Raw genomic sequence first — 72089 nt, 5'->3', positions numbered from 1 at the left:
TGCCTTCCATGTTTCATGTGTCAAGAAGTCCCTTGGGTAAAACATTGCCACTTCTATTGAGCTTCCACCATTGGATGAAGAAGGGGAGTTGATTCTAGTCCTAGAGGAAATTTTGGAGGTAAGGGAGAAAAATTTAAGGAACATGACCATTAAAGAATACCTGGTCAAGTGGAAATATTTTCTTGTCAAAGACACCACTCGGGAAGGAGAAAAAATTCTCTAAATCCTAGATTGAAGTTGCTTGAGGAAAATCAATCTTGGGTGGGGAGGACTATAATCTCCCCATCCACTTAGGAGACATAAGGGGATGATTCCACTAGCCTAATTAAGTCCACATATGATAGGACAAGAAAATTAATTAAGGGAACACAATTCACCTAGGAGAAAACCTTATAAAAGCTAAAGGGGGGGAAGGGGACATGCGCCCTAGGCTAACAAAAAGTCACTTTTAAATTATAAATTGAGAAAACCCACTAAAGTGACTTTTATTAAAATAAAATGGTAAAAGGGAGGCAAAATAGTCAAGTGAGATATAGAAAGGGGAAAATGAGGAGTCTCTCCTCATTCTATCATTTGCTCACTTGAAAAATAGAATTTTGGAGAGCTCTTAAGAAAGAGACTAGGATTTTGGAAACCCTTGTTCTGATTGATGGTTTCAGTGTTGAAACTATACACCCTAGTAGGTATTAGAGCAGAATCACTAAAATTTTGACATTGGGCTTCATTATTGACAAAGATAAAGACAATGGAAGAAATGGAGTAAGTTTTAAATGTGTTATTAGTTGATTTTATAACTTGATGTTTGGTATTTCATATTATCTTTGCGGATCCGTTGGGACTAGGCTCACATCTAGAAGAGGACGAGTTTTTGGATTTATTTGGAGGGCCAAATTAATATTGTTTGTTGGAGCATTAGGCTGAGTTCCTACTATGTTTTTTGGACGAGTTTGGTTGGTTAAGGGGGCAAGTTTCCCACTGTTAAAAGAGGCTAAGATTGTCAGTTAAATAGGTTGAGTTATATCATTCCCAAGGTCTGAGTTCTATTGTGAGTTGGGCCAATTTTATACATGTTAACATAGGATAAGAACCACATTCCTTACTGGCCAAGTTGATTGTCATAAACAGTTTGTTTGCAGGGCTGAGTTTATCATACTTTGGGGTCGACTCACAACCAATCCTTTAGAGGTCGATTTGTTGATTTTAAGAGGGCCTAGTTCCCATTTTGGGTGTCTATTTGAGCTATTGGTGAATATTTGTCATTATTCACTGAGGGTTGGTTGAGATAGCTACATATATTCTATGTTGTTAGTCCAACTTATCTCTGTCTGCTGAGTTCTAGATTTATCTTCTGAATGTAACCTACAACTTGGCTATTGTACTGAGTTTCTTGATATTTATTATTACATTTCTCTTAATATTGTTGTGGCATGCTTCATTACTAGTATGTACCTTCTCTGAGTTAAATATAATTCATATATTGTTGTGCTGAAGCATTTTCGTGGTGTTATTTAAAACTATGCACACATTTATTTAAAATAAATGCAAGAGAAATGTACCTACAACCATATTGATGCAAATTGTTTCACCAAATACATCATTGAAAAACTTAAACAAACTCAAAAATCTTAGGGGAAAAAATTGAGATATTCTAAGGGGGCATCCTACAACAACAAGTGAATATAGAGGGGAATATGAGTTCATTATAAGGAAAAAAAGAACTTAAGGGGATAAGGGAAATAAATAATAATATTCTACTTTTGTCCACTTTACCTTAAGTTTTTTAACATTTACCTATGTTACTAAATTTTGACAAACTTTTGGAATTAGATTTATAGGTATACATGGGTTCCACATGATGCGAATGTATGAATTTCATCATACAAATGACTTTTCATCCATATTTATGTCGATATGCATGGTCTATTTTGGAATAGGGATTCTAGAATTTCCATTCTTAATTTGAGAATATTCTTCATCACATATACAATTTGTGGGATGAAATCAAGAGTTTCCAAATGGTTTTTCTATTTCAAAACTTATGCGTGATGTCTGCCACCTCTAAACCATTTTTCTACTTCAAAATTTCTTCGATGTATTTGCTACCTTCACTTTATTATGACGTTAAAAATAATTAACATTACATACATCAAATGACACATAAGTGTTTTGATGACTATCGAAGTTTGTCAACCCTTTTATTTATATGGTTGTGCTAGTTTAATGCATATTGACCTTTTGTAGAATTTTTCTCTGAAATCGATCTATAATTGTTTTGGATTGATGAAATTACAAATATCAATCATTAACATTGCAAAATCACTTTACGAGAAGGGTATTTTTTGGGTTGTTAAATCTATTTTTACATTAAAAACAATGATAGAAACAATCCAAAATTTCATTTTCAGTGTAAATTTTATGCCTAATTTCAATGATGGCAATTAAAAAAAATTCAAATTCATAGAACATTTGACCTTCTTTATATTTTAGTGGTTGTCGTCCACTTTCTCATTCTATTGGACCATGTTGTTTTAGTGCAATTCCTTCTAAATTTATTATGATACCTATGCAATAACCATATTCAAAATTCAATTATGAACTTTGGAGAAATGATCAACCATTATAAATAGGGGGAAATCTATTGTTCCTAGAAGAAAATATCCCCTTGTTGTTGTTGTTTTTTTTAAGAGGAAAAAACGTTGATTCTATTAACAAAAATAAAACGAGTACATGTGTAGGATCTTCATATAAATTGCAGAAATTGGTCTAGTATATAAGGATAGCCATTTATGCCAAGACTAATAATCAACTATTTTCTTAAACAAACATACATTCATATCTCCAATTTCTAATATAAAGTTTCTGAAAATGTCTATCACTAAACTTTCATAAGATAGAAATATATGTTGACTGGAATAATACAGATATCACAATAAAGTAGAAAGGAAAGTTGTTGTGTGCAAAAATTTGTCACGGTAGGCTGAGCAGACCCTCATCCCGTGTAGTGTTGTCCACCAGGAGTCTGAATTTCATGTATCCATAGGGATCTCAAGTTCCATCCTTAGACAATTTGTCCACCTCCCTATTAGATTCTCTGTATATATGAGTGATAGCGTATGTAGTGAGAGATCCCAAGGTGTGATTTATCCTCTTTATCCAACTCGATAGTGAGGGTGGATCAAACTCTAATTGTCCCCTAATTCCATCAATAAGAGATTTGGAATCCCCATAGATATGTTGGTCGTTTAGTTTCTTTTGTTGTGTAAACTAGAGTAGCCCCCATAATGTGTTTACCTCAAATCTTATGTTGGTGCCTATGCCTCTATTCCAATATAGATACTATTGCTTTCTTCAGTCTATCTGAAGTACTCTTCCATATCCACATATGCCCAGCTGTGCAGCTCCATAAAAAAATCTAGCTAGGATACTGATCAATGTAGGGCTCAATCTATGGGAAAGATCAACAGTGTGAATAGTCTTATGAGTGATAGCTTTAATCCATGTAAATACCTTATGAACAATCTAGATAATGTTGTATTGCTTTTCTTCAAACAATTAATGGTTGCGTGCCCTCCAAATTTCCTAGATGATGTAGAGGGGAAACTCATAATTTTTTTTAATAGCTTGCTAATTCATTATGTAGTCTTCAAGGTTGTTTGTCCTCCTGTATGGGATATGTAGTGCAATAGATATGCATTCCCATATTATATTGGTAATTGTACATGAAAAGAAAATGTGAGTGACAGATTCTGACGCTACCCTGCAGAATATACAGTGACCTGGACCTGAGTGGCCTCTTTTCATTAGATTATCCCATGTTAGTATCTGATTCATCCATGACAACCATGCAAATAGAATGGTTTTGTTGGGAGCCGGCCATTTCCAGATTTTGGCGAACCATGTTACATTGGAGGAAAAAACAATTGTTTGAGAAATTGCATTTTAGAGAAAATAATTTATTTCTTATAAAATTTCTTTTTGAATGTTGAGTAACATTAACACTAGAGAGTATAATTAATAAAAATGGATTTTAAATTTATAAAAAATACAATTATTTGAATTTTTCAAATTACTCAATGTGAGAAAATTTAAAACCAATTTGTAGAAATTTTCCCATGATCTCACAGGAACCATATCAAAGTGCATATAATTAGATGAAAAAACACTTGCAAAAAAATATTAGTATAGTTGTTTTTTTAATAGAAATGAGAATTTTTGAAGAATTGATAACCCACACAGGTGGGGAAACAAATTGTTCACCAAACCACTCAAACTAAGATGCTTTGAGTCCAAAGAATTAATAGTTAATTCCAAAATACTAATATTTGTTTATTTATGGACATTTATGTATGTTATTCATTTTTTGTTTATAAATCCTTTGTGTAATGGGTAAACAAATATTTTAATGGAACGAATATATATATATATATATATATATATATATATATATATATATATATATATATGTTTATAAATCCTTTGTTTAATGGGTAAACATATATTTTAATGGAACCAATCTATATATATATATATATATATATATATATATATATATATATATGTATGTATGTATGTATATGTATATATATATATCTACATATCTATATATATATATGTGTGTGTGTGTGTGTGTGTGTGTGTGTATGTATATGTATATGTATATATATATCTACATATATATATATATATATATGTATATACATACATATATATATATATGTATGTATGTATATATATATATATATATATACATACATATATATGTGTATGTATATTTATATATATAGATATATATATGTATATATGTATATATACATATATATATATATATATATATATATATATATATATACATATACACACACACACACACACACACACATATATATATATATACATATATATACATACATACATACATATATATATATATATATATATATTCGTCCAATTAAAATATCTGTTTACCCATTAAACAAAGGATTTATAAACAAATAGATATATATATATATATATATATATATATATATATATATATATATAGTGGGGTTGAAGGAAAGAGATGAAGATGGAGAGGAATTATGGCGTTTTCCGTAAGGGTTTAGGGTAAAACCCTAGGGTTTTTATTGCAGACATCTGGAGCAGAGTACCCTTATACCGTTGGTATTGCCCGCCGTTTCTGTTTCACCTTGTCCATCGTTTTCGGCTGTCGAATTCTGGCTTGGAACATGGGGGATACAATGGAAGTAGAAGAGCTCGATTATTCCGAGGATCACTATCTAGACCGTGTAATCTTTGGAATCCTAGCTTCACCTCGCCATCATCTGGCCGTAATTTTTTGTTCGAACCTGCTCTGCCTATTTCGTCGCCGGTGGTCTCATCTTCTAGGCACTGTTCTGCACCTCCTCACATCGGGTCACTCTCGATAGATTCCCCTGCCTTGGATTTCCCTCCTTTATCACCTGGTACTCTGCACATTTTGACTGCGAATACACCCCCATCACCCTCTTTTGATCCTCATCCGTCCATTTCGACATTTTTCACCGCGCCGCTTGCAGACATCCATACCTCTGCGGCTCCAAACCCTCCCTCATTTGCTCACTCGCCGTCGGGCTGTTTCAAAACCCCTGCGGTCCAGGTAAAGTCCGCTAAAATATTTCCTTTGGAGGGATCCCCTGATCCATTGGTGGACAGCCCATCTACACCTTGTTCGGGCAAGAGAAAGACCAAGTGCGTGAAGGAAACCTCCAAGGACATCACCATCCGATTTGGTGAGACCTCTGCAATTGGGGAGGCAGCATACATGGCTAGTATGGTGTTTGTTGGGCATGTCCACGGCAGAGTGTACTCGGCTACCAGACTTACTCTATGGGTCAAGGAGAGATGGGGTGGATTGTTGAAGGAATTCCTGAGGTACAGATCCTTCCCAGGGGGTGGTTTTCTCTTGACTTTGCAAAGGAAAACTATACGGATTTGGTTCTCGCTAGGTATTGGCATATTGAGATGGCCCCATTCCTTCTTAAGTGATGGAGTCCCTTGTTCAACCTTGAGAGAGAGCAAATTAGGGCTGGACCCCTCTCGGAACGCTTGCCGGGGCTTCCATTACAGTACTGGTGTGAGGAAGTCTTCATCAGAATTGGTAATGCTCTCGGTACCTATCTGGATCATGATCGAACATTTGTGGAATCAAAGAATAGAACCCTCACTCAAATTCTGGTCCATTTGGACACACGTGAGGGTTTGGAGGAGAAGATTACATTACAATGGGGGAAGTTCATCGGGGTCCAGATCCTGGACTATGAAGGGGTCTGTTCCACTGCCGGCGATGCCACAGGGTGGGACATATCTTCAAAGATTTCCCTCTTATAAAAAAATCAGAGGACACCCCAAAAGCATCACCTGCACCATCCAGGATTGACTCGCTAGCCGTTTTGCGCTCTCCTGCACCGGGTCCTAGTCCTTCTGCAAGCACTCCCCTACATAAGGCGGTGGATGTTGTGCACAGATCGATCTTGCCACCGCTCACCAGGTCTCGAGCAGTTGCTGAAGCTGCAAAAGCTTCGGGTACTCCTCTAACCTTTTCTACCTCATCTATTGGTTATTGTTCATCTGTTGTTGCATCTTCCATATACACATCTATGGCACATTGCACTATGTCGTCTCCACCCTTAATGGCCACTACTGCCCCCTCTTTGCATTCGCTCACTACATCCTCCACCTCTCCATTATCCTCCAGGGTTTCACCATCTCATCACTATTATCTTCGTTCCCGAACCCTAGCTAGCGGTACCCCAGTTCGACATGCTGGACTGGGTCTTACTCTACCTAGTTCAGTTCCTTTGACATCTCGGGGGAGGAAATCTGATCTCTCCAAAGCCATCAAGCGTGTTGGGGCTGAAGTAGCCTCTGGTCGTCAATCCACTCTCGATGGGGTTCTTAGAGCTTTGAACACCCCGAGTGGAGTTCCCCCATGAAGTGTCTCTCTTTTAACTGCAGAGGCATCGCTAGTGCCTCTAAGAAACTAGCCCTGCGGAGACTCTTTGAGGTTGATCCTATCAATATCATCTTACTTCAAGAAACCCTAGGTACAACTGATCACATTACCAGCTCTCTGCAATCTATTTTCCTGGGTTGGACCTTTTTGGCAATGGATGCTATGGGGAGATCTGGAGGACTTGCCATTCATTACAACCATTGCACCATCAGGCTTTCAGCATCATGGGGAGGCCACAGATTCATGGGCATAGATTTATTCTCGGTTGAGCTTGGAACCAACCTTCGGGTTGTCAATATTTATGGACCTTGTCAACAGGGGGAGAATTTCTAGCAGCATATGCTAAACCTCTCGATATTTTCTTCTGATCACATCATCATAGGAGGAGATCTAAATTTTTCCTTGGGTTTCTGTGAATCTTGGGGGTCTATGGCACAAGTGGATTCAATCTCAGGGTTTATGACAAACCTTCTGGAGCAGTACAATTTTGTGGATGTCCCCATGAATAAACCCCTTCCTACTTGGAGGAATAGAAGGGTGGGTGAAGTTGCACTTGCGTGAAGACTAGACAAATTTCTAATGAAAGGCCCCCTCTTACAACATCTGCATCACTACAACAATGGGTTGGTTTAGGGGGCATTTCGGATCATTCCCCAATCTATATGGAGGTTTTGAGCCCTCATCCTAAACCAAAATCCCCCCTTAAATTCAACCATGTTTGGTTACAGGACCCTACCTACATTAGCTTGGTTACAGACTTCTGGGCTACCAACCTGATTAATAGATTTGATTCCTTGGCTAAAGGGTTCTGTAATAATCTGTCCAAGCTCAAGCATCTTTCTATTAATTGGGCTAGAGAGAAGTATCTGAGGGAGAACTCGCTACTAGCCCACATTGAATCTAAGCTGAGTTCTTTGCCCGATTAGAGAAGCTTGGGGTTTATTTCAACTGAAGAAAAGTCACACCTAATTGAGCTAGAGAACCAAAAGGCTCAAATTTTGAAGGAGAGAGAGGAATCCCTAAGATTAAGGAGTAGGGCCATATGGTTGAAAGCTGGGGATGACAACACTAGATTCTTTCAAAATTATGCTAAAGGAAGAAAGGTATCAAACACCATCTGGAATCTTCCACTACCTGAGGGAGGAGTTGCTGACTCTTTCAATAAACTCTCCCATCTTGGCTCTACACATTTCAAGAATCTATATAAAAGCCCTCCTGGTTCAAATCTTGCTGACATCATAAATGTGGCTGGACATTTCCCCAGATTTGTTAATGAGGACAAGGCAGAGGAGCTATATGCACCGGTGACTACTGGTGAACTTGAAAGCACGTTAAAATGGTTCAAGAAGGACAAGAGCCCGGACCCGGATGGCCAGGCCATAGAAATCTATCTTGCATTTTACGATCTTCTGGGACAGGATTTGTTGAAAGTTGTGGAAGAATGCAGATTATCTGCATCGTTGTACAATGCCATCAATTCAACTTTCATTGCTCTCATTCCAAAATCTGATACTACTTCCTCTTTCGATGATTATAGGCCTATATCTTTGTGCAATTGTTTGTACAAAATTATTTCCAAGATCATTGCCAACAGACTCCGGCCTATTCTCTCTCGTCATATTGCCCCTCAGCAATTTTCCTTTCTTGAACATCGACAGATTCATGAAGCCATTGGATCGACACAAGAAGCAATTCATTCTATCTGGACTAGACATCATAAGGGCATTATTCTCAAGATAGATCCGGCAAAAGCCTTTGATCGTGTCAGCTAGCTTTACATTAAGATGCTCCTTATCCATTTGGGCTTCCCTCATCACTTCATCACTTGGATTATGGCCTGCATTACATCCCCTACCTTTAGTGTCCTCATTAATGGCTTTGCTTCTCATTTCTTCCATTCAGAAAGGGGTCTTAGACAAGGCTGCCCACTCTCTCCCCTCCTTTTTTTGATTGTCATGGATGGACTTAGTCGCTTGATTGCATCGGCTAAGAAAGATGGAGATCTCTGTGGTCTCAAGATATCAGATGATTATTTTCTCTCTCACCTCTTATTTGTGGATGATGTTCTCATCTTCCTTGATGGTAGTATTCGAGACTCTCGTACCTTCTCCAAAATCCTCCTTCTTTTCTCGACTGCTACCAGGATGCTAGCCAACCAATCAAAATCTACCATCACCTTTGCCCGAACCTCCATTTAAGAGTCCCACCTTGCTCATCAGCTTTTTCCTCACTGTATCCATCCATTGGACAGGGGTCTCAAATAATTGGGATTTTGGATAAAGCCTATTAGTCAGAGGATTGCAGATTGGGTTTGGCTAGTTACAAAATTGGAAAAAAGGTTGTCCATCTGGAGTCACAGATATTTATCCAGGGCAGGCAGGCTTGTTCTTATCAAATCTGTTTTGGAGGCAACGCCAGTCTTCTAGATGGCACTTGCATGGATACCCAGGAATATCTTAGCTCGTATACAACAACTTTGCAACAGATATCTCTGGAATGGGAATCAGGACAATTTTTTTTTTGCATGGGTAAGCTGGAAGAAGATTGCATTGCCTAAGAAATGGGGCGGTTGGGGTCTAAAAGATCTCCCTTTATTTGCACAAGCCCTTGTTGCAAAAATGGGTTGGACCCTGCTGACAGGACAGAACCTTTGGACTACCATTTCTTATCATAAGTATATCTGGCCTCAGCACATCATGGACTGGGTCCGATTGCCAAGTTGGCCAAAGTCAGGCATCTCAACAGTTTGGAAGGCACTCCTTCACTCTCTCCCTCATATCAAGGACAATCTTGTGTTGTGAATCAATGATGGTTCAAAGGCCTGCATAGGCTTGGATCCTTGGACTAGAGGAGGAGGAAGATATCAGCTGTCTAGAGATCTCATACAACATCTACACTCCCATGAGATCAAGGTGATTGCAAATATTGCAGATCATCAAAACACCTGTATTTTTTCCCAAGCATGGAAAACTGCAAGGCAGCTTGAATTACCTCCATGTTGGCACCAGGAATGGCATGAATATATCTCTGCACTATTTGAATCGCTTATCAGGATTAAAGAGGGCCCTGATGAACTTATTTGGTGTTATGTGGAGAATGGTATCTACTCTCCAAAGTCAGGGTATCTATCCTTGATCTCCCAAAAAAAACCAGATCAGATTACATCTTTGTGGAAGTCCATTTGGAAACTTATAGCGCCTCCTCAGACCAGATTGGTTTCCTGGTGTATTCTTAGAGGTAAAGTACCTATGGGAGAGCACCTCACACATAGATCTTTTCATGGACCTAATTGGTGCACCTTATGCAAAATCTCATCCGAATCGACTTCACATATTTTTTTTGAATTGCTCTGCCCTGATTACTCTCTGGCATATCTTATCTTCTTCTATACATTTTTCTGGGCAATGGACTGGTGACGATCTCGACAGTGCATGGGATGATTGGTTTAATCAACATAAGGGATCCAAACTTCAAAACCTCCCTTTGATTATCAGCTGGTATGTTTGGCCCGAAACTGTTCTATCTTCGACAATAGGCTTGTGTGTTGGCCTCACATTGCGGCATGTATTGTATCAGCATATAATGAGTTGCCCGAACCACAACAACCTAGAGCCCGCAGACCTCATGCACCTCCTCTCATTGATAAAAGCACACCTTGGGCGTATTTCGATGGTGCAGTAAATCAGCAGGGATGTGGTTGCGTTTTATCCTATACTTAAGTGAACAACATTACTATACAGTGAAGATGGGTTTAGGAGCTGGAACTAATAACTTCGCTGAACTAATTACCCTTCGACACCTTCTGCATTTCTCTTTGGGACATCATTGCATGAACATAAACATTTTTTGAGACTCAAAGATCATCATAAATTGGTTCAATAATATCATTGCTTGTCACATACACACACTCAGTAATATATTGGATGAAGTCAATATTTTCAAGGCTCAATTTAATAACATCACTTGCAATCATATTTGCAGGGAACATAATAGCAGTGCTGACGAGCTATCCAAGGAGGCCACGACACTTCCCAGAGGAGAGTGGATGATCCAGGAACAACAGGGGACAAATGAATACCGCTACTATCATCGCCCTTATATTGATCAGTACTATCACAGGGCAGAGAGCCCTTGATCACTGGTTATTATGTCTATTATTGAGAAATGTAAATTTTGACTTTGTATATATTTTATTTCACAAGACATATATGTGGATTTTAAATGCCCTGCATGGCATATGTATAGGCTTATAACAGGCTCCTCTTACAGTTTTTGGAAGATCACCCTGTGTAGTGAATCTGAAAGGTACTTAGCTTTTTGGTGAATTTTTTAATCAAGTCCTCAGAGGCTAGAATGATACAGCATATGCAATCGCATCTACAATATGTAATTTTTCTAAGTTTTAATGAAAAATTACGATTTTTCCAGTGGAAAAAAATAAAAATAATATATATATATATATATATATATATATATATATATATATATATATATATATATATATAGTTGGGGGGGGGGGTAATTTATTCGAAAACTATTTTTTATTAATTGTATTACTATATATATATATAGAGAGAGGGGGGGGTAGTGGTGGGTAATTTATTCAAAAACTATTTTTTTATTAATTGTATTACTATATTTAATAATGTAATTTTAAAAATTACCATTAAATTAAATATCAAATTTAATATGTATAAAATATCTATATTTAACCCTCATGAGGTGGATGATTGAAGCGAAAGGGATTTCATGGGGGCGGGGGTTGTCTGCCACCCTACTGACTCCCATGGTGATTAAGGAGGGGGGTGGCATGACACACCCATCCCATGCACAATGTGTGTAGAGTAAACATCATTTAATGACAACTTGCATCAAATGCTATTTCGTTTATCCTTCGAAGGGTATGTAGAGGAGAGTAGATAGGGGTCTTAGATGGTTGCAGGGTTGCTAGCCAAGCTCCCTTGTAGCTCGGTTGACAATTTTTAATTTGGGATGTTGGTTGAATGAGTCGGGGTCTTCTATGGGATTCTCAGGCTAGGATGGAACTAGGTGGCATTGTTGTATAATGCTTTATCATTACGGAAAGTGCGGTATGGTTTTACAAACTCTTTGCTCCATTTGGCAGGGGAAGATAACCAATTTGATAAACATGACAATTTGGAAGAAATTGAATCAGGGCTTCATCACCCCTAGCCGAAACAAGAATTACATGCATGCAATAAGCGCTAAGGTTTCATGACATCCCAAATTAGGCTCTGAGGTAATCTCGACTGCTTGGCTTATTTAGTTTAACTCTAATGCTCATTTCTTCTATAATGCTTTTACTGTATTTTAGAATTGTCATGGCTATGACTCTAGGGATTTCCCTGTCCGTATATTCATTGGAATTTTGTATTATTGAGCTTCAATTATTGTCTTGTTCTAGTTTTCTATTGACGCCCCTTCCTCGACCTTAGTTCCTTTAGGGTTAGGGATTTTAGTAGGGGATGGGGCTCCACCATATCGCATACATTGTCTTCTCATCCTCCTAGTGGTGTATTCCATAGATGAATTAACATAACAGTTAGGAAAAAGTAATTATAATAAAGCGAAGACACTCTTGTGCACGTCCAACGGAGCTTGAGTGGAGAGATTGTTTGAGTTAGTATCATGAATGCCTCCATAACAAGTGTTGAGATGGGCCAGCAACACAACTCATTATGCCTAGGTGACAGGGTCGTAGCCCTGTGGGGAGGGGGAACATGGGCAATCTAGTTGCGGCTAGCCCAACCATTCACAGGCTAAGATTTAGGCCTAGGAGGCTGTTGCTACATTTCAGACCACGACCTCTCCTAGCACTCAATCTGATATTCAAAGATTGGAGAGGATTATGCACTGGGAGAGACAATCTTTTTCAGATTCCAAACTTATCGGAGAAGTCTCTCATTGGCTCCCGGACCCAAGAAATACTAGGGGGCAAAGATCATAATACATACATTCGGTCACTTTACATTGGCAATTAAAAATAATGTTGGGGAAAGTTCTCAAGGAGAAACATGATGATTGCAACAAGATTATTTCCTTCCTCAATGATTTGTAGAGGAACCAATGGATGATGTAGGACAATATGGCTTGATTGGAGGCATGTCCGATTCGTCTAGATGCTCGCTTGGAACACAAGGAGAGACATATTTAGTGTGAATTTCCAAAGCCTCCTCCCATGTTCTAATCCTACAAATCTTGTGTCAGTCATTTCTTCAAATTCCTAATGGTTAGAGGTTGTGTGAAGATTTCAATAGTTTTTTGGTTTCTAGGTACTCCCTTGTTTTAGCTTTCTCCATCTTTTTGGTTAACACAAAAAACTTGATGCCAACCAATAAATCCAATAAAAATGACTATATATATATATAATAAAATAATACTTTCATATTTAAAAAACTTATAATGATAATATTATATATATTCTAACTATTTTATATAATATTAATGTCAATAAATAAATTTATATGTCCACGCATTACCCAAGATTAAAAAAAATAAAACCAAAAAAAACATCTTTTTTTAGTTAAACCTCTGACTTACGCGAGACTGTTTCTCCTATGTCGAAATACCTATTGCTTTATATTTCTCCTACGTTGAAATACATCAGGACTCTTCGAGAACCGTGGGAGTAACGAGCCGATTAATGGTCACCCCCGTTGTGTTCTCGAAGGCCTTTGCGAAAAGAATCTCCGGGAGGTCCAGCCCAAGGCAACCGGGATTCACGCCAAAACGGACGCTGCCTCAGGCGATCATACAGACGTCCTACAGGTCTGAGAGCGTCACCGGTCAGGCAGTAGCTTGTTTGAGAATAGGCAAGAGCAGGGTGTGCACGAGCTCATTGACTAACTGTTCCATGTGGTTCTGGAAGCCGAGAGAGTGGAGCTCGATGTTGGTCGTGGTCGTCACGGATGAAATTTGAAATTTGATGGGTAAATTGTTTATTAAAAGTAATTTGTTTTTCAAATATAATTAATAAATTATAAAATCATTAAAATTCTTAAGACGATAATGATTAATTAAAAAAATATAAAAACTAACTAATAAATCTGTTTTGAAATTCCAACCCTTATCACAGCCTTCCTCCGCCGTTCAGACCCTCGTCGGCGTTGAAGATCCCGTCGCCCACGAGGTGGCGGACCACGTCGCATAAGTTGGTACATTGACGATTAAGATTACGTATCATTCTAGGTTTAATGTTTTTTCGGGTAGGGCAGCAAGGAATATGGAGTAGGGAGAGAGGTTGTTGGCTATCCCTACCGAAGAAGAGCAGCAGAAGAGAATTCCTCGTTACGTTGATTGTACCTAACTTAAACCACATCAACTTTTAACATGCCTATATATTTTTTTGAGATTTTATTGAGTATTAGAAATTCTTACTCATTTAGTAAGTAAAAATAACACCATAAGATATGAATAATATGTTTATATGCTATAATTTATGATATATGATATATTTATTGGTTGATTTAGTTATAAAAAATATTTTAAATAAATTTAATATTTATTTAATTAATATAAATATAATAAAATTGGTATGCCATATTAAAAAAATAATATTAGATAACACATTTAAAAAAAGAGAGAGGGTATTGGTGGTTTATTGAATATTGGATGTTGTTACTCATTTATTAAGTAAAAATTGTACAATAAAATATAAATATTATGATTGTAAAATATAATTTATTGATGTATGATATTTATTGGTTGATTTAGTCATTAATAAAAAATTATATGTTAAACACTATTTTAAAATAATATTAGATAACAAATAAATTGAAGATAAAATTAATTTGATTTCATAATGTATTTAGTTAACTAATTTAAATATCATAAAATTCATATATTACCTAGTATTCAAAAAACTATTATGGAATATAAATAATATAATTGTAAAATATAATTAATGAATTATTGATGTATCATATATTGGTTGATTGATTTAGTTAATAAAAATTTGTATGTTAAATAATATTTTGGAGATAGTTTGAATAATAAATAAATTTCAAATCAAATTAATTTGATTTGATAATATATATAATAATTAACTAATTTAAATATAATAAAATTCATGTATTACTTAATATTCAAATTCAAATTCAAATATAAATATAATTAATTAATTATTAATTTAGAATATATTTATTGGTTGATTTAGTTAATAAAAAATTATATGTTAAATAATATTTTAAAGATAATATTTAATGACAGATAAATTTTATTTTACAATATATTTAATTAATTAATTTAAATATGATATAATATTTAATAGTTGATATTGACAATATAATTAATTAATCAATTAATTATTGATGTATGATATATTTGTTAGTTGATTTAGTTTTTAAAAACGTATATGCTAGAATATATTGGAAAATAATATTAATTATTGGTCACTCTAAAAAACAATGAGGGATTCTTGGAGCTCTGAAACCCTAATGACCTTGCAGCCATGAGGTAGGTGGCGCAGAACACCTCGCAAACAAGCGGACAAGCACGGAAAGAAGAGGACAGGCGGCTCAGAAATGGCAGAGGAGACTAGGAGGGGAGAGATCCCCTCCTACAGAGACGCAATAACGTGAGAAGGAACAAGCAACAACAAAGCAGAGGCTGAATAAAGGACACCGGGACCAGTCCTGGGAGCACGCTGGCAAGTAGGAAGTAAAGGAAAATGTCTGCCCTGTGCAGCGAAGAAACCGAGGTTTGTTATTCCAATGAACAAACTTGAAAGATACAAAAGTTACATGAAAGACCATGCAATGATATGCAAGTTCATCGGCGTCTGGCCCTCAGAGAAAGAACTGACAAGATGGATCCAGCAAAAATAGCAGCCACGCGGCCACATCAAACTAAAGCTAAGCGCACGAGGATTCTTTACGGTAATCTTCTCAAACCTGCAAGACAAAGAAAAAGTTTTTGAAAATGGCCCATATTTCCATAAAAATGCAGGTTTATTTATGAGGTATTGGGAGGAATGCTATAATCCGGAAAAGGAGAAATTCCTAGTAGCACATGTATGGGTCAGACTCTTTGGACTACCTATGGATTTCTGGGACCCATAGATACTAGAAGGAATAGGGAATACCATAGGTAGCTTTGTAAAGATAGCGAAATCAACTAAAAGAGGAATATATACCTCGTATTGAAGAATATGTGTTTATATGAACATTGCAAACCCTATACCAGGTGTAGTTGAACTAGAATATCACTAAGAGGTCTGGCAGTAGGCGTTGGACTACGAACACATACCTTTTAGATGCAGAAAATGTCATGAATATGGACACCTTTTCAAGGAATGCCCCTTAAAGGTAGAGGAAGAGGAAATAAAGACTAAGCAACAATGGAAAACCATCGAAGACAACGAGGGGTTTCAAGAAATCAAAACCAAGAAACAACCTACCAAGGAAACCCCTAAGGAAGGTAGAAATGAACAACAAACCAAAGTAAAAGAGACAAATAGGTTCGAAATATTGCAGACAGAAGAAGAAGATGAAAAAACTCGAGGTATGGACTAGCAAGAGGAACGAGATCAAGAAGGTAGAATAAATCAGGATGTCAATAGAAACAAGCAGAAAGCTAAAGGAGAAACAGAGAAAAAGGGGAGAAAATAAAAGGAGGAAAACTAGGAGAATGAAGTAATGGAAATAGACATAAATAAAGGGGATGGTTCAACAACAAAAGAGGAAATTTTGAGAAACCTACTGGATAAGTGGCGAAACTTGGATGAGAGGTTTATCCCAAAAGAGGATAAAAATTATACAAAGAAATATTCCAAAAATACAAAGAAAAACGGGAGCACAGAACTACAGGGGTGGATGAGTAGTTAGGAACACAACATGACAACAGCCAGGAACATCAAAACAAAGGGAAAGGGGGGAAAAACGAGGAAGAAAGAACCTACAGGAAACAATTCAAGTAATGGGAGAAATGTTAGTCAATACAGGAAGAGTAGTGCCACTTTCAGTGGTCTTCCAACAAACAACCCAACCTTCCCAATGATTATTACATCATGGAATATAAGAGGGCTTAATAGCAAGGGTAAGCAAATGTACCTGGCAGAGAGGATCATAAAAGAAAAACCCCAAATTATTCTGCTTCAAGAAACAAAAATAGGGGGGTGAAATGGAGGAAATTCTAAAAAAAATCAAGCCCTCTTATGAAAGCATGACATTGGATTCAAAAGGGAGTGCAAGGTGTATTGCAATCTTATGGAATCCAGCAGAAGTCATGGTTGACTTATGGATAGGAATGAAAAGGATTCTCTCAAGGAGATTCAGAATGATAGGACATAAAGAATGGTTCCTTGTATCAGCAATGTATAGGCCTCACATACTGATAGAGAGAGAGGCCTTCCTAACATAGTTGTATTGACTGGGTAACCTACACACAGAAAAACTGTGGGTGATAGTAGGAGATTTTAATATGATAACAACCATAACAGAAAAGAAAGGCAGACTACAACGGGAGGATGCAGATATGGAGAGATTTAGGGAAACCCAGACAACCCTACAATTGAATGATATAAACACTATCAATGGAAAATACACTTGGAATAATAGAAGAGGAAGCAGTAGGCAGATAGCCTCCAGACTGGACAGGTTCTTAGCAACAAAACACTTTCTTGGGAAAGATATATTCTATGAAGAAACTATCTTACCATGCCAAGGATCAGACCATTGGCCAATTAAACTTGAAATCGCTATGAACAATCAAAACCAGCACAAATCTTTCAGGTTTGAAGCCTTCTAGCTAAGAGACCCAACCCTCATAGAAAAGATGGAAAACTGGTGGTAGAATAGTGAAGAGGAAATACAAGGCAAGAATAAGATGCACATGCTCCAACTAAGACTTAAGGAGTTAAAAAGAAAAATTAAGAATTGGAACAAAGAAGAATTTGGCAACATACATAAAGACCAGGAACATCTCCAAATAGCAATGAAAAGGATACAATAGAAAATAACAGAAGAAGGGAGAACAGAGGAGCTCGCACAGGAAGAAGGAGGGGTGCTAATTAGATTGGAGGAAAGAAGAGAACATGAGGAAATCCTATGGCGATAAAAGTCAAGGGCACAGTGGTTAAAATAGGGGGAAAGGAACACAAAATTCTTCCACAGAGTGATGCAGCAACATAGGCAGCAGATAGAATTTTCTCCCTAAAAAACAAATAAGGTAATAGGGTAACCAAGAAAGAGGAAATGGAAAATCTCCTAATCCAGCATTTCAAGGGCATACTGACAGAGTCACAAAGTAACAGAGAAGAGGAGATAGCAAAGATAAGTCAATACATCCCAAAAAAGGTAAACAAGGAACAAAACCTGGCTCTCCTAAGGGTAATCACTGAGAAAGAGGTAGAGGAAGTAGTAAAGACAATGGCCAAAAATAAAGCTCCTGGCTTGGATGGATTTACAGTAGAGTTCTTTCAAGCAACATGCAGCTTTATGAAAAAAGATATAGTTAGCGCAGTAGAAGAATCAAGATGCAATAAAAGAATGCATTCAGCATGGAATGCAACCTTTCTGGCATTAATACCAAAGGTAGAACAGGCTGAAGAACCTCATAGCTTCAGACCAATAGCTCTTTGTAACGTAACCTATAAAATTTTAGCTACCATAATGGTAAAAAGATTACAACCTCTACTCCCAGAATTGATAGCAAAAGAACAAACAGGGTTTGTGAAAGGGAGACAGATAGTGGATGGGATTGTTGTTGCTCAAGAGGCGATTCATTCCTTAAAGAAGATGGGAAATAAAGGAATGCCGATTAAACTTGACTTAGTAAAAGCCTATGATAAACTCAGCTGGAAATATCTTCAAAGAATCCTACAAGCCTATGGATTTGATGATAGATAGATAGCATGGATAATGTCAATGATATCCATGCCAAGCATGTCAATCATGCTCAATGGAACCCTAACAAACACCTTTAAACCATCCCGCGGCCTAAGACAGGGAGATCCACTTTCACCATTCCTGTTTATTTTAGCAGCGGATGGTTTAGGTAAATTAATCAACGCAAGAGTAAGCAGAGGGGAATTCAAAGGGCTGAGATTATGGGGGTAAGAAATAACCATTACACATCAACAATTCGTGGATGATGTAATGATGTATAGTCAAGCAAATCTCAAGGAAGCAAAAAAACTAGGGGAAATCCTTACAGAATTCACAAAAACTTCAGGAATAGAGGTAAATAAGGAGAAAATAGAGATATTCTTCTTCAACACACCAAGGGTGGGCCAAGCCTTCCTAGCAAGAACAATGGGGTTCAAAATTAGACAGTTTCCAACTAAATACCTAGGAGTCCAACTGAGTGATCAATAGAACAGAATTGTGAATTGGAAAGGATTGCTAGGGAAAATTCAAAAAAGAATGGACAATTGGACGTTCATAATGCTACACACTCCGAGCCGTCTTATACTATTGAAATATGTCCTTCAGGCTATGCTAGTATATTAGATGGCTAGTCAAGCGATACCTAAAACCATATGCCAGAAAATGGTGCAAGTATTCAAAAAAATTATGTGGCAAGGGTCAAACAAAACAAAAAAGTGGGCTTTACTTTCATGGAAATGGTTAAGCAAATCTGTCATAGAGGGGGGCCTAGGACTAAGAGACCCCTACATATTAAACCAAGTCATGGGGGAAAAATTATGGTGGAGATGGGTTCAAGGAGGGGACGACCTATGGAAACTGCTATGGGAAAAGAAATATGAGATAGCAAGGACTGCAGAGGGAAAACTCCGAACACTATCAGAAAGGAAAGGCTCAGCCATTTGGAACCTGGCAAGCCTGAATAGAGCCTTGATAAGAGACCACAGTTTTTGGGAAATTCGAGAGGGGGACAAAGCAAACTTTTGGCAAGAGGCGTGGCAACAGAGAGGAATCCTGAATCAGGAACCTCAGCTCCAAGAAATCCAACAGTACACAACCCAAATAGTGGAAGATGCCGTAAGAAACTATTGGGTAGTGGAACATAATAGTTACTGGAGAAAATGGAAGACGAAGAGTGACTGGCCCGAAGCACCAGAAACTGATCAATGGATAATTTATCAAAAAGAATTGGCAACTAGGAAAATTGCAATTAAAGAAGGATCAGATATAATAAGATGGGGTAAACACATAAAAGGCATGTTTACTATTTCAGAAGGTTACCATATAAAGACAGGAGGAGCTGGAAACTCAGACATAAAAAATGGAAAAGAATATGGCAGTTAAAAACTTGGCCAAATGTGGCGTTTTTTACCTGGACAGTGCTACATGGGTGCACCTTAACTTGGGACCAATTGAGAAGGAAAAGGATGCATGGGCCCTTGCGATGCGCATTGTGCCAAAACCAATAAGAAACCATGGAGCACGTTGCAAACTCCTGCAGTGTAAGTAACAACCAATGGCAAAACCACCACCAACTATTCGAGATTACTGATAGGAACATAGGGAGCATAAAAACAACAATAGAGACATGGAGCAGCAAGCTGTACCGCAACACAATTCTGAACCATGCCTGGAATCTATCAATTGGGTTTCTCCTGTGGAAACTTTGAAAGGCACGAAACAGGGTGATATTCAGCGAAGATAAAAAATACAAAGGGGAAATATGGAACCAAACCATGAAAAACATAAGAGAAACAGTAATTCTAAAAAACTGGAAAGAGGACGACTGGAAGACGGAAGGAACGGAGACCCGCATTATGAACCGACTGCAAATCAAAGTACAAAACCCAAACAGGATTGGAAAGGGACATGATGTAGGTAAGGCAAGAGTCGAAGAACGATATAGGAATCCCCCACAGGGGTTCATTAAGCTAAACTTTGATGGTGCGGCAAAAGGCAACCCAGGGGAGGCTGGCATAGGAGGGATATTCAGAGACAAGGAAGGGAAGATCAAATGGGCTTATGCAATGGATTTCGGCATCGCCACGAACAATGAAGCAAAATACCACGCGCTAAACAGGGGACTAGAGATAGCGATAGGGAAGGGTACCAAAATCTGTAGATAGAAGGCGACTCAATGCTGGTAATAGAAACAATGAAACAAATACAGTAGGGAACAACATCTGAAAAGCTGAGCAAAAGCTAGAGGACGACTTGGGTAATAATAGAATTACGACATCAACTATATAATATTTCATACACCATACCATCCCATGTGAAAAGGAAAGGAAATGCTCCGGCGGACCTCCTCGCAAACTGGGGATGCCGAAATAGAGAGCAATAGTTAGATGTAGGAGGGGAAGAGGTTAATTAGAAAGAGGAAATGAAACAAATGATACAGGCAGTCGAAGATAGGTGACACAACAAGCATCTAGAGAATCCGGTTGATGTTGATGGGAGGGAAAAAGGACAAGGGTAGGTGCAGGCAGGACAAAACAGATCAATCACGTAACAGCAAAGGACGAATGAAAGAACATAGATGAATTGGATGACAGAGGGGGGCAGAGAAAGGACAAACCCGAGGAGAGTGGGGGCAGAAATGGAAAGGTGGGGAAGAAGGGAGGGCAAGACATCAAGACCGAGAGGGGACAACAAGTTGATGCCAAATGGCAGCACGGAGTCACCAAACGGATGGCAAGAGAAACCGGGAGAGGAAAGAAATAAATGAGGAACAAAGGACAAGACAGATGGGTAGCATCCCAAGGCAAGTGGGAAGGAAGACGGGCCAAGGAAGGAAGGAAGAGCGGACAACTGGTGGTAGAATTACAACAGGAGAATGATAAAGGGATAGAGTCAGAGTGAAACCATGCATTTTGTATGTGGACATGAAAGAAAGAAGGTGGCGAGAGAGAACACAGATAGCAAACGAGAGCTGCAATAGATAGAACAGTGCAACAAGGTAGATGGCTATGTAAAATTTCCTCAGTTTGAATTATAGAGTAGGCCTGAAGATAGATAGGGATGATCATCAGAAACTTAGTAGCAAGTATAGAGATAAGGGAGTTCGGGACAGGGAATAATCCTTGGGGGATATGGCTAGGAAGGGTGAGCATAAGAGTAATGTGAGGGAGAGAAAGGACATGGAGGACCCAACCATCCATGACCCCTATAGCCGAATGGATGAGTTGGGAAATTCCAGCCCAGAGACTTAGCCTATTGAGTTGAACCCTATCAGGAGGGAAAAGAAAACAGGACAAAAACGAGGGAGGAAGAGGGCACATCTCATAGGGAGAGGAGAAACTAAAGATAACCAAGATAGTGACACAGGAATTGAGAAAACCAAACCTAGGAAAGGGGCAGGCAGGACAAGTAGAGAAAGGAGTGACAATGTAAGAGAGGCAGAGCACTCGACCCAGGAAAAGAACTCTAGCATACATAGTGCAAGTCAGAATGGTGGGGGTCCTGAAACTAAAAGAATTAGAGAGGCCTCAGCACTGCACCAAAGAGAAAGAAAATGCGGAAGTAGAACCATGACGAGGGGGGTAGAAATACCCCGATCAAATATATACCCTCAATGGCCAAAATTGAAATTTGTGTTTACTATGTGATAGGTCTGACCATCGGTAAGGGTGTAATTGCTACTCAGACAAAGAATTATAAGGATAAGAGAGCCAAGGTGAAGATGAGAAGAAACATGGCACCCAGGCGCAGCAAGAGGACTGTTAAAAAAGAAGAAGGAACGAGCGGCATAGGGAAGAAAAAAGGAAGGAAACCGAACGGAAAGCAGATGAAGAGAATAATTGACGCCCACATGGAAACAAATCCGAAGGAGGTCAGAGACCAAATATGGGGCTGGGAAAGAGATCTGAGAAATAACCTGAGAGGCAGAGACTTCCCTATGGATGATTGGGAAGGAATGTTGTAGGACCTGGGCACGTCAAATGGCCGGCAATCTCTTTTTAACAAGACACTGCAACAATATTGGATAATGAAACACATTGTAGCTCGCGCCATGACCCTGCACCAAGAACTCAAGGAAGGGGAAGTGCTGAACAGGTAGGAAAGAGACAAGGAACCAGACCCAGTACAGGGGGAAATTATGAAAGAGATGGCGACAATTCAGATCCAAACATACAAGAATAATCTAGCTTTGGGCTGGATTGAGCAGACATTGTCTGAGATAAAATGGAAAATATTCCAGGAACGAGAGCTTCTAAGTCCAGGGGTGAAGACACCAAATTCTAGAGGGAAGGTGATGAGTCCAGAAGAAAAGGCGACAGTACAGATAGCTTCCTCTGATGAGGATTAGTTTAATTATCTTTGGTTTTTGAATGTTTTTTTTTGAAATGCAAAAGATAAGAACCTGTGTAATGGCTAGCAAAGACAATATGGTTTTGATATACTTATTTAAATTTTGGAGTGGATACAATGCTGACCGATGGTCACATGGTTTCCTTTGGGAAGGTGACTGATCGGAGGATTTGACTGTAAATTTTTGCAAAAAGTAAATATAGAGAGTACTACCATGTTAAAAAAAAAATATTTAAAAACTAATAAACTTTTTGATTTGAAAACCTATCTAATTAAATAATTTAAATTATTACGTAATATTTAAAAAATAATATTGGATAATACATAAAATATATATAATAAAGATTACTTATAAAATAAAAAATAATTTGATAAAATAGAATATTATTTCTAATATAAATAAAAATGATTTTATTGAAGAATCTTTGGCGAAAATCACATAGAAAAACTTATGTCGACGCGTTTCGAACCATCCAATGTGGTTCATCGTCAGGATGATGAACAACACTGGATGGTTCGAAACGCGTCGACATAAGTTTTTCTATGTGATTTTCGCCAAAGATTCTTCAATAAAATTGATATGGATCACAAAAGTCTCAGTTAAAAATAATTTATTAAATTAATAATTATTATAATGAATATTTATAATCTAATTTATAAAAAATACAAGACATTTATATGTCTAATAAATTTTAATTTAGATAATATATAAAAATTTAAAAAGACATACGAAAAGAAAATAATTTTTGAAAAAAAACAATTTTTGTCTTTGTTCTTAAGACTATAATTTTGTCCTTGTTCTTAAGAATATATGCAGAAGAAAGTATAATATTACACATATTTTTCTTCTAAATTTCAATGTTGGGATTATGGACATATTTATCTTATATGAGGGGTTTACTTATATGGATAATATAGATAATGTACATATATAGATCATCTACATATTTGTTTTCTATATTCTTAATTTTATGCATTGCGTAAATAATCACCTCAATTAATATTATATATTTCTATTAAGAAGTTTCTTAATAAGAGTGAAAGGTGAAGGTTTCAATGTAAGGTTTATATATATATATTGGTATACATTTGAATATTAATTAATGAAGAAATGTGAGGTTTTTATATATATATATTGGTGTACATGGAATATTAATTAATGGAGGGAGGTGAGTCAAAATTATTGATATGTAAAATTAGAGGTTATTTTTAAGTTTCCCACATAGACTAATTTTATAAAATCTTTAAATTTAATGGGAGTGTCTTATGGGATTTTACTGGGGGAGAAATACCATACCACATATGTTCATATTGGGGGATATACATTGAGGTAAAAATGACAATATATTGGGGGATATATAGGGGGCAAAGGGATTTTATATTGGAAGTTGTAGAATGATGCTATAAACCTTTCTATGTATTGGGACACTCCACGAGGGCTTCACTCAATGAACCTCTCACATATCACATGCGTTCGTGGCATAATAAACAATATCCTTAATTTGACTATATACTGGCAAAATAACTCTAAAAATCATATTATTTAAGCCCCTACCAATACGAACCCAATACACCTTTCCAATTTAAACCCCTACTTTCACTAGATATTATGGGTATCCATTTTTTCATGAACATTTTTTATACCTCTTTATATTTTTTTCATTAATTTTGAGCTCCATTTTTTATAATTGGCAATATAAAAACCCTTTACCCCCTATATACCCCTGAATATATTATGTCATTTTTCCTCAATATATATCCCCCAATATGAATGCACCCTTTACCCCTATATATCCCCCTCAATATATTATGTCATTTTTTCCTCAGTAAATATCCCCAATATGAATGCACATGGTATGGTATTTCTCCCCTAGTGAAGCCCCCATGACTATAATAAAATAATGATCAAGCCTTGGTCTAAACAATACCTAACTTGTAGAATTTATTTGAAGTATAGATTGATTCTAATAGACTTGTTATGTGGGAAATATTAGTGTACTGTTATGGAAGAGTCTAATATCATTCATAGCTATTCCATGGAGTAGTATTGAATTACTTGACATATGACAAGGAACTATATGCCTTGCTTCAAATAGTGAGGAAATGCAAGAATTATCTATTAAGTAAGGAAACCATCATCCATACTAATCACCAACTTTTATAATACTTATAGGCCACACAAAAACTTGGAAAAGGCACATTTGGGGGCCTTAAACAATAATTTTTTCTCTTGAACTATTGATGATTTCCATAATCTTATTCCAAAATTAACTAAAAATGTTCTTCTTATTGAGAAAATTTCAACTAACTATTATGTGCTAAAGTGTAGTTTATATATGAAAGTTATGAGACCAGAATAAACTAATGATCTAGTTATTCCTTATTGGTTGTTGATGATATTAATACATCATAATTACAATAAGGGGAGTTAGTAACCACAAGTTCACAAACCTATAAAAAAATTATGTAAATTATAATAGAAATTAAAAACCCAAAAAAATCCTAATTATAGATATTAATATATATATATATATATATATATATATATATATATACTTTTTAACTCTCTATTGATTATTCTTTAATATAATTAAGAGTATGGAAAAGATTATATGATTAAACGTATGAAAAAGATATTAACAAATAATTAGAGAAATAAAAATATTGCAGAGAACTATGGAAAATGATAATCTCTCATCACTTCACAGTAAGGTTATACCACATTTTAATCAATATAATAATCTTCTTATATATAGTATTCACAGTATGAGAAGATAGTGGGAATAACTTTTCATTGTGGATTGTACTATATGGATTTATATGGTAAATAGTTGAATTCATTGTTTGTTTTTGTTATTGTAGTATATTTTATATGTCACAACAAGATTTTAATTGTATGTTTTATTATTTTTAATTATTAAAAATAAAAAATGTAATTAGTGTAATATTTTAATTTTGATTTTTATAATATACATGAATACATTTAATAAAATTTAATTAAAATATAAATAAAAGTAATTTTAGATTTAAAGTACCATTAATATTAGGTAATCATTATGAAGATATATTTTGATTTGGTGTATTGGTACATTTATTTATATTCATAATCATTGAAGTACTATGAGTTCATTATAGTAAACTTAAAGGGATAAGAGAAATAAATAATAATATTTATTTTTGTCAGTTATTTTTTTTGACAAACTTTTGTTTATGTTAGTAAATTTTGACAAACTTTTGGAATTAGTTTTATAGGGAATGATACATGGGATCCTATAGAAAGCACATGATGAAAATGTAAGATTATTTTCTTGAATTTCATCATACAAATGATTTTTCATCCAATATACGTCATCTATTTTAGAATAGGGCTTCTAGAATTTCCATACTTTAAAAATCATCTATTTTGGAATAGGGCTTCTAAAATTTCCATTCTTTAAAAAATAAAAATGTATAGATGGTATAGATTTAATATTTTGAGAATATTGTTCGTCATATACAATATTTATCATATGAAATCAAGGGTTTCCAAATCATTTTTTTGTATCAAAACTTATGTGGGGTGTCTGCCACCTCTAAACCATTTTTCCATTTCAAAACTTCTCTAGTGTAATTGGCACACTTCACTCTGTCCCAATATAAAAAATAATTAGCATTACATAAATCAAATAGAATAGAAGTATTTTGATGACTATCGACATTTTTCAACCATTTGATTTATATGGTTATGTTAGTTTAAGCCATATTGACATTTTGTAGAATTTTTCTTTGAAATTGATCTATAATTATTTTGAATAGATAAAACTACAAATTTCAATCATTAACAATGCAAAATCAATTTGCAAAAAAAGTATTTTTTTGAATGGTTAAATTTATTTTTAAATTAAAACAATAATTTCAACCATCTAAAATTTCCTCTCCATGTAAAGCTTATGCCTAATTTCAATGATAGAAAATACAAACATTTCAAATTCATAGAACATTTGACCTTCTTTATATTTTAGTGGTTACCGTTCACTTTCTCATTTTATTGTACCGTGTTGTTTTAATACGATTCCTTTTAAATTTGTTGCGATAACTATGCGATAACCATGTTTAGAATTCAATTCTAAAATTTAGAGAAATGATCAACCATGGTAAAATTAATTTATTTTTTAGTAATTTTTTTTTAATATTAAGTAACATTAATATTAAAGAATATTATTTAGCTTTAAGGGTTAGTTCAATTAGTTGAGTTTCCATTGCTAAATCATCTCACTAATGAGAGGTCACAATGTCAATTCTCCTTGATGCTCTTGGGGTTAGGATTTGCTACTAAGTCACCAGGATGTGATCCCATTTGGTGAATCTGCCTGGATATTTCCTTGAAAAAAAAAAGAAGAAAGAAAGAAAGAAAGAAAAGAAAAAAACAAACATAAACAATTATTTGAATTTTTCAAGTTACTCAATGTGAGGAAATTCAAAACCAATTTGTAGAAATTCTCCCATGATATCATAGTCGTTGCATGAGCATATCCTCTATATCAAAGTGCATATAATTAGATGAAAAACCATTTGGTTGCAAAAAATTATTAATTAATTAGTTAACAATTTATTTTTATTTATATATAATATATATATAATCAAAATGAAAATTTTTGAAGAATCGATAACCCACACTGGTGGGAATACAGATTGTTCACCAAACTACTCAAGCAAAGATCGTTTGAGTAAAAAGAATTAATTGTTAACTCAAAAAAAAATAATGTTTGTTTATTGATTGACAACTATGTATGATATTCATTTTTGTTTATAACTCCTTTGTTTAATGAGTAAACAAATATTTTAATGGTGCATATATATATGGTGGTAATTTACTTGAAAAATGGCTTTTTATTAATTGTATTACTATATTTAATAATGTAATTTCAAAATTACTATCAAATTAAATATCCAATTTAATATGTATAAGATCTTTATATTTAACCTCAATGGGGGTGGACAATCGAGGTGAAAGAGATCTGGGGGTGGGGGGGAGAGAGATCAGGGCGATGTTACCTGCCACCCCATCAACTCCCATGGCGATCAAGGTGGGGTGGCGTGTACATCCCTCCCATGCATGATGTGTGTGGAGTAAACACCATTTAATGACACCTTGTGACAAATGTTATTTCATTTATCCTTTGAAGGGTATGCAGAGGAGAGTAGAGAGTGGTCTTAGCTGGTTTCATGGTTGTTGGCCAAGGTCCCTTGTAACTCAGTTGGCAATTTTTCATTTGCGATGTTGGTCGAATGAGTTGGGGTCTTCTGTGGGATTCTCAGGTTGGGTTGGAACTGGGTGGCACTACTGTATAATCCTTTATCATTGTAACAAGTGTGGTTGGGTTCTGCAAACTCTTGGCTCCATTTGGTGGGAGAAGATAACTAATTTGATAGAGACGATGGTTTATAAGAAATTGAATCAGGGTTTCATCACCCTTAGTAAAAATGAGAAGTATAGGCATATGATAGGGTTTAAGGTCTCACAACGTCTCGTATTAGGCTCTCAGATAATCTCAATTGCTTGGCTTATTCAATTTAGATCTAATGTTCATTTATTTTATAATGATTTCACTATATTTTAGAACTGTCATGGTTATTACTTTAGGGCTTGCCTTGTCAGTATATTCATTGGAATTTTGTACTATTAGGCTTTAGTTCTTGTCTTGTTTTGGTTTTCTATTGACACACCTTCCTTGACCTTAGTTCCTCTGGGGTTATGGATTTTAGTAGGGGATGGGGCTCCACCATATCTCATACATTATCTTTTCAGCCTCTTGGTGGTGTACTCCATATCTTAATTAACAAAGTAGTTAAGAAGAACAATTATAATAGAGGGAAGACACTCTTGTGCACATCTATTAGAGATTGAGTGGAGAGATTGTCTGAGTCCGTATCACGAATGCCTCCCTAACAAGTGTCGAGACAGGTCAACATGACTCACAATGCCTAGGCAACAAGATCATAGCCGCTGGGTGAGGGGAACATGGGAAATCTAGTCACAGCTAGCCTAACCATTCACGGGTTGAGATTTAGACCCAGGAGTTCGTTGTGGAATTTTAGACCGCAACCTCTCCTGGTACTCAATTTGATATTCGAAGATTGGAGAGGATTTTGCACCAAGAGAGACAATATTTTTCATACTCCAAGCCTATTGGAGAAGTCTCTCATTGTCTCTCGAACCTAGGCAATACTAGGGGGTGGAGATCATAGTACATCCATTTGGTCACTTTACATTGGCAATTAAAAATGATGTTGGGGAAAGTTCTTAAGGAGAAAAATGATGATTGCAACGTGATTATTTCATTCCTCAATGATTTGCAGAGGAACCAATGGAGGATGTAGGAAAATATGGCTTGATTGGAGGCATGCCCGACTTGTCTAGATGCCCATTTGGAACATAAGGGGAGGAACATTTAGTGTGAATTTCCAAAGCCTCCTCCCATAGGTTCTAGTTCTACAAACCCTGCGTCAGTCACTTCTTCAGATTCCTGATGCTTAGACGTTGTGTGGAGATTTTGGTGGTTTTTTAGTTTTTGGGTACTATCGTTTTTTGACTTTATCTGTTTTTTTTTGCTAACATAAAAATTTTGGTGAATCAACTACCAGCCAATAAGTCCAATAGGGGTGAGGCTGATAGAATTTTGAAAAACTGTAGATAACAACGTAACTTCTTAGACATAACGAAAAATCTTTGACTTAAAAAAAATCTATATTTAAGAAATAAGATAATATTTTCATGTTGTTAAAATAATTATATATATATATATATATATATATATATATATATATATATATTCTAAATGTTTTATAGATTTTTCAAAAATAATAAAAATAATTGTTTTGATGCTTATCATAAAGTGATATCAATAGACAATTTAATTAATTTAATTTATATGGTTGCCATATAACCAAAAATTATATAATAAAATTCCAAAATAAAATACCAAAACATCTATTTGTTAGTTAAACAACTTGCGACCTATGTGAGATTGTTTCTCCTATGTCAAAATACCTATTTCTTTATATGTCTCCTACATTAAAATATCTCCGAACTCTTCGAGAACTATGGGAGTAATGAGCTGATTAATGGTCGCCCCCATTGTCCTCTAGGAGGCATTTGCGAAAAGAATATCCACGAGGTCTAGCTTGAGGCAACCGGATTCGCGCCAAAGCTTATGCTGCCTCAGGCGATCATACAGGAGAAATAAGAGATAATGTTGAGTGAAACATGGGCAACACCCATCGAAGCAATTGCTATGGTGCGGCTCATAAGATATATAAAAGTAAGTGAGCAAATAGGAGTAGGTAGATGGCCTGATGTTATCTTCAATGAATTCATGAGTGAAAGAAAGAAAACATGGAGGAAACAAAAATACACATGGATGCAAAAATGGGATATCTACCGCAATGGCTGTCTCATAAATAGAAAGGAGCTAAAGAATTTTGTTATGGAGAAGTTTCGTAAACGGGTATGGGGAAAAGAGTTGGGTAGAAATAAGAAGTACTACATTAAGGAATTCAAACCTACATGTGATCTACAATAAAAAGAATTCATTGGAGCTATAATTCCATGGAGGGAAAAGGTTCTTATTGGTTCATTAAGAACCAACTCAAATCAACTTCAGTGTGAAACATGATAGTGGAAAAGGCCTACAGAAGCTTGGGAAGAATAAGTGTGTACATTTTGCATGTTTGGGGCAGTGGAATCGGAAAAAAAAAAAATCATTTTGGAATGTGATGCATTCAAAGACATCAGAGAAATTTATGGGAATATGTTAGCATCGGTTTCTTAGCTTTATCTACTTAGCGATTGGATTGTTGGAAGATTGGTCCCGCTCATCATCAATTTGAATAAGAAAAGGATTGAGTTGCAAAAGGCAAAAATTAGAGAAATAATGTCCCCATAGACTGTTTTTAGTCTTGTGGATGTTAAAATATCATTTCATTTCATTACAGACGTCCTAGAGGTTTGAGGGTGTCCCTAGTCAGGTAGAAGCGTGTTTGAGAATAAGAAAGAGTCAAGTGTGCACGATATTCTTGACTGATTACTTTGTGTTGTTCTGAAAGCCAAGAGAGTGGATCTTAGTGCTGGCGGCTAGAGTTGGAATTCCAAAATAGACCCATTGGTTAAATTTTGATGGTTTTCACACCTCTAGGGTCCATTTTCACAGTTTCAAGAAAAGATATTTGACAATTTAACTATTTTTTAAACTGTATTTGATGATCCATTCACCCCATGACAAAAAATTTGGTCGTCAAATTCCATCTTGCTAGCGAACTTCCTCTGCTATTGTAGGCTTGTCGTCGATGTTGAATATCCCATCATCTAGAGGTCGCAGACCATGTCGCACAAGTTCATACATTAATAATAGGTGGGGGGTTTCCTAAATTAATATTTGGTATCATTCTAGGTCTATGTTTTCAAGTAGGGAAGCAAGGAATATGGAGTAGGGAGGGTAGGTTGTTGGTGCTACCTACCGAAGAAGAGTAGTAGAAGAGCATTCTTTGTTACTTTTAAGGGGGGCCTAGATTGTTGCGTCCCATCATTGCTCTAAACTCTTGTCCTAATATGTTCACTTGCACCTCTTACAATCATGCCACATTCATTATGCCAACATGTCACTAAACCATTAATGTTATCCATTAGTTGTAAACCTAGTGGTAGTGAAATGCGAGGGCTTGGTCCTAGGTCCCATTACAGGCTTAATAATATTACAAAATTTCAAAGTTTCCATACCATATGATGTATCTCATGTCAAATAATATAATATAATTAAAATCTTGACAATAAAATTTGATTTCATGGGAAGAAGAGAATTGCTATAAACCAATGAAAGGGAATTAGGGGCTTAGGTATGACAATTTAAATATTTAACTTAGTTTTGCTGATCTTTTCCCTGATTTTATGGAAATGTGACCATGTCTGAGACATGGTTGACAAATCTCATATGGAAAGCATGGCTTCACATTTGAGTCATCCCTCCACATTGGATTATTATTTTTTATTTTTTTTTCCTGAGAATTGTTGGTAATGGTTTCTTTAATTTCATTTTTGTTAGGGAATGTTATAGTACACAATTTTGAAGTTTTCTATGTAAGTTTTTTAGATATATAGTTAGTTTTTTGGATTTTAATGTTAGAATTATATTTTTACTATGAGAAATTGTATATATAAGTATTGGAATATATGAAGTATTAACAATTTGTAATAGGCATATAAGATATTTTAGAAATATTAATTACCCACAAATATATGCATGTTAAAGATTGTTATTAATAGAATAGAGGTTATCCTTAAGTTGCTGGCCTATACTAATATTGGAGAAGTTTTAAAGTTTTGGCGTATAGCTCAATATCATTTTTTGGTACTTTGATAATGTGTCCTTGACTTGTGAGACTAGCATATGGTCTAAGAAACCGTGACCTAAGATCATCTAAGCTATCAAAATTATCTCCTCCAAATCTTCATAATTTGCCCAATATTCTCATAATATTCCACAAAAATAAATAATATTAGGCACAAATATCCATTTATTCATAAAATTTCCTAATGAATATATTAAAGTTAAAATAAATTATAGTTTAATTTAGAGGCATGGGCCTTAATTTATGTCTAATTTAGAGGCCCGTCATATCCTCCTGCTGAAAGTGTTGCTCATCCTTTGAGCAACTTAGTGACTTCATTGTGCCTCATCCATGGCCCTAGTGGCCTGTCTCTTGTGCATTAAGAATCTTGGCTGTAATTTCTACAAGGACAAGCCCGAAAACATATTTGTGCAAAGAAAAATCATTGTTTCCTGAAACCATTAGCTTTCCTTATTCCCCTTATTAAAGATGGGTTCTTGAATATCTTTCAGTTTGGAAAGGTCTTCCACACCCTTACCAACCTTCTGCTACCTTGTTACACCATTTGTACACCTATAACACCTTCAAAATGCATTTAGATGAGAACTAGAACATCTTGTAGTAATTCATGTCAAAACTATAGGAAACCTACAGGAAACCCTGTTAAAACTACAAGAAACCAGTTTTGAGCATAAATGATAGTCTGAGGTTAGGGCAGGCCCTCAACTTGACTCCCATGTACATGTGTAGGATCTTCATATGAATTACATAAATTGGTCCAATATATAAGGATAGCCATTTATGCCAAGACTAATAATCAACTATTTTCTTAAACAAACATACATTCATACCTCCATCTTCTAATGTAAAGTTTTTGAAAATGTCTATCACTAAACTTTCATAAGATAGAAATATATGTTGACTGGAATAATACAGATACCACAATAAAGTAGAAAGGAAAGTTGTGTGCAAAAATGTGTCACGGTAGGCTGAGCAGATCCTCATCCCATGTAGTGTTGTCCACCATGAGTTTGAAGTTCATGTATCCATAGGGATCTCAAGTTCCATCCTTAGACAATTTGTCCGCCTCCCTATTAGATTCTCTGTATATATGAGTGATAACGTATGCAGTGAGAGATCCCAAGATGCGATTTATCCTCTTTATCCAACTCGATAGTGAGGGTGGATCAAACTCTAATTGTCCCCTAATTCCATCAATAAGAGATTTGGAATCCCCATAGATATGTAGGTCGTTTAGTTTCTTTTGTTGTGTAAACCAGAGTAGCCCCCATAATGTGTTTACCTCAAATCTTGTGTTGGTGCCTATGCCTCTATTCCAATGTAGATTATATTGCTTGCTTCTGTCTATCTGAAGTACTGCTCCATATCCACATCTGCCCAACTGTGCAGCTCCATAAAAAAATATAGCTAGGAGACTGATCAATGTAGGGCTCAATCTATGGGAAAGATCAACAATGTGAATAGTCTTCTGAGTGATAGCTTTAATCCATGTAAATACCTTATGAACAATCTAGCTAATGTTGTATTGCTTTTCTTCAAACAATTGATGGTTGCGCGCCCTCCAAATTTCCCAGATGATGTATAGGGGAAACTCATAATTTTTTTAATAGTGTGCTAATTCATTATGTAGTCTTCAAGGTTGTTTTTCCTCCTGTATGGGATATGTAGTGCTGCAAATATGAATTCCCATATTATATTGGTAATTGTACATGAAAAGAAAATGTGAGTGACAGATTCTGACGCTACCCTACAGAATATACAGTGACCTGGACCTGAGTGGCCTCTTTTCATTAGATTGTCCCATGTTAGTATCCAATTCGTCCATGACAACCATGGGAATATAATGGTTTTGATGGGGCCGACTATTTGCAGATTTTGGCGAACCATGTTACATTGGAGGAAAAAATAATTGTTTGAGAAATTGCATTTTAGAGAAAATAATTTATTTCTTATAAAATTTCTTTTTGAATATTGAGTAACATTAACACTAGAGAGTATTATTAATAAAAATGGATTTTAAATTTATAAAAAAATACAATTATTTGAATTTTTCAAATTACTCAATGTGAGAAAATTTAAAACCAATTTGTAGAAATTTTCCCATGATCTCATAGGAACCATATCAAGGTGCATATAATTAGATGAAAAAACACTTGCAAAAAAATATTAGTTTAGTTGTTTTTTTAATAGAAATGAGAATTTTTGAAGAATTGATAACCCACACAGGTGGGGAAACAAATTGTTCACCGAACCACTCAAACTAAGATGCTTTGAGTACAAAGAATTAATAGTTAATTCCAAAATACTAATATTTTTTTATTTATGGGCATTTATGTATGTTATTCATTTTTTGTTTATAAATCCTTTGTGTAATGGGTAGACAAATATTTTAATGGAACGCATATAGATATATATATATATATATATATATATATATATATATATATATATATATATATATATATATATATATATATCTATATATATATATATATATATATATATATATATATATATATATATCTATGGGGGGGGGGGGTAGAAGGAAAGAGATGAAGATGGAGAGGATTTCTGGCATTTTCTGTAAGGGTTTAGGGTAAAACCCTAGGGTTTTTACTGCAGACATCTGCAGCAGAGTACCCATATACCGTCGGTATTGCCCACTGTTTGTGTTTCACCTTGTCCATCGCTTTCGGCTGTCGGATTCTGGCTTGGAGCATGGGGGATATAATGGAAGTAGGAGAGCTCGATTATTCCGAGGATCCCTATCCGAACCGTGTCATCTTTGGGAATCCTAGCTTCACCTTGCCAACATCTGGCCGTAATTTTTTGTCCAAACTTGCTCCTCCTATTTCGTCGCTGGTGGTCTCATCTTCTGGGCACTGTTCTGCACCTCCTCACATCGGGTCACTCTCGATAGATTCCCCTGCCTTGGATTTCCCTCCTTTATCACCTGGTACCCTGCACATTTTGACTACGAATACACCCCCATCACCCTCTTTTGATCCTCATCCGTCCATTTCGGCATTTTTCATCGTGCCGCCTATAGACATCCATACCTCTGCGGCTCCAAACCCTCCCTCATCTGCTCACTCGCCATCGGGCTGTTTTGAAACCCTTGCGGTCAAGGTAAAGTCCGTTAAAATTTTTCGTTTGGAGGGATCCCCTGATCCGTTGGTGGACCACCCATCTACACCTCGTTCGGGCAAGAGAAAGACCAAGTGCATGAAGGCAACCTCCAAGGACATCACCATCCGAATTGGTGAGACCTCTGCAATTGGCTAGTACAGTGCTTGTTGGGCATGTCCACGGCAAAGCGTACTTGGCTACCAGACTTACTCTATGGGTCAAGGAGATATGGCGTGGATTGTTGAAGGAATTGCTTGAGGTACAGATCCTTCCCAAGGGGTCGTTTTCTCTTGACTTTGTAAAGGAAAACTATACGGATTTGGTTCTCACAAGGTATTGGCATATCGAGATGGCCTCGATCCTTCTTAAGTGCTGGAGTCCCTTGTTCAACCTTGAGAGAGAGCACATTGGGTCTGGACCCCTCTAGGTACGTTTTCTGGGGCTTCCATTATAGTACTAATGTGAGGAAGTCTTCATCAGAATTGGTAATGCTCTCGATACCTATCTGGATCATGATCGAACATTTTTGGAATCAAAGAATAGAACCCTTGCTCGCATTCTGGTCCATTTGGACACACATGAGGGTTTGGAGGAGAAGATTACATTATAATGGGGGAAGTTCATCAGGGTCCAGATCCTGGATTATCAAGGGGTTCCGTTCCGCTGCCGGCAATGCCACAGGGTGGGACATATCTTCAAAGATTTTCCTTTTATCAAAAAATCAGAGGACACCCCAAAAGCATCACCTGCACCATCCAGGATTGATTCGCCGGCCATTTTGCGCTCTCCTGCACCGGGTCCTACTCCTATGGGAAGCACTCCCCTACATAAGGCGGTGGATGTTGTGCACAGATCGATCTCGTCGCCGCTCACCAGGTCTCGAGCAGCTGCTGAAGCCGTAAAAGCTTCGGGTACTCCTCTGACCTCTTCTACCTCATCTATTGCTTATTGTTCATTTGTTGTTGCATCTTCCATATACACATCTATGGCACATTGCACTATGTCGTCTCCACCCTTAATTGCCACTACTGCCCCCTCTCTGCATTCAATCACTACATCCTCCACCTCTCCATCATCCTCTAGGGTTTCACCATCTCATCACTATTATCTTCGTTCCTGAACCCTAGCTAGCGGTACCCGGTTCGACATGCTGAACTGGGTCTTACTCTACCCTGTTCGGTTCCTTTGACATCTCAGGGGAGGAAATATGATCTCTCTAAAGCCATCAAGCGTGCTGGGGCTGAAGTAGCCTCTAGTCGTCAATCCACTCTCGATGGGGTTCTTAGAGCTTTGAACACCCCGAGTGGAGTTCCCCCATGAAGTGTCTATCTTTTAACTGTAGAGGCATGGCTAGTGCCTCTAAGAAACTAGCCCTGCGGAGACTCTTTGAGGTTGATCCTATCGATATCATCTTGCTTCAAGAAACCCTAGGTACGGCGGATCACATTACCAGCCCTCTGCAATCTCTTTCCCCGGGTTGGACCTTTTCGGCAATGGATGTTGTGGTGAGATCTGGAGGACTTGCCATTGGTTACAACCATTGCACCATCAGGGTTTCAACATCATGGGGAGGCCACGGATTCATGGGCATAGATTTATTCTCGGCTGAGCTTGGAACCAACCTTCGGGTTGTCAATATTTATGGACCCTGTCAACAGAGGGAGAATTTCTGGCAGCATATGCTAAACCTCTCGATCTTTTCTTCTGATCACATCATCATAGGAGGAGATCTAAATTTTTCCTTGGGTTTCTGTGAATCTTGGGGGTCTATGGCACAAGTGGATTCAATCTTGGGGTTTATGACAAACCTCCTGGAGCAGTACAATTTTGTGGATGTCCCCATGAATAAACCCCTTCCTACTTGGAGGAATAGAAGGGTGGGTGAAGCTGCACTCACGCGAAGACTGGACAAATTTCTAATGAAAGGCCCCCTCTTACAACATCTGCATCACTACAACAATGGGTTGGTTCAGGGGGCATTTCGGATCATTCCCCAATCTATCTGGAGGTTTTGAGCCCTCATCCTAAACCAAAAGCTCCCTTTAAATTCAACCATGTTTGGTTACAGGACCCTACCTACATTAGCTTGGTTACAGACTTCTGGGCTGCCAACCCGATTAATAGATTTGATTCCTTAGCTAAAGGGTTCTGTAATAATTGTCCAAGCTCAAGCATCTTTCTATTAATTAGGCTAGAGAGAAGTATTTGAGGGAGAACTTGCTACTAGCCCACATTGAATCTGAGCTGAGTTCTTTGCTCGATGAGAGAAGCTTGGGGTTTATTTCAGCTGAAGACAAGTCGCAATTGATTGAGCTAGAGAACCAGAAGGCTCAAATTCTAAAGGAGAGAGAGGAATTCTTGAGATTAAGGAGTAGGGCCATATGGTTGAAAGCTGGGGATGACAACACTAGATTCTTTCAAAATTATGCTAAAGGAAGAAAGGTATCAAACACCATCTGGAATCTTCCACTACCTGAGGGAGGAGTTGCTAACTCTTTCAATAAACTCTCCCATCTTGGCTCCAAACATTTCAGGAATCTATATAAAAGCCCTCCTAGTTCAAATCTTGCTGACATCATAAATGTGGCTGGAAATTTCCCCAGATTTGTTAATGAGGACAAGGCAGAGGATTTATATGCACTGGTGACTACTGGTGAACTTGAAAGCACGTTAAAATGGTTCAAGAAGGACAAGAGCCCGGGCTCGGATGGATGGACCATAGAATTCTATCTTGCATTTTACAATCTTCTAGGACAGGATCTGTTGAAAGTTGTGGAAGAATGCAGATTATCCGGATCGTTGTACAATGCCATCAATTCGACTTTCATTGCTCTCGTTCCAAAATCTGATACTCCTTCCTCTTTCAATGATTATAGGCCTATATCTTTGTGAAACTGTTTGTACAAAATTATTTCCAAGATCATTTCCAACATACTCCAGCCTATTCTCTCTTGTCATATTGCCCCTCAGCAATTTGCCTTTCTTGAACATCGACAGATTCATGAATCCATTGGATTGGCACAAGAAGCAATTCATTCTATCTGGACCAGACATCATAAGGGCATTATTCTCAAGATAGATCTGGAAAAAGCCTTTGATCGTGTCAGTTGGCTTTACATTAAGATGCTCCTTATCCATTTAGGCTTCCCTCATCACTTCATCACTTGGATTATGGCTTGCATTACATTCCCTACCTTTAGTGTCCTCATTAATGGCTCTACTTCTCATTTCTTCCATTCAGAAAGGGGGCTTAGACAAGGCTGCCCACTCTCTCCCCTCCTTTTTTTGATTTTCATGGATGGAATTAGTCGCTTGATTGCATCGGCTAAGCAGGATGGAGATCTCTGTGGTCTCAAGATATCAGATGATTTTTTTCTCTCTCACATCTTATTTGTGGATGATGTTCTCATCTTCCTTGATGGTAGTATTTGGGACTCTCGTACCTTCTCCAAAATCCTCCTTCTTTTCTCGACTGCTACTGGGATGCTAGCCAACCAATCAAAATCTATCATCACCTTTGCTCGAACCTCCATTCAAGAGTCCCACCTTGCTCATCAGCGTTTTCCTTACTGTATCCATCCATTGGATAGGGGTGTCAAATAATTGGGATTTTGGATAAAGCCTATTAGTTGAGGATTGCAGATTGGGTTTGGCTAGTTACAAAATTGGAAAAAAAGGCTATCCATCTGGAGTCACAAATATTTATCCAGCGCATGTAGGCTCGTTCTTATCAAATATGTTTTGGATGCAATGCCAATCTTCTAGATGGCACTTGCATGGATACCTAGGAATATCTTAGCTCGTATACAAAAACTTTACAACAGATATCTCTGGAACGGGAATCAGGACAATTTTTGTTTGCATGGGTAAGCTGGAAGAAGATTGCATTGCCTAAGAAATGGGGTGGTTGGGGACTAAAAGATCTCCCTTTATTTGCACAAGCCCTTGCTGCAAAAATGGGTTGGACCTTGATGAGAGGACAGAACCTTTGGACTACCATTTCTTATCATAAGTATATCTGGCCTTAGCACATCATGGACTGGGTCTGATTGCCAAGTTGGCCAAAGTCAGGCAACTCAATAGTTTGGAAGGCACTCCTTCACTCTCTCCCTCATATCAGGGACAATCTTGTTTGGCGAATCAACGATGGTTCAAAGGCCCGCATAGGCTTGGATCCATGGATTAGAGGAGAAGGAAGATATAAGCTGTCTAGAGATCTCATATAACATCTACACTCTCATGAGATCAAGGTGATTGCAAATATTGTAGATCATCAAAACACCTGTATTTTTTCCCAAGCATGGAAAACTGCAAGGCAGCTTGAATTACCTCCATGCTAGCACTAGGAATGGCATGAATATATCTCTACACTATCTGAATCGCTTATCAGGATTAAAGGGGGCCCTGATGAACTTATCTAGTGTTATGCGGAGAATGGTATCTACTCTCCAAAGTCAAGGTATCTATCCTTGATCTCCCACAAAAAACTAGATCAGATTACATCTTGGTGGAAGTCCATTTGGAAACTGACAATGCCTCCTCGGACCAGATTGTTTTCCTGGTGTATTCTTAGAGATAAAGTACCTACGGGAGAGCACCTCACACACAGATCTTTTCATGGACCTAATTGGTGCACCTTATGAAAAATCTCATCCGAATCAACTTCACATCTTTTTTTTGAATTGCTTTGCCCTGATTATTCTTTGGTAATCTCGACTGCTTGGCTTATTTAGTTTATCTCTAATGCTCATTTCATCTGTAATGCTTTTACTGTATTTTAGAATTGTCATGGCTATGACTCTAGGGATTGCCCTGTCCGTATATTCATTGGAATTTTGTATTATTGAGCTTCAATTATTGTCTTGTTCTAGTTTTCTATTGACGCCCCTTCCTCAACCTTATTTCCTTTAGGGTTAGGGATTTTAGTAGGGGATGGGGCTCCACCATATCTCATACATTGTCTTCTCATCCTCCTGGTGGTGTATTCCATATATAAATTAACATAACGGTCAGGAAAAATAATTATAATAAAGGGAAGATGCTCTTGTGCTCGTCCAATGGAGCTTGAGTGGAGAGATTGTTTGAGTTAGTATCATGAATGCCTCCATAACAAGTGTTGAGATGGGCCAACAACACAACTCATTATGCCTAGGTGACAGGATCGTAGCCCTATGGGGAGGGGGAACATGGGCAATCTAGTTGCGGCTAGCCAAACCATTCACGGGCTAAGATTCAGGCCTAGGAGGCTGTTGCTACATTTCATACCGCGACCTCTCCTGGCACTCAATCTGATATTCAAAGATTGGAGAGGATTATGCATTGGGAGAGACAATATTTTTCAGATTCCAAGCTCATTGGAGAAGTCTCTCATTGGCTCCCGGACCCAAGAAATACTAGGGGGCAAAGAGCATAATACATACATTCGGTCACTTTACATTGGCAATTAAAAACAATGTTGGGGAAAGTTCTCAAGGAGAAACATGATGATTGCAACAAGATTATTTCCTTCCTCAATGATTTGTAGAGAAACCAATGGATGATGTAGGACAATATGGCTTGATTGGAGGCATGTCCGATTTGTCTAGATGCTCACTTGGAACACAAGGAGAGACATATTTAGTGTGAATTTCCAAAGCCTCCTCCCATGTTCTAATCCTATAAATCTTGTGTCGGTCATTTCTTCAAATTCCTAATAGTTAGAGGTTGTATGAAGATTTCGATAGTTTTTTGGTTTCTAGGTACTCCCTTGTTTTAGCTTTCTGCATCTTTTTGGTTAACACAAAAAACTTGATGCCAACCAATAAATCCAATAAAAATGACTTTAAAATATATATATATATATATAATATATATATATATATATATATATATATATTTAAAAAATAAAATAATACTTTCCTATTTAAAAAACTTATAATGATAATATTATATATATTCTAACTATTTTATATAATATTAATGTCAATAAATAAATTTATATGTCCACGCATTACCTAACATTAAAAAAAATAAAACAAACAAAAAGACATTTTTTTCAGTTAAACAACCTCTGACTTACGCGAGACTGTTTCTCCTATGTCGAAATACCTATTGCTTTATATTTCTCCTACGTTGAAATACCTCAGGACTCTTCGAGAACCGTGGGAGTAACGAGCCGATTAACTGTCGCTCCCGTGTGTTCTCGAAGGCCTTTGCGAAAAGAATCTCCGGGAGGTCCAGCCCAAGGCAACCGGGATTCACGCCAAAGCGGATGCTGCCTCAAGCGATCATACAGACGTCCTACAGGTTATTTAGAATATATTTATTGGTTGATTTAGTTAATAAAAAATTATATGTTAAATAATATTTTGAAGATAATATTTAATGAAAAATAAATTTTATTTTACAATATATTTAATTAATTAATTTAAATATGATATAATATTTAATAGTTGATATTGACAATATAATTAATTAATCAATTAATTATTGATGTATGATATATTTGTTAGTTGATTTAGTTTTTAAAAACGTATATGCTAGAATATATTGGAAAATAATATTAATTATTGGTCACTCCAAAAAACGATGAGGGATTCTTGGAGTTGTGCAACCCTAATGACCTTGCAGCCATGAGGTAGGCGGCGCGGAACACCTCGAAAACAAGCGGACAAGCACGGAAAGAAGAGGACAGGTGGCTCAGAAATGGCAGAGGAGACTAGGAGGGGAGAGATCCCCTCCTACAGAGACGCAATAGCGCGAGAAGGAACAAGCAACAACAAAGCGGAGGTTGAATAAAGGACATCGGGACCAGTCCTGGGAGCACGCTGGCAAGTAGGAAGTAAAGGAAAATGTCTGCCCTGTGTAGCAAAGAAACCGAGGTTTGTTATTCCAATGAACAAACTTGAAAGATACAAAAGTTACATGAAAGACCATGCAATGATATGCAAGTTCATCGGCGTCTGGCCCTCAGAGAAAGAACTGACAAGATGGATCCAGCAAAAATGGCAGCCACGAGGCCACATCGCACTGAAGCTAAGCGCACGAGGATTCTTTACGGTAATCTTCTCAAACCTGCAAGACAAAGAAAAAGTTTTTAAAAATGGCCCATATTTCCATAAAAATGCAGGTTTATTTATGAGGTATTGGGAGGAATGCTATAATCTGGAAAAGGAGAAATTCCTAGTAGCACATGTATGGGTCAGACTCTTTGGACTACCTATGGATTTCTGGGACCCATAGATACTAGAAGGAATAGGGAATACCATAGGTAGCTTTGTAAAGATAGCGGAATCAACTAAAAGAGGAATATATACCTCGTATGCAAGAATATGTGTTTATATGAACATTGAAAACCCTATACCAGGTGTAGTTGAACTAGAATATCACGAAGAGGTCTGGCAGTAGGCGTTGGACTACGAACACATACCTTTTAGATGCAGAAAATGTCATGAATATGGACACCTTTTCAAGGAATGCCCCTTAAATGTAGAGGAAGAGGAAAGAAAGACCAAGCAACAACGGAAAACCATCAAAGACAACGAGGGGTTTCAAGAAATCAAAACCAAGAAACAACCTACCAAGGAAACCCCTAAGGAAGGTAGAAATGAACAACAAACCAAAGTAAAAGAGACAAATAGGTTCGAAATATTGCAGACAGAAGAAGAAGATCAAAAAACTCGAGGTATGGACTACCAAGAGGAACGAGATCAAGAAGGTAGAATAAATCAGGATGTCAATAGCAACAAGCAGAAAGCTAAAGGAGAAATAGAGAAAAAGGGGAGAAAATAAAAGGAGGAAAACCAGGAGAATGAAGTAATGGAAATAGACATAAATAAAGGGGACGATCCAACAACAGAAGAGGAAATTTTGAGAAACCTACTGGATAAGTGGCGAAACCTGGATGAGAGGTTTATCCCAGAAGAGGATAAAAAATTATGCAAAGAAATATTCCAAAAATACAAAGAAAAATGGGAGCACAAAACTACAGGGATGGATGAGCAGTTAGGAACACAACATGACAATAGCCAAGAACATCAAAACAAAGGGAAAGGGGGGAAAAAGGAGGAAGAAAGAACCTACAGGAAACAATTCAAGTAATGGGAGAAATGTTAGTCAATACAGGAAGAGTAGTGCCGCTTTCAGCGGTCTTCCAACAAACAACCCAACCTTCCCAATGATTATTACATCATGGAATATAAGAGGGAGAGAGGATCTAGCAAGGGTAAGCTTAAGGTAGCTGAGAGAGAGGATCAAAAAATAAAAACCCCAAATTATGTTGCTTCAAGAAGCAAAAATAACGGGGGGGGGGGGGGGGGGAAAAGGGGGGAGAGAGGAGGAAATTCTAAAAAAAATCAAACCCTCTTATGAAAGCATGACATTGGATTCAAAAGGGAGTGTAAGGCATATTGCAATCTTATGGAATCCAACAGAAGTCATGGTTGACTTATGGATAGGAATGAAAAGGATTTTCTCAGGGAGATTTAGAATGATAGGACATAAAGAATGGTTCCTTGTATCAGCGGTGTATGGGCCTCACATACCGATAGAGAGAGAGGCCTTCCTAACACAGTTGCATCGACTGGGTAACCTACACACAGAAAAACTGTGGGTGATAGCAGGAGATTTTAATATGATCACAACCACAACGGAAAAGAAAGGCAGACTACAATGGGAGGATGCAGATATGGAGAGATTTAGGGAAACCCAGAGAGCCCTACAATTGATTGATATAAACACTATAAATTTAAAATACACCTGGAATAATAGAAGAGGAAGCAGCAGGCAGATAGCCTCTAGACTGGACAGGTTCTTAGCAACAGAACACTTTCTTGAGAAAGATATATTCTATGAAGCAACTATCTTACCATGCCAAGGATCAAACCACTGGCCAATAAAACTTGAAATCACTATGACCAATCAAAACTAGCACAAACCTTTCAGGTTACCTTCTAGCTAAGAGACCCAACCCTCATAGAAAAGATGGAAAACTGGTGGCAGAATAGCGAAGAGGAAATACAAGGCAAGAATAAGATGCACACGCTCCAACTAAGACTTAAGGAGTTAAAAAGCAAAATTAAGACTTGGAACAAAGAATAATTTGGCAACATACATAAAGACCAGGAACATCTCCAAATAGCAATGAAAAAGATACAACAGAAAATAATAGAAGAAGGTATAACAGAGGAGCTCGCGCAAGAAGAAGGAGGGGTGCTAATTAGATTGGAGGAAAGAAGAAAACAGGAGGAAATCCTATGGCGACAAAAGTCAAGGGTACAATGGTTAAAAGAGGGGGAAAGGAACACAAAATTCTTCCATAGAGCGATGCAGCAACATAGGCAGCAGAATAGAATTTTCTCCCTAAAAAACAAACAAGGTAATAGGGTAACCCAGAAAGAGGAAATGGAAAATCTCCTAATCCAGCATTTCAAGGGCATATTGACAGAGCTGCAAAGTAACAGAGAAGAGGAGATAGCAAAGATAAGTCAATACATCCCAAAAAAGGTAAACATGGAACAAAACCTGGCTCTCCTAAGGGTAATCATCAAGAAAGAGGTAGAGGAAGTAGTAAAGACAATGGCCAAAAATAAAGCTCCTGGCCTGGATGGATTTACAACAGAGTTCTTTCAAGCAACATGGAGCTTTACGAAAAAAGATATAGTTAGCGCAGTATAAGATCAAGATGCAATAAAAGAATGCATCTAGCATGGAATGCAACCTTTTTGGCATTAATACCAAAGGTAGAACAGGCTGAAGAACCTCATAACTTCAGACCAATAGCTCTTTGTAATGTAATCTATAAAATTTTAGCTACCATAATGGTAAAAAGATTATAACCTATACTCCCAGAATTGATAGCAAAAGAAAAAACAGCGTTTGTGAAAGGGAGACAGATAGTGGATGATTCTTGTCACTCAAGAGGTGATTCATTCCTTAAAGAAGACGGGAAATAAACGAATGCTTATTAAACTTGACTTAGCAAAAGCCTATGATAAACTCAGCTGGCAATATCTTCAAAGAATCCTACAAGCCTATGGATTTGACGATAGATGGATAGCATGGATAATGTCAATGATATCCATGCCAAGCATGTCAATCCTGCTCAATGGAACCCCAACAGACACCTTTAAACCATCCCGCGGCCTAAGACAGGGAGATCCACTTTCACCATTCCTGTTTATTTTAGCAGTGGATGGTTTAGGTAAATTAATCAACGCAAGAGTAAGCAGAGGGGAATTCAAACGGCTGAGATTATGGGGGTAAGAATTAACCATTACACATCAACAGTTCATGGATGATGTAATGATGTATAGTCAAGCAAATCTCATGGAAGCAAAAAAACTAGGGGAAATCCTTACAAAATTCACAAAAGCATAAAGAACAGAGGTAAATAAGGAGAAAACATAAATATTCTTCTTCAACACACCAAGGGTGGGCAAAGCCTTCCTGGCAAGAACAATGGGGTTCAAAATTAGACAGTTTCCAACTAAATACCTAGGAGTCTAACTAAGTGATCAGCAGAACAGAATCGTGAATTGGAAAGGATTGCTAGGGAAAGTTCAAAAAAGAATGGAAAATTGGACGTTCAGAACGCTCAACACCCCGAGCCGTCTTATACTATTGAAATCTGTCCTTCAAGCTATGCCAGTATATCAGATGGCTAGTCAAGCGATACCTAAAACCATATGCCAGAAAATGGTGCAAATATTCAAAAAATTTATGTGGCAAGGGTCAAACAAAACAAAAAAGTGGGCTTTACTTTCATGGACATGGTTAAGCAAATCTATCACAGAGGGGGGCCTAGGACTAAGAGACCCTACATATTAAAACAAGTCATGGGGGAAAAATTATGGTGGAGATGGGTTCAAGGAGGGGACGACCTATGGAAACTGCTATGGGAAAATAAATATGAGATAACAAGGACTTCAGAGGGAAAACTCCGAACATTATCAGAAAGGAAAGGCTTAGCCATTTGGAACCTGGCAAGCCTGAATAGAGCCTTGATAAGAGACCACAGTTTTTGGGAAATTCGACAGGGGGACAAAGCAGACTTTTGGCAGGAGGCGTGGCAACAGAGAGGAATCCTGAATCAAGAACCTTAGCTCCATGAAATCCAACAGTACACAACCCAAATAGTGGAATATGTCGTAAGAAACTATTGGGTAGTGGAACATAATAGTTACTGGAGAAAATTGAAGACGAAGAGCGACTGGCCCGAAGCACCAGAAATTCATCAATGGATAATTTATCAAAAAAATTGGCAACTAGGAAAATTGAAATTAAAGAAGGATCAAATATAATAAGATGGGGTAAATGCATAAAAGGCATGTTTACTATCTCATAAGGTTACCATATAAAGACAGGAGGAGCTGGAAACTCGGACATAAAAAAATGGAAAAGAATATGGCAGTTAAAAACTTGGCCAAAAGTGGTGTTTTTTACCTAGACAATGCTGCATGGGTGCGCCTTAACTTTGGACCAATTGAGAAGGAAAAAGACGCATGGGCCCTCGTGATGCACATTGTGCCAAAACCAAGAAGAAACCATGGAGCACATTGCAAACTCCTACAATGTAAGTAACAAACTGTGGCAAAACCACCACCAACTATTCGAAATTACTGATAGGAACATAGGGAGCATAAAAACAACAATAGAGAAGTGGAGCAGCAAGCTGTAACACAACACAATTCTGAACCATGCATGGAATCTATCAATTGGGTTTCTCCTGTGGAACCTTTGGAAGGCACGAAACATGGTGATATTCAGCGAAGATAAAAAAGACAAAGGGGAAATATGGAGCCAAACCGTGAAAAACATAAGAGAAACAGTAATTCTGAAAAACTGGAAAGAGGACGACTGGAAAACAGAAAGAACGTAGACCTGCATTATGAACCGAATGGAAATCAAAGTAAAAAACACAAACAGGATAGGGAAGGGACATGATGAAGGCAAGGCAAGAGCTAAAGAACGATATAGGAATCAACCACAGGGGTTCATGAAGCTAAACTTTGATGGTGCGGCAAAAGGCAACCTAGGGGAGGCTAGCATAAGAGGGATATTCAGATTCGAGGAAGGGAAGATAAAATGGGCCTATGCAATGGACTGCGGCATTGCCACGAATAAAGAAGCAGAATACCATGCGCTAAATAGGGGACTAGAGATAGCGATAAGGGAAGGGTACCAAAGTTTGCAAATAGAAGGCGACTCATTCTGGTAATATAAACAATGAAACAACTACAACAGGGAATAACAGCTGAAAAGTTGAGCAAAAGCTAGAAGACGGCTTGGGTAATAGCAGAATTATGACATCAACTACAGAATATTGCATACACCATACCATCCCATGTGAAAAGGAAGTAAATGCTCTGGCGGACCTCCTCGCAAACTAGGGATGCCGAAATAGAGAGCAATAGTTAGACGCGGGAGGGGAAGAGATTAATCAGAAAGAGGAAATGAAACAAATGATACAGGCAGTCGAAGAAGATAGACGACACAACAAGCATCTAGAGAATTTGGTTGATGTTGATGAGAGGGAAAAAGGACAAGGGCAGGTGCAGGTAGGATAGAATAGATCAATCACATAACAGCAAAGGATGGATGAAAGGACAGAGATGAATTGGATGACGGAGTGGGGTAGAGAAAGGACAAACCTGAGGAGAGTTGGAGCAGAATGGAAAGGTGGGGAAGAAGGGAGGGCAGGACATCAAGATCGAGAAGGGACAATAAGTTGATGCCAAATGGCAGTACGGAGTCAGCAAACGTATGGTAAGAGCAACCGGGAGAGGAAAGAAATAAATGAAGAACAGAGGACAAGACAGATGGGTAGCATCCCAAGGCAAGTGGGAAGGAAGACGGGCCAAGGAAGGAAGGAAGAGCGGACAGCTGGTGGTAGAATTACGACAGGAGAATGATAAAGGGATAGAGTCAGAGGGAAACCATGCATTTTTTATGTGGACGTGAAAGAAGGAAGTTGGCGAGAGAGAACACACAGACAACAAACAAGAGCTGCAGAAGATAGAACAGTGCAACAAGGTAGATGGGTATGTAAAATTTCCCACTCCATCCTTGGAAAAAATATTCAATTTGAATTATAGAGTAGGCCTGAAGATAGATAGGGATGATCATCAGAAACTCAGTAGCAAGTATAGAGATAAGGGAGTTCGGGACAGGGAAGAATCCTTGGGGGCTATGGCTGGGAAGGGTGAGCATAAGAGTAATGTGAGGGAGAGAAAGGACATGGAGGACCCAACCATCCATGACCCCTGTAGCCGAATTGATGAGTTGGGTAATTCCAGCCCAGAGACTCAGCCTGTTGAGTTGAACCCTGTCAGGAGGAAAAAGAAAACCTGACAAAAACGAGGGAGGAAGAGGGTGCATCTCATAGGGAGAGGAGAAACTGAAGATAACCAAGATAGTGACATAGGAACTGAGAAAACCAAACCTGGGAAAGGGACAGGCAGGCCAAGTAGAGAAAGGAGTGACAGTGTAAGAGAGGCAGAGCACTCGACCCAGGAAAAGAACTCTAGCATACATGGTGCAAGTCAGAATGGTGGGGGTCTTGAAACTAAAAGAATTAGAGAGGCCTCAGCACTGCACCAAAGAGAAAGAAAATGCAGAAGTAGAACCATGAAGGGGGGGGGTAGAAATACCCCGATCAAATATATACCCTCAATGGCCAAAACTGACATTTGTGTTTACTATGTGATAGGTTTGACCATCGGTAAGGGCGCAACTACTACTCAGACAGAGCATTCTAAGGATAAGAGAGCCAAGGCAAAGACGAGAAGAAACATGGCACCCAGGCGCAACAAGAGGACTGTTAAAAAAGAAGAAGGAACGAGCGGCACAGGGAAGAAAAAAGGAAGGAAACCGAACGGAGAGCAGATGAAGAGAATAATTGACGCCTACATGGAGGCAAATCTGAAGGAGGTCAGAGACCAAATATGGGGCTAGGAAAGAGATCTGAGAAATAACCTGAGAGGCAGAGACTTCCCTATGGATGAATGGGAAGGAATGCTGCAGGACTCGGGTACGTCAAATGGCCGGCAATCTCTTTTTAACAGGACACTGCAACAATATTGGATAATGAAACACATTGTAGCTCGCACCGTGACCCTGCACCAGGAACATAGGGAAGGGGAAGTGCTGAACAGGCAGGAAAGAAACAAGGAACCAGACTCAGTACGGGGGGAAATTATGAAAGAGCTGGAGACAATTCAGATCCAAACATATAGGAATAATCTAGCTTTGGGCCCGATTGAGCAGACATTGTCTGAGATAAAATGGAAAATATTCCAGGGACGATAGCTTCTAGGTCTAGGGGTGAAGATGCCAAATTTTGGAGGGAAGGTGCTGAGTCTGGAAGAAAAGGCGACAGTACAGATAGCTTTCTCTGATGAGGATTAGTTTAATTATCTTTGGTTTTTGAATGTTTTTGTTTGAAATGCGAAAGATAAGAACCTGTGTAATGGCTAGAAAAGACAATATGGTTGTGATAAACTTATTTAAATTTTGGAGTGGATACAATGCTGACCGATGGTCACATGGTTTCCTTCGGGCAGGTGACTGATTGGAGGATTTCACTGTAAATTTTTGCAAAAAGTAAATATAGAGAGTATTACCATGTTTAAAAAAAATATATTGGAAAATAATATTTAAAAACTAATAAACTTTTTGATTTGAAAGCCTATCTAATTAAATAATTTAAATTATTAAGTAATATTTAAAAAACAATATTGGATAATACATAAAATATATATAATAAAGATTACTTATAAAATAATTTAAATTGTTACGTAATATTTAAAAATAATTTTGGATAATACATAAAATATATATAATAAAGATTACTTATAAAATAAAAAATGATTTGATAAAATAGAATATTATTTCTAATATAAATAAAAATGATTTAATAAATTAATAATTATTATAATGAATATTTATAATCTAATTTATAAAAAATACAAAACATTTATATATTTAATAATTTTAATTTAAATAATATATAAAAAAAAATTAAAAATATTATAATGAATATTTATAATCTAATTTATTAAAAAATACAAAACATTATATATTTAATAAATTTTAATTTAGATAATATATAAAAATTTAAAAAAACATACGAAAAGAAAATAATTTTTGAAAAAAAACAAATTTTTGTCTTGGTTAAGATTATAATTTTGTCCTTGTTCTTAAGATTATATGCAAAAGAAAATATAATATTACACATATTTTTCTTCTAACTTTAATGTTGGGATTATGGACATATTTATCTTATATGAGGGGTTTATTTATATGGATAAGGGAAACACTGTTGTAGCGGTAGTACTTGCCGGGTTAAGAAAGTTCAAGTAGAGCAGATTAGTGCTTGCAGGTGTTTCCAGCCTACCTCAACAGTAGGGCCGTAATTAGACAGAATACCCATGTGTTTTAGAAACAGCTCCGTAGGCCTGTACTCTCTGGTGATAACCTTATGACTCATTCCACATGCTTGTATTCGAGCAAAACCAAAGTCACATATCTTTATCGTTTGGTTCTCCGTTATGAGAATGTTTTGGGGCTTCAAATCGCGATATAGCACATTGGTAGGATGCAGATAGTTAAGGGCTCTCAATCGCTGTGAATCATAACAGAATGAATTTGTTAAACCATGCTCAACTCCATCCGATTTTAAGACTTTCAGCTGCAACTCGTTTCTGTGCTGTCCCAATGACTTGAACCGATTAGAAATGCATCGGTCATCATAAATTCAATATATTACATTTCTCAAGAAATTTTAATAAAAAACGGATTCAAGATTTCCAAGAAAAACCAGATTTAAGATAACAGCAGTTAGATCAAGTTAATAGCGGCTACAATATTTGCAAGAAAAATAAATAAACAACAACTAGAGGAATTGCGGGAAAATTTAAACTAAGCCTCCACAAATTTCGACCAACGTCTCCCAGATTTCTAGAAATTTCCAAACAATGGCTGGAATGCTTCTTAAAAAAAATCGAAATGAACAGCAGCTATCAGATTTGAAAATCGAACGAACAATTGTTAACGGTTTCAAGAAAAAAATAGAATTAATTAGGAAACATGGCCTACCTAAAGGAATTATGAGTTTCGGAGTGCGACATCACTATGTATGCTGGTACTGTTTTAGTATCCTACACTACTATATATGAACTGTGTTAACGTGTTAATTCTATTGGATTCCAAGATATTTACATATTCTACACTCTCGCAACTAACTAAAAAAGTTGATCCAGAATTCAAGCTGGAAATATCAACATTAAAACGTTAAACGAGTGTATGCATAAACAAAAGCACGGCGATGTCCTTATAATTAAGAACAGCCATCACGTTTCGAAGTCAAACGAACTTATAATTAAGAACAGCCATCATGGGTTTAAAGAAAAAAAATGTTTCAGAGAGCGATATCACCATGCGTGTCCGTACTGTTTTAGTGATCTGCACCACTATATAAGAAGTGTGTTAATTAATTTGAGAGATTTGGGATTTCCATTAATTATAATTTTTATTCTTCTTTAAATTGCAATTTGGAGAGTAGCGTCGAATTTCATTTATACAAGTCACGTAAATAACTAAATTTCAAAGTATTTCCAAAAGTTATGATCCAGAGTCCAATAATCAATAGCAATATTTAAAAATATTGACCCAAAATTCAAGTATGTAACGGTAAAAACGTCAAATGAGTGTATGAATAAATAAAAACACGGAGATATTTTGATGGTGAACAGCAGCTATCAGGATTCAAAATCAAACGAACAATAGTTAACGTGAAAATCCAACGAACAATAGTTATGCGGTTTCACGGGAAAAATAGAATAGAATTAATACGAGATTGAAAACCGTACAATAGACCACAACACCCAAATACGAAGGGTTAATTCTCTGCAATTTAGCAGCCAAGGGATATTTTATGTATGTTCTTTCTTTCATTTCGTTTCATACCACTGCAACTACGGTTCTGAGTAGTGTTTGTGTGTTAACTCTTCCAAGGCTATAATAGGTTCAACATTCCACAATGTTTCGTCTCTCTCGCTCACTCTGTACCTCTCTGTGCTATAGCTCTTGGCTCGCTCTTGCTTGGAGAAGCCAGAGAATATAATTAGTTTCATAGCCCAGTTTACTTCCATTTGCGTATTCACCAAATGTATCCATAAATAGCAAAATCCCTTAGCTCTCGACATTATGCAAATAGATTGGGAAACACGTATGTCCTTACTACAAAATTGGATCAAGAACAAATGCATTTACATATGCACCTATCTTTGCTATTGGATATGCTGTGACGGTCTCTCGTCTGCTACCCTTGTTTCCTCTTCATCAACCTTTGTCTTTTTGCCTGCGTAAATACAAACAACTTTTTTTAAGTCTTGAATATTTTTTTCTATGGGGGTTGGCCATTAAGGGAGGTCGGTCAATAGAGTTGGTGTATTACTCAACTAAGCAGTTGTGTGTGCAAGGAACTGTGGTGTCAGTTGATAGTTGCTAGCAGAAAGCTGTAATATCGACTAACAAGTGATAACTAATACTAGACACATGATAACTACAAACAAATATTGACTAGCAGATGGCCATTGGTACAAGAAATAATTTCCGATGCTAAGGCTTGACAGTAAATTTGTTTGGGTGGGAGAGAACTACATTCACTGCATATTTTGTATTACATCCATTTTAAGCTGAATTGCAATTTCATAGAAAATTATAATCTAGTATTTACTACATTCACTGCATATTTTGTGGGGAAAAACATTTTGCATATTTTGCAAGGAAGCATCTATTATTCACTACAAATTTTGTAAGGAAAAAAATTTTGATGCAACTTTCTATAGCCAACCAGAGTTCAAAGCCAATTTGATTTGTTCATAATTTTGCACATGAAGTTAGTATTAACTTATCCTCGCAGGGAAATGATAGAAGTCTTTTTTTGGGCAGACATAGCTCTGTTGCTTGGCAACCCGATATTCCCTGTCAAGAGCTTTTATAAATTAACAATTAAGCATTGCACGCCAAAGAGTTTGTCCCCAAATTAGCATCTTACCAACAACAGCTCAACTTGTCCCTAAAACCGCGAGTGTACCCAACCACTGAAAACGTAGAGAAAAACGTAGGCAAATATGAAAACGAGAAGCCGAGCTCTCTGTTGGTGCCCAGGTTCAGTATTACCTCTGAGAAATACGGGGTATATCCTCCTTCCCACGAGCAGATGAGAGTTCAGTTTCCAAAAGCCCAAGTTATACCAACACGCCAGGTTACCAGATACTACTCACGCCCTCCCAAGTGCTAGAACTCCTGTTGCCACTGCTTGTGCTGCACGATTTTCTTTCTATTAGAGCTTCTGCAATAACTATGGTCTTTCCTGAAACACCTGAAACTTAGCTTCTTGAAACACCTGAAACATTTGCTAACATGCGCGAGTGGATGAACAATGTGTTTGCTAACCTGAATGAAGATAGAGGGTGGTGGAATGAAGAGATGTCGACCGCTGTAAACAATCATGTCAGCGAACGATGACAAGTGTAAGGGTGCTGGGTTTATACAACGTCCACACGCCAATTTTGAAACTTATGATAAATTAAGTGTAAGGGTGCTGGGTTTATACCACGTCCACAAAACTTAGGATAAATTAAGTTGCCCACACTAAAATAACATCGGGGCAAGTGATGCGGGCAATAAGAGGGTAAATAGAAAACTTTCGTTAAAATTCTCTCGCAGAGAAAGTGCCCAGCGTAAACTTTGGTTAAAGAGTAATTAACCAGTACAAATTGACGGTCAACGCGTGAATTAATGGCGAGTCAACCACCGATCGAATGCTAAGAGTCCTTGCGCTGTCGTAGGCAGGGACTAATAATATAGATAATGTACATATATAGATCATCTACATATTTGTTTTCTATATTTTTAATTTTATGCATTGTGTAAATAATCACCTCAATTAATATTATATATTTCTATTAAGAAGTTTCTTAATAAGAGTGAAAGGTGAAGGTTTTAGGATAAGTTTAGAAAGAAATGTGTGGTTTATATATATATATATATATATTTATTTATTTTGGTATACATGGAATATTAATTAATGAAGAAATGTGAGGTTTATATATATATATATATATATATATTGGTGTACATGGAATATTAATTAATGAAGGTGAGTTAAAATTATTGATCTCTAAAATTAGAGATTATTTTTAAGTTTCCCACATAGACTAATTTTATAAAATCCTTAAATTTAATGGGAGTGTCTTATGGGGCTTCACTGGGGGAGCAATACCATACCACATATGTTCATATTGGGGGATATGCATTGAGGTAAAAATGACAATATATTCGGGGATATATAGGGGGCAAAGGGTTTTTATATTGGAAGGTGTAAAATGATGCTATAAACTTTTTTATGTATTGGGACACTCCACGGGGGCTTCACTCAATGAACCTCACATATCACGTGCGTTCGTGGCATAATAAACAATACCCTTAATTTGACTATATATTGGCAAAATAACTCTAAAAATCATATTATTTAAGCCCCTACCAATACGAACCCAATACACATTTCCAATTTAAAAAACCCCTACTTTCACTAGATATTATAGGTATCCATTTTTTCATTAACATTTTTTATACCTCTTTATATTTTTTTCATTAATTTTGAGCTCTATTTTTTATAATTGGAAATATAAAAACCCTTTACCCCCTATATACCCCTGCATATATTATGTCATTTTTTCCTCAATATATATCCCCTAATATGAATGCACCCTTTACCCCTATATATTCTCCCCAATATATTATGTCATTTTGTCCTCAGTAAATATGAATGCATGTGGTATGGTATTTCTCCCCAAGTACAGTCCCCATGACTATAATAAAATAATGATCAAGCCTTGGTCCAAACAATACCTAGTAGAATTTCTTTGAAGTATAGATTGATTCTAATAGACTTGCTATGTGGGAAATATTAGTGTACTGCTATGGAGGAGTCTAATATCATTCATAGCTATTTCATGGAGTAGTATTGAATTACTTGACATATGACAAGGAACTATATGCCTTGTTTCAAATAGTGAAGAAATGCAAGAATTATCTATTAAGTAAGGAAACCATCATCCATACTAATCACCAACTTTTATAATTCTTATAGGCCACACGTAAACGTGGACAAGGCACATTTGCGAGCCTTAAATAATAATTTTTTCTCTTGAACTATTGATGATTTCCGTAACCTTATTCCAAAATTAACTAAAAATGTTCTTCTTATTGAGAAAATTTCAACTAACTATTATGTGCTAAAGTGTAGTTTATATATGAAAGTTATGAGACCAGAATAAGCTAATGATCTAGTTATTCCTTATTGGTCGTTGATCATATTAATACATCATAATCAGAATATGTAGAGTTAGTAGCCTACAATTTCACAAACCTGTCAAAAAATTATCTAAATTATATTAGAAATTAAAAACCCTAAAAAATCCTAATTATAGATATTAAAAACTATCTATCTATATATATAACTTTTTAACTCTCTAGTAATTATTCTATTATATGATTAAGAGTATGGTAAAGATTATATGATTAAAAGTATGAAAAAGATATTAACAAATAATAGAGAAATAAAAATATTGGAGAGAACTATAGAAAATGATAATCTCTCATCACTTCAAACTAAACTTATACCACATTTTAATCAATATGATAATCTTCTTATATATAGTATTCACAGTATGAGAAGATAGTGGGAATAACATTTTATTGTGGATTGTACTATATGGATTTACATGGTAAATAGTTGAATTCATTGTTTGTTTTTGTTATTGTAGTATATTTTATATGTCACAACAAGATTTTAATGGTATGTTTCATTATTTTTAATTATTAAAAATAAAAAAATTAATTAGTGTAATATTTTAATTTTGATTTTTATAATATACATCAATACATTTAATAAAATTTAATTAAAACATAAATAAAAGTAATTTAAGGTTTAAAGTACCATCAATATAATTATCAAATAGGTAATCATTCTGAAGATATATTTTGATTTGGTGCATTGGTACATTTAATTATATTCATAATCATTGAAGTACTATGAGTTCATTATAGTAAACTTAAAGGGATAAGAGAAATAAATAATAATATTTATTTTTGTTAATTAAGTTTTTTTTGACAAACTTTTGTCTATGTTAATAAATTTTGACAAATTTTTGGAATTAGTTTTATAGGGAATGATACATGGGATTCTATAGAAAACACATGATGAAAATGTATGACTATTTTCTTGAATTTCATCATACAAATAATTTTTCATCCAATATACATCGTCTATTTTAGAATAGGGCTTCTAGAATTTCCATACTTTAAAAATCGTCTATTTTGGAATAGGACTTCTAAAATTTCCATTCTTTAAAAAATAAAAATGTATAGATGGTATAGATTTAATAATTTGAGAATATTCTTCGTCATATACAATATTTATCATATGAAATCAAGGGTTTCCAAATCATTTTTCTGTATCAAAACTTATGTGGGGTGTCTGCCACCTCTAAACCATTTTTCCATTTCAAAACTTCTCTAGTATATTTGGCACACTTCACTCTGTCCTGATATTAAAAATAATTAGCATTACATAAATCAAATAGAATAGAAGTATTCTGATGACTATCGACATTTTTCAACCATTTGATTTATATGGTTGTGTTAGTTTAAGCCATATTGACATTTTGTAGAATTTTTCTTTGAAATTGATCTATAATTATTTTGAATAGATAAAACTACAAATATCAATCATTAACAATGCAAAATCAATTTGCGAAAAAAGTATTTTTTTGAATGGTTAAATTTATTTTTAAATTAAAACAATAATTTCAACCATCTAAAATTTCCTTTCCATGTAAAGCTTATGCCTAATTTCAATGATAGAAAATACAAACATTCCAAATTCATAGAACATTTGACCTTCTTTACATTTTAGTGGTTACCGTTCACTTTCTCATTTTATTGTACCCTATTGTTTTAATATGATTCCTTCAAAATTTGTTGCGATACCTATGTGATAACCATGTTTAGAATTTAATTCTAAAATTTGGAGAAATGATCAACCATGGTAAAAATAATTTCTTTTTTAGTAATCTTTTTTTTAATATTAAGTAATATTAATATTAAAGAATATTATTTAGCTTTAAGGGTTAGTTCAATTAGTTGCATTTCCATTGCTAAATCATCTCGCTAATGAGAGGTCACAATGTCAATTCTCCTCAACGCCCTTGGGGTTAGGATTTGATAATAAGTTGTCAGGATGTGATCCCATCTGGTGAATCTGCCTAGATATTTCCTCTAAAAAAAAGAAGAAAGAAAGAAAAGAAAAGAAAAATAAAAAGAAAAGAAAAACAAAAAAGAAAGAAAGAAAAAGAAAAAAACAAACATAAACATTTATTTGAATTTTTCAAGTCACTCAATGTGAGGAAATTCAAAACCAATTTGTAGAAATTCTCCCACGATATAATAGCCATTGCATGAGCATATCCTCTATATCAAAGTGCATATAATTAGATGAAAAAACATCTGGTTGCAAAAAATTATTAATTAATTAATTAACAATTTATACATACATATATATATATATATATATATATATATATATATATATATATATATATATATATATAAAATCAAAATGAAAATTTTTGAAGAATCGATAACCTACACTGGTGGGAATACAAATTGTTCACCAAACTACTAAAGCAAAGATCGTTTGAGTAAAAAGAATTAATAGTTAACTCAAAAAAAATAATGTTTGTTTATTGATTGACAACTATGTATGATATTCATTTTTGTTTATAAATCCTTTGTTTAATGAGTAAAAAAATATTTTAATGGTGCATATATATATGGTGGTAATTTACTCGAAAAGTGGTTTTTTATTAATTGTATTACTATATTTAATAATGTAATTTCAAAATTACTATCAAATTAAATATCCAATTTAATATGTATAAGATCTCTATATTTAACCTCAATGGGGGTGGACAATCGAGGTGAAAGAGATCTTGTGTGTGGTGGGGGGGGGGGGGGGGGGGGGGGGGGGGGGGGCGGGGCGGGCGCGGGGGGTTGGGGGTGTGGCAGGTTGGGGAGATCAGTGCAATGTTGCTGCCACCTCATCGACTTCCATGGCGATCAAGGTGGGGTGGCACGTACAACCCTCCCATGCATGATGTGTGTGGAGTAAACACCATTTAATGACACCTTGTGACAAATGTTATTTCATTTATCCTTTGAAGGGTATGCAGAGGAGAGTAGAGAGTGGTCTTAGCCAGTTGCATGGTTGTTGGCCAAGGTCCCTTGTAACCCAGTTGGCAATTTTTCATTTGCGATGTTGGTCGAATAAGTTGGGGTCTTCTGTGGGATTCTCAGGTTGGGTTGGAACTGGGTGGCACTATTGTATAATCCTTTATCATTTTAACAAGTGTGGTTGGGTTCTACAAACTCTTGGCTCCATTTGGTGGGGGAAGATAACCAATTTGATAGAGACGATGGTTTACAAGAAATTGAATAAGGGTTTCATCACCCTTAGTAAAAATGAGAATTACAGGCATATGATAGGGTTTAAGGTCTCTCAACATCTCGCATTAGGCTCTACGATAATCTCAATTGCTTGGCTTATAATCTCAATTTAGATCTAATGGCTTATTCAATTTTATAATGCTTTCACTATATTTTATATGCTTTCACTATATTTTATATTTGTCATGGGCTTACTCTTGGGCTTAGTGTTAGTATATTCATTGGAATTTTGTACTATTAGGCTTTAGTTCTTGTCTTGTTCTGGTTTTCTATTGACACACCTTCTTTGACCTTAGTTCCCTCTGGGGTTATGGATTTTAGTAGGGGATGGGGCTCCACCATATCTCATACATTATCTTTTTAGCCTCTTTGTGGTGTACTCCATATCTTAATTAACAAAGTAGTTAAGAAGAACAATTATAATAGAGGGAAGACACTCTTGTGCACATCTAATGGAGATTGAGTGGAGAGATTGTCTGAGTCCGTATCACGAATTCCTCCCTAACAAGTGTCGAGATAGGTCAACAACATGACTCACAATGCCTAGGCAACAAGATCATAGCTGCTGGGTGAGGGAAACATGGGAAATCTAGTCGTAGCTAGCCTAACCATTCACGGGTTGAGATTCAGGCCCAAGAGTTCATTGCGTAATTTTAGACCGCAACTTCTCTTGGTACTCAATTTGATATTCGAAGATTGGAGAGGAACGTGCACCAAGAGAGACAATATTTTTTATACTCCAAGCCTATTGGAGAAGTCTCTCATTGTCTCTCGAACCTAGGCAATACTAGGGGGTGGAGATCATAGTACATCCATTTGGTCACTTTACATTGGCAATTAAAAATGATGTTCGGGAACGTTCTTAAGGAGAAACATGATGACTACAACGTGATTATTTCATTCCTCAATGATTTGCAAAGGAACCAATGGAGGATGTAGGAAAATATGGCTTGATTGGAGGCATGCCCGACTTGTCTAGATGCCCATTTGGAACATAAGGGGTGGCACATTTAGTGTGAATTTCCAAAGCCTCCTCCCATAGGTTCTAGTTTTACAAACCCTGCGTTAGTCACTTCTTCAGATTCCTGATGCTTAGAGGTTGTGTGGAGATTTTGGTGGTTTTTTAGTTTCTGGGTACTATCTTTTTTTGACTTTATCTGTTTTCTTTTGTTAACGTAAAAATTTTGGTGAATCAACTACCAGCCAATAAATCCAATAGGGGTGAGGTTGATAGAATTTTGAAAAACTATAGATAACAACGTAACTTCTTAGACATAATGAAAAATCTTTGACTTAAAAAATATCTATATTTAAGAAATAAGATAATATTTTCATGTTGTTAAAAGAATTATTATACATACATATATATATATATATATTATATATATATTATATATATATATATATATATTTATATATATTATATATATATATATATATATATATAGATATAGATATAGATATATATATATATTCTAAATGTTTTATAGATTTTTCAAAAATATATAAAAATAATTGTTTTGACGCTTATCATAAAGTGATATCAATAGACAGTTTAATTAATTTAATTTATATGGCTGCCATATAACCTAAAATTATATAATAAAATTCCAAAATAAAATACCAAAACATCTATTTGTTAGTTAAACAACTTGCGACCTATGTGAGATTGTTTCTCCTATGTCGAAATACCTATTTCTTTATATGTCTCCTACATTGAAATATCTCTGGACTCTTCGAGAATTGTGGGAGTAACGAGTTGATTAATGGTCGCCCCATTGTCCTCTAGGAGGCATTTGCGAAAAGAATATCCATGAGGTCCAGCTTGAGGCAACCGGGATTCACACCAAAGCGTATGTTTCCTTAGGCGATCATACAGGAGCAACAAGAGATAATGTTGAGTGAAACATGGGCAACGCCATCAAAGCAATTGCTATGGTGCAGCTCATAAGATATATAAAAGTAATTGAGAAAATGGGAGTAGGTAGATGGCCTGATGTTATCTTCAATGAACTCCTAAGTGAAAGAAAGAAAACATGGAGGAAAAAAAAATACACATGGATGCAAAAATGGGATATCTACCTCAATGGCTGTCCCATAAATAGAAAGGAGCTAAAGAATTTTGTTATGGAGAAGCTTCGTAAACGGGTATGGGGAAAAGAGTTGGGTAGAAATAAGAAGTACTACATTAAGGAATTCAAACCTACGTGTGATCTACAATAAAAAGAGTTCATTGGAGCTAGAATTCCATGGAGGGAAAAGGTTCTTATTGGTTAATTAAGAACCAACTCACATCAACTTTAGTGTGAAACATGACAGTGGAAAAGGCCTAGAGAAGCTTGGGAAGAATGAGTGTGTACATTTTGCATGTCTGGGGCAGTGGAATCGGAAAAAAAATTCATTTTGGAATGTGATGCATTCAAAGACATCAGAGAATGTTATGGCAATATGTGAGCATCAGTTTCTTGGCTTTGTCTTTTTAGCGATTGGATTGTTGGAAGATTGGTCCCGCTCATCATCAATTTGAATAAGAAGAGGATTGAACTGCAAAAGGCAAAAATAAGAGAAATAATGTCCCCATAGACTATTTTTAGTCTCGTGGACATTAAACTATCATTTCATTTCATTATAGATGTCCTAGAGGTCTGAGGGTGTCCCTAGTCAGGTAGGAGCATGTTTGAGAATAAGAAAGAGTCAAGTGTGCACGAGCTTCTCGACCGATTACTTTGTGTTGTTTTGAAAGCCAAGAGAGGGGATCTTAGTGCTGGCAGCTAGAGTTGGAATTCCAAAATAGACCCATTGGTTAAATTTTGATAGTTTTCACACCTCCAGGGTCCATTTTCATAGTTTCAAGAAAAGATATTTGACAATTTAACTATTTTTTAAATTGTATTTGATGATTCATTCACCCCATGACAAAAAATTTGGCTGTCAAATTCCATCTTGCTAGCGAACTTCCTCTGCCATTGTAGGCTCGTCGTCGATGTTGAATATCCCATCATCTAGAGGTCGCAGACCATGTCGCACAAGTTCATACATTAATAATAGGTGGGGGGTTTCCTAAATTAATATTAGGTATCATTCTAGGTCTATGTTTTCAGGTAGGGAAGCAAGGAATATGGAGTAGTGAGGGTAGGTTGTTGGTGCTCCCTACCGAAGAAGAGTAGTAGAAGAGCATTCTTTGTTACTTTTAAGGGGGACCTAGATTGTTGCGTCCCATCATTGCTCTCAACTCTTGTCCTAATATGTTCACTTTCACCTCTTACAATCTTGCCACATTCATTATGCCAACATGTCAATAAACCATTAATGCTATCCATTAGTTTTAAACCTAGTGGTAGTGAAATGCAAGGGCTTGGGCCTAGGTCCCATTACAAGCTTAAGACTGTTACAAAATTTCAAAGTTTCCATACCATATGATGTAACTCATTTCAAATAATATAATATAATTAAATCTTGACAATGAAATTTGATTTCATGGGAATAAGAGAATTGTTATAAACCAATGAAAGGGAATTAGGGGCTTAGGTATGACAATTTAAATATTTAACTTAGTTTTGCTGATCTTTTCCTGATTTTATGGAAATGTGACCATGTCTGAGACATGGTTGAAAACTCTCATATGGAAAGCATGGCTTCACATTTGAGTCATCCCTTCACATTGGATTATTATTATTATTTTTAATTTTTTCCAGGGAATTGTTTTTAATGGTTTCTTTAATTTCATTTTTCTTAGGGAATGTTATAGTACACAATTTTGAAGTTTTCTATGTAAGTTTTTTAGATATATAGTTAATTTTTTGGATTTTAATGTTAGAATTATATTTTTACTACGAGAACTTGTATATATAAGTATTGGGATATCTGAAGTATTAACAATTTGTAATAGGCATATAAGATATTTTAGAAATATTAATTACCACAAATATATGCATGTTAAAGATTGTTCTTAATAGAATAGAGGTTATCCTTAAGTTGCTAGCCTATACTAATATTGTAGAAGTTTTAAAGTTTTGGGGTATAGCTCAATATCTTTTTTTGGTACTTTGGTAATGTGTCCTTGACTTGTGAGACTAGCATATGGTCTAAGAAACCGTGACCTAAGATCATCTAAGCTATCAAAATTATCTCCTCCTCCAAATCTTCATAATCTGCCCAATATTCTCATAATATTACACAAAAAGAAATAGTATTAGGCACAAATATCCATTTATTCATAAACCTTCCTAATGAATATATCAAAGTTAAAATTAAATTATAGTTTAATTTAGAGGCATGGGAGTTAATTTATGTCTAATTTAGAGGCCCATCATATCCCCCTGCTGAAAGTGTTGCTCATCCTTTGAGCAACTTAGTGACCTCATTGTGCCTCATCCATGGCACTAGTGGCCTCTCTCTTGTGCATTAAGAATCTTGGCTGTAAGTTCTGCAAGGACAAGCCCAAAAACATATTTGTGCAAAGAAAAATCATTGTTTCTTGAGACCATTAGCTTTCCTTCTTCCCCTTATTCAAGATGGGTTCTTGAATATCTTTCAGTTTGGCAAGGTCTTCCACACCCTTATCAACCTTCTGCTACCTTGTTCCACCATTTGGACACCTATAACACCTTCAAAATGCATTTAGATGAGAACTAGGACATCCTGTAGTAATTCATGTCAAAACTACATGAAACCTATAGGAAACCCTGTTAAAACTACAAGAAACCAGTTTTGAGCATAAATGATAGTCTGAGGTTAGGGCAGGCCCTCAACTTGACTCCCATGCCTTTCTCTCATTTCTATAACATCTTTTAGGCCTTGGACAAAAGCTAGAAAGAGATTAGAGACCTCTTGGAAAGCCTCTTTTCATCATTGCAGTTTGAGTTCTGTTTTGATGGTGGATGCCTCATTTCCTTATGTTGACTTCTTCTTCTCTCTTGTACCCTAGATGATTGCCTAATGGCCTTGGAGTTCTTTGTTTTGATTAGGTCTCTCTTAAGCACTGTCATTTTGGGTTTTAGCACAAACTTTTTCTTTCTTCCTTCTTGTAGTAGCATTTTGCCTTCCTGTAGTAGTCATTCCTTCTTCCTTCAAAGTCTTCTAACTGTATGGGAGTGATGAGAAATGATGTGGGTTTGTGAAAATGGAGAGGATGCTTTGTTTTCTTTTTCAAGAAATTTTTAGGGTGAGATATGACTTGTTCTTGAAATTATGAAATGGGATGGATGAATCATGGATAGATAGTGAATATGAAGTGGATGGTGGGCTTGGAGTGCTGAGGTGACTTGGCCTTTGCAAAAAAATTCTTCTTTTAACTGCTGACCTTATTCCTTGAAATCATCACCCTTCATAATTTGACTTTTCACATTGCATGAGTGAAGGAGTGAGTTGCAATTATCTAGTTGAAGGCGGCTGAGACTGTTGACCCATCCTTAGCTCATAAAACCTCATCTCTCATGCATTGACAACAAATTACCAACTATAATATGCTCAAGAGAAGAGGTCAAGAATATTGCATACCTGTACCTACCTGCTGGTTGTTTGAGAGACCTGCATGCTGCTATTGAGTTGATTGATGTGATGTGTAGGTGTTGGATGGTGATGATGATGATCCTAATGCTACTGCTAAGCTCTGGGGGAGCTTCTTTGACCTATTGTGAAAGTTTGGCAGTTGAAGGTCTTTTTAACACGATGGGGATGTTGCGATTGCGACATCAATAGCCCGACGGGAGTATTAACTGGGATTCATAAAAACCTCGTGTTCGAAACTTATCGCTTTTCACAATCGGTGGAGAACTGGTAGTAGTCATAAAGTGGGACTTGTGTTTTCCTGCGAGTTGCAATTGTGATTTGTGATCCATCACATCGCAACCTGGTACCTGTTGGGGCTGATTCTGACTTGTTTGCGATATGTGATGTGCAATCGCATCGTAACCCTGTACCTACGAGGGCTGATTTGTAACACCTTTCCACCTATGACTTGCAATATATGGGGCTGAGACTACTGACCCATCCTTAGCTCATAAAATCTCATCTCTCATGCATTGACAACAAATTTCCAACTATAATATGCTTAAGAGAAGAGGTCAAGAATATTGCACACCTGTACCTACCTGCTGGTTGTTTCAGAGACCTGCATGCTGCTGTTGAGTTGATGTTGATGTGTAGGTGTTGGATGGTGATGCTGATGATCTTGATGCTGCCGCTAAGGTCTGGAGGAGCTTCTTTGACTGATTGTGAAAGTTTGGCCGCTGAAGGTCTTGTTAACACGACGAGGATGTTGCGATTGCAACATCAGCAGATCCGACGGGAGTATTAACTGGAATTCATAAAAGCCTCACATCCAGAACTTATCGCTTTTCACAATTGGTGGAGAACTAGCGATAGTCATAAAGTGAGACCTGTGTTTTCCTAAGAGTTGTAATTGTGATCTGTGATCCATCACATTGTAACCTGGTACTTGTTGGGGCTGATTCTAACCTGTTTACGATATGCGATGTGCGATCGCATTGTAACCCTGTACCTGCTGGGGGCTGATTTGTAACACCTTTGACTTGCGATTTACTGGGCCCAATGGCAGCCTGCCACTTGGTGCCTCCTCATTCGCTGAAGGCCTTGCCACATCATCCAATCTTGCCATGTGGACAAGTCAAAAATGAACTTTGACTTGCTCTAACTTCTACGTACGAGCTCGGATTTGAGTGCCATTCACACCGTTGGATTCATAATGATGAGCTCTTCGATTTGAAGCTGAGTTTAACAAGATTCTAACACTTTGATTTTTAAGCATAAACTTGAGCACCTGATCACAAGGAAAATGGGTTCATGGTGGGATTTTGGTAGGACTTGTTCAGGTTGGTTGGGACAAAGTTAATGTCAAGTACTAGTTACCACCTGTAGATTGATAGGAAGATCAAGATAGTCAACAAATGTATGGAGATGTATTTGAGAAACTATGTGTCAGGCTAACAAAAAGCTTGGATAAATTGGTTACACTTGGGAGAACATTCTTATACCATGACTTATCACATGTTGATTGGGATGACTCCCTTAAGAGCCCTATATGGGTATGATGCACCAATATTTGTAGATCAGTTTTTTGGAGACAATAGGGTTCCTATAGATAAGGAATAGATTTAAGAGAGCCAAGACATACAACAAATCCTCAGAGATAATTTGTAGATGACTCATAATCAACAAAAAATTTATGCATATAATAATCAAGTGGATCATAGCTTTGAGGTTGGGGTCCTGGTATATCTTTGTATGCAACCCTAATGACAATCATTACTTAAAAAGAAGGGGGTAGACAAATTTAAACCCAGATTCTATGGATCCTACATGATTGGGAGGTGCATGGAAGAGGTGTTCTATGAGATGGAAGGCTTCTAGAGAGGTGTAAGGTACACAATGCCTTCCATGTTTCATGTGTCAAGAAGTCTCTTGGGTAAAACATTGCCACTTCTATTGAGCTTCCACCATTGGATGAAGAAGGGGAGTTGATTCTAGTCCTGGAGGAAACTTTGGAGGTAAGGGAGCAAAATTTAAGGAACATGACCATTAAAGAATACCTGGTCAAATGGAAATATTTTCTTGTCGAAGACACCACTTGGGAAAGAGAAAAAAATCTCTAACATCCTAGATTGAAGTTGCTTGAGGAAAATCAATCTTGGGTGGGGAGGACTATAATCTCCTCATCCACTTAGGAGACATAAGGGGATGATTCCACTAGCCTAATTAAGTTCACATATGATAGGACGAGCAAATTAATTAAGGGAAGACAATTCACCTAGGAGAAAACCTTATAAAATCTAAAGGTGGGGAAGGGGACATGGGCCCTAGGCTAACAAAAAGTCACTTTTAAATTATAAATTGAGAAAACCCTCTAAAGTGACTTTTATTAAAATAAAATTGTAAAAGGGCGAAAAAATAGTCAAGTGAGATATAAAAAGGGGAAACTGAGGAGTCTCTCCTGATTCTATCATTTGCTCACTTGAAAAATAGAATTTTGGAGAGCTCTTAAGAAAGAGACTAGGATTTTGGAAACCCTTGTTCTGATTGATGGTTTCAGTGTTGAAACTATACACCCTAGTAGGTTTAGAGCAGAATAACTCAAATTTTGACATTGGGCTTCATTATTGACAAAGATAAAGACAATGGAAGAAATGGAGTAAGTTTTAAATGTGTTATTAGTTGATTTTATAACTTGATTTTGGCATTTCATATTATCTTTGCAGATCCGTTGGGACTAGGCTCACATCTAGAAGAGGACGAGTTTTTGGATTTATTTGGAGGGCCAAATTAATATTGTTTGTTGGAGCATTAGGCTGAGTTCCTACTATGTTTTTTGGATGAGTTTGGTTGGTTAAGGAGGCAAGTCTCCCACTGTTAAAAGAGGCGAAGATTGTCAGTTAAAGAGGGTTGAGTTATATCATTCCCAAGGTCTGAGTTCGATTGTGAGTTGGGCCAATTTTATACATGTTAACATAGGATAAGAACCACATTCCTTACTGGCCAAGTTGATTGTCATAAACAATTTGTTTGTGGGGCTGAGTTTATCATACTTTGGGGTCGACTCACAACCAATCCTTTAGAGGTCGATTTGTTGATTTTAAGAGGGCCTAGTTCCCATTTTGGGTGTCTATTCGAGTTTTTGGTGAATATTTGTCATTATTCGCTGAGGGTTGGTTGAGATAGCTACATATATTCTATGTAGCTATCTCATGAGGCATCAATCAACGGAAAACTTGTTGGTAAGCATGCGGGGGCTTGCATGAAGCCCACGTGTCCCGTCTAGCTGGTGTCGAGTGCAAGTGTTTCTAGCATGCGCAGATCAAAGGGTCATAGGGATGAATGACCACTATTGGGAGCTAACGAACCTTGTCAGATCAGTCAGGTTCCTTGTCAAGCCTGCAAGAAGATTGGCGAGCCTAAATGGTGGAAATTCAGGGCCAAGAGTTTAAACTCTCGCCGAATTGTAGTAGAAATGTCCAGATTCTTGGGTAAGAATCAAGCTATGATATCACCTACCACTTGAGGTTGTCTCATGGCTAGTACACAGTGAAATACATCCATCCATTTTCTATCCTCGCAAACTACCCTACACTCGCCTTGGTTAGCCCCTACTTCCATCCATTTTCTCTCCTGGCACACGACTCTACACTCATCCGGGTTAGACGCTCACAGCTTTCCATAGTTCTATGAGTAGCACTATGGCGATTCCTAACCACCATGGACTCACTCGGCATGACTGCGTACAAGCTTTCATCTGTCAAGGACCTTCCCGAGGTAAGAGATTGAAAATCGTACAATAGACCACAACACCCAAATACGAAGGGTTAATTCTCTGCAATTTAGCAGCCAAGGGATATTTTTTGTATGTTATTTCTTTCAATTCATTTCATACCACTGCAACTACGGTTCTGAGACGTGTTTGTGTGCTAACTCTTCCAAGAATATAATAGGTTCAACATTCCACAATGTTTCGTCTCTTTGGCTCACTTTGTACCTCTCTGTGCGTGCTATAGCTCTTGGCTCGCTCTTGCTTGGAGAAGCGAGGGAATATAATTAGTTTCATAGCCCAGTTTACTTCCATCTGCGTATTCACCAAATGTATCCATAAATAACAAAATCCCTTAGCTCTCGACATTATGCAAATAGATTGGGAAACACATATGTCCTTGCTACAAAATTGGATCAAGAACAAATGCATTTACACATGCACCTATCTTTGCTACTGGATATGTTGTGATGGTCTCTCGTCTGCTACCTTGTTTCCTCTTCATCAACCTTTGTCTTTTTGCCTGCGTAAGTACAAACAACTTTTTTTAAGTCTTGAATATTTTTTTCTATGGGGGTTGGCCATTAAGGGAGGTCGGTCAATAGAGTTGGTGTATTACTCAAGTAAGTAGTTGTGTGTGCAGGTAACTGTGGTGTCAGTTGAGAGTTGCTAGCAGGAAGCTGTAATATCGACTAACAAGTGATAACTAATACCAGACACATGATAACTACAGACAAATATTGACTAGCAGATGGTCATTGGTACAAGAAATAATTGTCGATGCTAAGGCTTGACAATAAATTTGTTTGGGTGGGAGAGAACTACATTCACTACATATTTTGTATTACATCCATTTTAAGCTGAATTGCAATTTCATAGAAAATTATAATCTAGTATTCACTACATTCACTGCATATTTTGTGGGGAATAACATTTTGCATATTTTGCAAGGAAGCATCTATTATTCACTACAAATTTTGTAAGGAAAAAATTTTGATGCAACTTTCTGTAGCCAACCAGAGTTCAAAGCCAATTTGATTTGTTCCGAATTTTGCACATGAAGTTAGTATTATCTTATCCTCACAGGCAAAATGACAGAAGTCTTTTCTGGGCAAACATAGCTCTGTTGCTTGGCAACCTGATATTCCTTGTCAAGAGCTTTTATAAATTAACAATTAATCACTGCACGTCAAAGAGTTTGTCCCCAAATTAGAATCTTACCAACAGCAGCTCACCTTGTCCCTAAAACCCGTGAGTGTACCCAACCACTGAAAACGTAGAGAAAAACATAGGCAAATATGAAAACAAGAAGCCGAGCTCTCTGTTGGTGCCCAGGTTCAGTATTACCTCTAAGAAATACGAGGTATATGCTCCTTCCCACAAGCAGATGAGAGTTCAGTTTCCAAAAGCCCAAGTTATACAAACACGCCAGGTTACTAGATACTACTCACGCCCTCCCAAGCGCTGGAACTCCTGTTGCCACTGGTTGTGCTGCACGATTTTCTTTCTATTAGAGCTTTTGCAATAACTATGGTCTTTCCTCAAACACCTGAAACTTAGCTTCTCGAAACACCTGAAACATTTGGTAACATGTGCGAGTGGATGAACATTGTGTTTGGTAACCTGAATGAAGATAGAGGGCGGTGGAATGAAGAGATGTCGACCGCTGTAAACAATCATGTCAGTGAATGATGACAAGTGTAAGGTGCTGGGTTTATACAACGTCCACACGCCAATTTTGAAACTCAGGATAAATTAAGTGTAAGGGTGCTGGGTTTATACCACGTCCACAAAACTTAGGATAAATTAAGTTGCCCACACTAAAATAACATCGGGGCAAGTGATGCAGGCAATAAGAGGGTAAATAGAAAACTAAATCGTTTAAATTCTCTTGCAGAGAAAGTGCCCAGCATAAACTTTGGTTAAAGAGTAATTAACTGGTGAAAATTGACGGTCAACGCGTGAATTAATGGCGAGTCAACCACCGATCGAATGCTAAGATTCCTTGCACTGCTGTAGGCAGGGACTAATAATATAGATAATGTACATATATAGATCATCTACATATTTGTTTTCTATATTCTTAATTTTATGCATTGTGTAAATAATCACCTCAATTAATATTATATATATTTCTATTAAGAAGTTTCTTAATAAGAGTGAAAGGTGAAGGTTTTAGAATAAGTTTAGAAAGAAATGTGAGGTTTATATATATATATTTGGTATACATGGAATATTAATTAATGAAGAAATGTGAGGTATTTATATATATATATATATATATATATATATATATATATATATATATATATATATTGGTGTACATGGAATATTAATTAATGGAGGTGAGTTAAAATTATTGATCTGTAAAATTAGAGATTATTTTTAAGTTTCCCATGTAGACTAATTTTATAAAAACTTTAAATTTAATGGGAGTGACTTATGGGGCTTCACTGGGGGAGCAATACCATACCACATATGTTCATATTGGGGGATATGCATTGAGGTAAAAATGACAATATATTGGGGGATATATAGGGGGCAAAGGGTTTTTATATTGGAAGGTGTAAAATGATGCTATAAACCTTTTTATGTATTGGGACACTCCACGGGGGCTTCAATCAATGAACCTCACATATCACGTGCGTTCGTGGCATAATAAACAATACCCTTAATTTGACTATATATTGGCAAAATAACTCTAAAAATCATATTATTTAAGCCCCTACCAATACGAACCCAATACACCTTTCCAATTTAAAAAACCCCTACTTTCACTAGATATTATAGGCATCCATTTTTTCATTAACATTTTTTATACCTCTTTATATTTTTTTCATTAATTTTGAGCTCCATTTTTTATAATTGGCAATACAAAAACCCTTTACCCCCTATATAACCCTGAATATATTATGTCATTTTTTCCTCAATATATATCCCCCAATATGAATGCACCCTTTACCCCTATATATCCCCCCAATATATTATGGCATTTTTTCCTCAGTAAATATCCCAATATGAATGCACGTGGTATGATATTTCTCCCCAGTGAAGCCCCCATGACTATAATAAAATAATGATCAAGCCTTGGTCCAAACAATACCTATCTTGTAGAATTTCTTTGAAGTATAGATTGATTCTAATAGACTTGCTATGTGGGAAATATTAGTGTACTGTTATGGAGGAGTCTAATATCATTCATAGCTATTCCATGGAGTAGTATTGAATTACTTGACATATGACAAGGAACTATATGCCTTGCTTCAAATAGTGAAGAAATGCAAGAATGATCTATTAAGTAAGGAAACCATCATCCATAATAATCACCAACTTTTATAATTCATATAGGCCACACGAAAACTTGGACAAGGCACATTTGCGGGCCTTAAATAATAATTTTTTCTCTTGAACTATTGATGATTTCCACAACCTTATTCCAAAATTAAAAAAATGTTCTTCTAATTGAGAAAATTTCAACTAACTATTATGTGCTAAAGTGTAGTTTATATATAAAAGTTATGAAACCAGAATAAGTTAATGATCTAGTTATTCCTTATTGGTAGTTGATCATATTAAT

Source organism: Pinus tabuliformis, chromosome 9, assembly GCF_031772625.1.
Source record: "Pinus tabuliformis cultivar Carrire ecotype Pingquan chromosome 9, CPIR1, whole genome shotgun sequence".
Classification (NCBI taxonomy): Eukaryota; Viridiplantae; Streptophyta; class Pinopsida; order Pinales; family Pinaceae; genus Pinus; species Pinus tabuliformis.
This window is presented reverse-complemented; position numbering follows the sequence as displayed.